Genomic DNA, 72089 nt, shown 5'->3' with positions numbered 1-72089 from the left:
ACCACCCAGTTGCGAACCCCCAAGATAAGCCACAAGAGACAAAAAATGAGGATTGCAAGAGAAAGATTGGAACCTATCCAAACCCAACAGTGGAAATTGAACGAGTCCAACAACTGAGGGGTTTGGTGGAAGAAACTCAACGAACATTAGAACCTGAACCCAAACATATCCAGATGTCGGACACAGTGTTTCCCACACAAGTTCAACCTCACAAGAACTACAGGCCGTTAGCTATACCCAGTATCATTCGGGAAGAGAGTGAGGGTAGGACATCTGAAAGTGGACACACACCTTTCCTACTAGAGAGAATGTTTGGTGAGGGAATGCCCGACCCCCTTGAGGAAGTGGAGATTCCATCTTCACCATTCTCTTGTCAGGGTCCTATGTCCCACAAGATGCCATTAAATGTTGCCAAATTGATGGATTTCATGTCTTCAGAAATTAGAACCACCATCATGTCCAAACTATATAAAGACCCCGAGCTAGTCTCAGCTCTTCTAGCCGGATTACCACAGTTTTCACGTATGAACAAACCTGACTCGGTAATGAATGATGAGGAACATTTAGCACCACCATCTGACCTAGCGGGACATGAATCTGTAATTGAAGTACCCGTTAACAGGTTGGGGCAATACTTTGAAGGTGATGAATCTAATGCTACTCTACCAATCACTACTAAAGGATTAACTGTAAAGGGGGTCCTTGACGGTGGTGCGGGAGTCAACATGGTGACAAAGACTTGTTGGGAGTCTATGGGGCGACCTCACCTTGAAGCCACAAGCGTAGTGGTAAAAATGGCTAATGGATCTATTGTTATGCCTATTGGAATGCTAAAGGATCTCAGAATCAAGGTCTTGGGACACAAGGTAAGGCAGACTTTCATTGTTATGGATTTTTTCAAGCATCCTATGTCATTTGAGATGATCTTAGGGCGTCCATTCATGAGGGAAGCAAAAATGGTGCATGACTGGTCCAAAAACCACGTCTACTTACAGTTCCAAGACTCTGTCATTCGAGTTGATCTTTTAAGTGGTCGAACGCATCCTCTAGGAAATAAATTCATCATTGATAATCGATCAGACACAACAATTCACTCAGGTCCATTACAGTATTGTTACACCATGTAACGAAGACACGGATATTGGGGGGAACTCTCCTTATATGGATATCCTACCCGAAATGGCTGAGTCAGACAATGTCGATTGGGTGCACCTAGCGGCAACTATAGATACATGGGGAGCTAGAGGAACAACCTGGGTAACACCAGATGGGGAAGAGATACCACACATTGCACCAGTAAACATGTTAGGTGTAGCGCATGTAACATCCGATGATAAGAAAGAGGCACACCTACGTGAGAGTGAAACCGATGATTCCTCAAAGGCTTCAGGCCAATACTCATCAGAAACAAAATCTCAGGGAGAAATGGATTCAGAACCTGAAGAAACATCGAGTGAACCAAGTATAGAAACTGAACACTCAAGGCCTAGTACGACCATCTATGGCAATTTATATGAGAGTGAAGAAGATACAAGCGAAGACCTATCAGGCGAGTCGAGTTCAAACATTTACCAAAATCAAAACCTTAACAAGAAACAAAGGTCATATAAGAGACGACGATATCGAGCAAATGTGAGAGCTAGGATAAACAAGGAAAGATCTACTGCATAATGGCTTAGCTATCTAGGGGCATGTGATGCTCATCGAAAGCTAGTAGACAATTGGGGTGAACATCTCCACAGTGTCATGTGGTGCAGCCCGCGACCCATTGACCTCGCTCAATTGGAGGTTACAGAGCCGAAATTGAGTCGAACTATAAGAAGACGTCAAAACCGAGAGTTAGCTCAACAACAAAAGGAGGCAGAACTAAAAGAAAGGTCTCCGTCAGGACAAGAGCCTGCTGACTTACATACGGCTCCTGAACATTTTAAATCTTATACCACGGGGGAGCGAAAGGTTGTGTATGCCAAAGCCCAACGAATACCTACCAATGGAAGCAGTGGAGTCTATGATGGTCCAGCGGTAGTTAAAGAGATAGAATTAGCAGAACCAGGTGAGGAGTCTAAACCAGTCTTTATTGCGCAAGACCTTACCGAAACTAAAGAGGCTGTACTTAAGGAGCTCCTCAAGGAATACAAGGATATCTTTGCTTGGACATATCATGACATGAAGGGCGTTCCACCTTCTGTGGTGCAACATACAATTCCCATGATCAACACTGCTAAACCCGTCCAGCAACGACCCTATCCAATGAATCCTAAGTACGCCAAAATTGTACAAGAGGAGATTGAAAAACTTATCCAATGTGGATTCATATACCCTATTGAGCACTCAGAATGGGTTTCTCCAATAGTCATTGTGCCAAAAAATAATGGGAAACTAAGAGTGTGCGTGGACCTCAAGAAAGTTAATGCAGCTACTAGGAGAGATCATTATCCCTTGCCATATTCAGAACATGTGCTTGAAAGAGTTGCGGGCAAGGAAGCTTATAGCTTTTTAGATGTGTACTCTGGTTACAATCAAATCACAATTGCATTAGAGGACCAAGCTAAAACTGCTTTTATCACAGATTTTGGAGTGTTTGCATTTCATGTTATGGCTTTTGGTTTAACAAATGCCCCTGCTACATTCCAACGATTAATAAACAGTGCGTTTAAAGAATTTCTAAGGGAGTTTTGTGAAGCTTTCCTAGAGGACCTTTGTGTTTATTCTTCTTGGGAGAAGCATTTGTTATATCTACGAAAAATATTTGAAAGGTGCAGATTTTATCGCATCTCATTGAACCCTTTCAAATGCCAATTTTGGGTTAAGCATGGAGTCATTCTAGGGCATATAGTGTCCAAGAACGGGATATCCACAGATGAGAGTAAGATTAAAGCCATTGCAGATTTGCCACCACCTACTAACTATAAAGGAGTTCAAAGATTTATGGGCCATGTTGGTTATTATCAAAGGTTTATTTTAAACTTTGCCGAGATAGCGCGTCCATTGTACAAGCTTCTTATTGAGTTTCACTGGACGGAAGAATGTCATCAATCTTATGAGTTATTAAAGAAGGCCCTAACAAGTGCTCCAATCCTGCGAACACCTGATTGGAATGTACCTTTTCATGTGCATATTGATGCATCAAATTTTGCTATTGGGTGTGTTCTAACTCAACCAGGAGAACATAAATTGGACTACTCTATTAGCTTTGCAAGTCGCCAATTAAATGATGCCGAGATGAACTACACTACTACAGAGCGCGAAGGTCTAGCTATGATTTACGCAGTAAAGAAATTTCGCTATTACCTTCTTGCTACCAAGTTTGTGTTTTATGTTGATCGTCAAGCATTGCTATATTTGGTAAACAAGCAGTGTTCCACAGGTCGAATTACACGATGGTTGTTAATTCTTCTTGAGTTTGACTTCACCGTTGTTGTGAGGCCTGGGAGAAAACATGTCATGGCGGATCATTTATCTCGTATCCCTAATGGCGAAGCTCCTACGGGGGTTGATGATGAATTGCCTGATACTCCTTTGTTCATTGTTGAGACAATGCCTGAATGGAGTGAAAAGATTGTTAACTTCTTAGTTAATGGTTTTCCACCCAAAGAGCTGCGAAAAGATATAGCTCGAAAATTAATCAAGGAATGCGAACCCTATTGCTTATTGGCTGGAACTCTCTGTAAGAGAGTAAAAGATGATGTTCTTAGATGCTGTGCCCGCGAGGATGAGTATTTATATATTCTACAAGAGGCACACATGGGCGTAGCTGGTGGTCACTTTTCAGGAAAGTTGACTGCCCGAAAGATCTTACAGTCAGGCTATTGGCGGCCCACTCTGTTTAAGGATGCGTCACTTTTTGCAAAGGGATGTGATGAATGCCAACGCTTCAAGAAGCCACAAAGAAGTGATAGGATGCCTCTACATCCCATCAAGGTAACCCAACCATTTGAAAAGTGGGGCTTAGACTTTGTAGGACCGATTAGTCCGGTTGCACGTAACACGCAATCACGATATATCATTGTGGCTACTGACTATGTAACCAAATGGGCTGAAGCAAAAGCAACACGAAAGACGGATGCAAAAACAACAGCTAAGTTCCTCTTTGAGAACATTATCACACGTTTTGGATGCCCCTTTGAACTTGTGAGTGACAATGGAACTCATTTTATAAATGAAGTAATAAAAGAACTCACATCAAACTTCATGATATCTCACCACAAGTCTACACCCTATTATCCCCAAGCAAATGGCCAAGCTGAGAGTACCAACAAAACTCTCATCTCCATTTTGACAAAGACAGTCGAGGCTCATCGCACTGATTGGGACCTAAAGCTTACATCAGCTTTATGGGCTTATCGTATTGCGTATAAAGTTGCTATTAATTGCACACCGTTTAAGATGGTGTATGGTCAAGAAGCAGTTATGCCATGGGAGTTTGTCATTCCTAGTCTTCGAGTAGCTTCTCAAGAATGTTGGGATGGTAACCCCTTAGTTGAGCGATTATATATCCTAGAAAGGCTAGATGAAGAGAGGCAATTAGCTGTGCGAAATGCTCTAGTGGAGAAGGATAGGAGAAAGAAGTGGTTTGATAACCATTTAAAGGATAAAGACATCAAGGTTGGTGATAAAGTTCTTATGTACGGGGTACGTAATGAAAAGAAGAAATTGAAATACGCTGGTAAGGGACCATATCGAGTGTGTGAAATTACCCCGCAAGGTACCATTCGTGTGGAGACTCTAGATGGAGTTGAAACCATTGGATTCCTTAATGGGAGTAAATTCAAAAGATATTATGATCCTCTAAGCCAGGAAGAGTTGCAAGCCATCCATCAAAAGAAGGCTGCCAAGGAACAAGCAGAGCTTAGAAAAATCCAAGCAAGAGTTGAGGCTCGAGAACGACAACAATGTCTTAGACGCCAACGAGAGGCTAATCTGGGAATCACGCAAGCATTTTTCGAGGACACAGATGACGACTCATTAGAATCTGAGCCATCGCTACGATACCCAATTGAGCTAAATAGCCCCAATGGGAAAGTACTATACAATGCCTTATTAGATACGGGAGCTAAACACAATTTGTTATCCTATGGAGTTTGGTGTCAATTAGGAAAACCGACCCTATCCCCGAGTACGATGCAAGTCAAGGGCATTAATAAAAAGAAAACTGCTATTCTTGGAGTCCTTCAGACCCCTGTTGTCTATGACAATGGAAGCATAGTGCAGAGGTTTCTAGTCATGCCCGCGGGAGCTATGGAAGGCAACGTAAACCTGGGACGCACGTGGATGTTGGCAACCAAATGCACTATTGATTGGGATACTGGTAGTGTCACGACGCGACCACCGACTCTTACCCCTATCATTCAAGCAAAGTCACCTACGTTGCAAACTCTAGCAAAGTTGAAGGATAGCCAACATTCACAAGCCAAGGTGGTTAACTCGTCTTTGACGGCTACCCATAAACCTAGCACTTCAACACTTGTAGTTGCAGCAAGCAGTAACATTGCAAGTACTCAACCTGCACGACCTAAGAGTACATATTAATGGGTCCCCAAGGCCTTACTTCCAACTACCTCAACCCTCCCGTCCATTCCAAGAAAAAATTCCCCTGGAAAACCAAGAGCGCGCTCTAGGAGAGTCAAGACCAAATCACGATGGATTCCAAAACGACTATTAGAAGCCCAAGGCTACTATGATGGAAATGAGCAAATTTGGGTACCTAAACGTAAAATGTGTCCTTTCCTATCAACAACAAACCCATATGAGTCAAACAGTGTATCGCTAAAGCCAATGGCAGACCGTGGGAAGGGAAAGATCACAGAATGCAGCACACCTAGTCCAGAGCTAGTTTGGGCTCCAAGGCAAAACCAATTTATTCCACCTAGCTCAGGAAGGGGGGAGTTCCATGAAGCTTCTAGCTCCTCATGTAATACATCCATAGAGGTAAAAGCTTCTACACAGCCTCCATCTATAGTAGTGGACCATGAAGCTACAAAAGAATCCACACCTCCCAGTGTTCAAGAATCACCTGATGAACCACTTCAAGTTCGATCCTGGGAGAGTACCTTACCACCCTTGCAACTTGACAAGGCACCTAGGGTAATAGAAAACTAATGGCAAAAATCCTCACCTATTACCAACTGGAACAATTGGTTTCAAAGGGTGACGACGAGCTCATTTCAAACGGTATGATCTACCCAAGGAAGGGGGGAGTGTTTGCTGACAATCATCACTCACTCACTTTCCTCTCAACCTTTCCCCCTGACCTCTTAATCTCCAATCTTAGGGAATGTATATATAAAGCCTTATACTCACAAAAACAAGATAAAAAAGTAAAAGAGCAAGAGCCATAACACAAATCATAAAAACAAATTATGCACAAGAACACGACCCTTGTAATATTTGCACTCTAACCATCATCAATTTGCGTGTACAGATATGGCTAGTACGCTAGAGTCATCCACTCCTGCCTTGGGTGAGAGGTACCCTCGTTACTTTTCACAAATATTTCACATGGTCTTTCCAGTGCTTGCATGTGAATGGGATTTGATAGGTACGCTAGCATGTGAGAGGAATTTTGAGGAGTTAGAATGGCTGGTACGTCTCTTGACCACGTCTGATCCATACTTAGTAGAGAGCGTTTCTTCCATTGCACAAGCCTACCCTTTTGACCAAGATGACTATAGGTGTCTAGTGACCTTCTTAGTAAACATGGGCACCTATGATGAAGAGGAAAATTTACAGGACTACACGGATGGCACATATGGTCTCATAGATGATGACTTTGTTTATCTCGACGACGAGGATAGGGGTTTAGCCTTAGGGTTTCCCCCCAACCTCTACAATATCCTATTCCCTTGACTCTCTAGGGGAGTGCAAATAATTAGGTTATGGTTCCTTATGTTTTTTGTTGTGTTCAATAAGTGTTGGTACCTTTTCCCACTAATGTGCCTCCTGGAGGTATTCCTTTTGTTTCCTAGTGTGTACAGGAGCGTGTTGCTATTGATAGGATTTGGACCTTCATGGAATCTTTATCTCGACTCACTCTTCAAATCAAGCGCGACCATCGACACAAACAGGTGTTTCTTGTCCATTAGCATTGCCCCTTATCTTTTTTGCATCTATGATTGTCTGCTTTAATTGTGATTGGTAGGATACTATCCAGCACATTTGCTTAGTAACAAACATTTAATTCAATGTAATTTTTTGTCATAATCACTTGTCTAGGTTTAAAAATCAAGCAGTCCGAATAAGCTAGTTTGACCAAGTTAGGTGTTAGAGATCTTCTCTTAATACCATGGGGAATGCCTTCCTAATAATCAATGGTTACTTAGGTTCTTAATCCGATTTAGGCAGCATTGTGTGAAATGTACTAGATCTTTCTAGTGGGCTTGACCCTATTGACCTTTAGCTTAAGTATTATAAAGGGAGTTTACAGTGTGATGAGCCTGGGGAGGTGTATCAGTGTTATATGACCCTCCAAAGTTACAAAATTAAAATGTTGAAAATGAACAAACAAAAAATCAAAGTGCCACACTGTAAAATCTTAAGCTGGAAGAGAAATCTCAGCTTGATTTGGTACTTCACTCACATGTATTGCCTATGGTACTAGAGCCCTAGAGGTTCCCAGTGTGGGCGCTTTTCCTTGAAAAGCAAAAAACCCAAGGCATACAAAATAAGCACACACATCAAATTGAATCACTGTGAAAAGACTTTGGGGGGTCAAAGAAAAAGTAACCAGTCAGGCGATGATTTCATGAGAAATTCCTTTTATGGTAGCTTAACTACAAGGTCTTCTAGATATAGCCTCTAGTCAGCCCTCGAACATGAATCCTTGGCTCTCGCGATTAAACAACTTAATTGACCACAGAAAATTAAGAAGCTAACCCATGGTATTAATATTCGATCTCTAGTGCCTTTCGATCGTCAAATTAGCGACCCCAGACTTGTTTAATTTTTTACCTTTACATCTGTTTATGCATTTGATTACATTGCAATTTAATGTTCATTGCTGACAAATTGTTTGAAATTCTTTTACCAATCAATTTTTCTACCTAAAACTGCATATGCTTTTTAATCACTTATGAGAATGCAATTACTGTGCCAATGTTGTTTGATTTTGCAGTGACTGAAGAAGGCTAAGGACATTCATCTCAAATGCTCTTCCACCTCGACGAACGAGCTTCAATTCAATAGCTTCTGAGGACGGAATCTACATCAGGAAGGGGGGCATGTTAACCCTCACGGCTCACGGACACCCCATCACCTACGACGGACATGTATTATGTATTTGGTAGAGTCAGGTACCGGGCTTGTCGGACCAATAGGAAAAGGGTAAGAGTGATCGCCGATGAGAGGCGCACTCTAACTGGGACATTCAAGGGATTAGTTGGCTAAGCATGGGCGCCCAAGTGTGAATGGGGTGAGCTCATATAAAAGCCAACTAAACCTAAAATTCACTCATTCTCTCATTTGTGCAATAGAAGAGTGCTGTTGCTCCATCTCCATCTCCATCTTCTCCTTCTTCACCTCCTTGTGTGTGTGTGTGTATGTGTGTGTGTGTGTGTGAGAGAGAGAGAGAGAGAGTGCGATCGAGCATTGCGGCGGCACGACGGCGGTGAAGCAGTTGAGCGCGACGTAGCGGCGTCTCCTTCTTCTTCGCGGTGAGGAATCCTCCACGGCAGGAGCATAGAGCGGTGAGTGACACACCATTGCCCTCTTTTGAGCTTACTAGTTAAGCTAGTTGTGTGCTTGGAGCCGTCCGTGGCTCACACACAGTGTTACGCAAGGCCCTTGCTTCGAGAGTGCGGCAAGGAGCGCACATTTTTGGCGCCGCTGTTGGGGAATCGCCCTGCACTAAGCCCAAGAGGCACTTTGTGCTTCTCCTATGAGTTGTTTGTAGTAGGAAAGAAGAGGAAGAGGAAGAGGAATGAGTTGTTTTTCTGCAAGTTGTTAATTTCTGTATTGTCTGCAAGTTCTGTGATTTCTGCATAATGTTGTGTTTTCTGTTTGCACACAGTCTTTGAACAATTAGTAGTCGTTAGCTTGTTTGCAGTGAATGAATAAGTAGGAAGGCAGTTAGCAATTTCTGTTTGCACACAGTCTGTACACAGTTTTCTGTCAAGGTGTGCCTGCACACAGTCTTTGCATAGTAAGGTAGTGAGAGAGGAAGTAGGTGGACTTCCATGGTGTCACTTCATCAGTTATGCAGCCACATTAAGTATGGGACCATTTTGCCCTCTCAACAAATCTCTGACTCTATGATCCACCCAGTCACCAGCTATTATTTAGCACAATGTATTGTTGTCGACTTGGTAGGGGTGGTCATTAGAATCTCTGTATGAAGTTACTCTCCATTCTGACATCCAAATTTCATCCAACTTTTCTAGGTTGTCCAAACAGTCATACCATTCATGTCCCATCCATTCAAGTTTGTTTGTTACACGCAAAATTGAAATAAAAAAGTCTATGGGTAGCATTGAGTCCAAACACCATATTGTCCGATGTAGTTCCTAGAACATTCTTGTATGCAACTCTATAGGCCCAAATGGCAGAGTGAAACTTTTGATCCATGTCCGACCTATTATCATTTACAATCTTCGTTAAAACTATGCACAAGACTTTGTTGGTACTCTCGGCTTGATCATTAGCCTGTGGATGATAAGGAGTCGATTTTCTATGTATGACCATGAACTCATCAAGTAAATAATCAATGATTTCATAAACAAAATGTGTTCCCCTATCATTGAAAATCTCAATAGGCAAACCATACCCTGTGGAAACATTTTCGTGCAAGAAATGTGTTGTGGTGCATGCATCACTCTTTTGTGTTTCGTTGGCCTTGGCCCATTTGGTAAGGTAGCATGTGGATACTATAATATACTCAGTATGAGTCCTATAATCCGGTGGTGCTATGGGACCCACAAAATCTAAGCCCCACTTGGCAAACACACGTGCTCCTATCCATCGGTCTCATAGGCATTTCATCCTTCTTAAATGGAATTTTTGTTCTTTGGCATTCATCACACCGCCTCATGTATGCAGCATTCATGAAGAATATTGGCCATCAAATTTCAAAAAAAATTATAGCTTTAGCTATTTTTCAGCCAAAAAATGACTTTTTGCTTGTCCAGAATGGTGCTTCTTGCAAGTTAGCAAGTATTCACTTTTTGATGCACAAAGTTTGAGTTGATTAACGCTAGTAGAGTTGATTGCCAATCAATTCATATAACTGTGCTTCAGTTTTGATAGCTTTCATCATGATTTTGGACATGTTTACAGCAAAAGGAACCTGGTTCAAAAAATCCACTATGCACTTACTCTAGTGAGGTGTTATAGTTACCTGAAACATTGTAGCATGTTCTATAGGAGGTTTGCATGTACATGATTTTCAATTCTTAACATACATGAGATCAAATTTCATATTACGCCAAAAAACTCCCATTCTCATAAAATTTTGGTAGGTTTAAATTTTCCCATGATGGATAAAGCTCATTGTGACGTGCTTCCCTTAGGTATAAAGGAATATCAGAGGCTTCAATACACAACCGTAGTATGCCATCTGAAACTTTATGATACAATCATCCACTAAGAAGTTGAAAGGGACTGCTTTGCTCAATCAACTTTCTGTCAGCCATCCTCTCTTGGTCTATCGACAACTGCCCTATGGTTAAAATCGGGATTATACTCTCACTCCACCTAGGTATCATCTCAACGTTAAAGAGATATGCATCTGGTAAATCATCTTCAACTCCTTTAGGATTAATCCTCTTTGTTTCTTAGCCGAAAAAGGTGATCAGCCCTTGGATGGGTTGTCCCCTTTTCTTTACCACAACTATGAGATCAAATTCAAGCAAGACGATGTACCATCTTACTATCCGGCATGTGCTGCATGGCTTGTTAACAAGACAATAGTGCTTGATGATCCACAAAGAAAATGAACTAATTGGCTAGGAGATAAAGCTTGAATTTCTTCATGACACAAACCATTCCCAATTCTTCTCATTCATTAGTAGTTTAATTCCATTCAGTATTATTCAATTGGCGGCTAGCACAGTATATGGGAAAGTCCATATTTCCTTCTCCAAGTTGTGCCAAGATAAATCCAATGGCAAAAGCAGAGGCATCACATGTACATGAAAGATCTTATGCTTTAAGGATTGGTGTCAGTATCAATGCTTGCTTCAGTTTTGAAATGATTCTGTACACTTTTTGGTCTAGTCAAAGGTCACAATCAGGCCATAAAGAGGTTTAGCAATGACTGCGTGAATGTAGATAAACTTCCTGCAGTATCCACAGTGTCCCATGAACGATTGAACCTCTCTCATTGTCTTTGGGCGTGGCATGTCCACAATCACCTTAATTTTATCTATATCCATGGATATATTGTCGACGGAGACAATATGTCCTAGGATCTTGCTATGTCTAAACATAAAAACACATTTTTCTAGGTTAAGGTAAATTTGATAGGTGCGATATTTTTTTAACACTTTTTTTAGATACTCTATATGGTCATTGCACAACATTGAATACACACACAAATCATCCATATATATTTTTAAAAATATACGCAAGTATTCTCTGAAAGCATGAGCCATGAGTCTCTGGAAGGTGGCAGGTGCATTTGCCAACCCAAAAGGCATCACAAAGGCTATTTTGTGCTCATCTGTTGGTTAAATAGCCAATTGGTTATAACCTAAAAATCCATCTAAAAAGCTATATGCTTGCTTTCTTGCTACTCATTCCAAGGCATGGTCGGTAATAGGAAGAGGATAATTGTTGCGGATGGTAGTTACGTTCACTTTTTTGAGATTTACGCACACTCTTAACTTGCCATTCTTATTAGGTACCACCACAATTGGGGATACCCAATCTGTGTTCTCGATTTCATAAATGATCTCATCTTCCTTCAGCTTATCAATCTCTTCTTTGATTTTCTTGGCAAACGTCTCATTGTAAGTATAAGGGTATTGCATGTTTGGCTTGGCATCAAGCTTTAAAGGAATTGTGTGTTGACAAATAGCATGATCCACTCCCTTCAAGTCCTTGTAAGATTAGGCGAACACATCCTTATACTCTTTAAGCATCTGGATCAATAATTCCTCTTTATCAAGAGATAGATCTGTAGCAATATAAACAGCTTGGGATCTTCCCCTGGCTCTGCTAGATCTATCTTTTTAGCTCCTTAGGTCCATCACAAGATTTTGTTGGTTCAGTCTTCTCCCTAATTTGTTTCTTAACAAAGATCTTGCGATCCTAAATAGTGTACTTTTTATAATGGGATGGTACACTCAATCCGTCCCTTTCTAACTGTTCTCCGTTTTCGTTTTCACTTTCCATCTTCGTCACCCACACCTCTTTCAATGTCCGTTTTAGTTCACAATATTTCTTTTTTCGCTCAACTTTAGACCGTTGAGGCTTGCTAGCAACATTGAATTTTGTAAACACATCTTTGGGAGGTTTCACCGTTTGTTATTTTTTTGGTTTTGAATTACTCGATTGTGTTGAGAGTTTTGCGATCACTTTGCCTTTTATGCAATTGTGAGCTCTTGCCAGCCTCAAGTATGAATTTTTCCAGTTTATGGGTGGCATCGGGTTGTTTCTTACCCCCCTTTTTATGCGTTTGTTCTTGTTTTGTTGTTGTCATCGAGGTTTTTAATTTGGCAAATCAAAGAATTTTACTTGGCTCCCTATTCTCATCTAGGATACTTTCCGAGTCATTTTCCATGGTAAGATCTCGAAAAGAAATCTCGTCTTGAATACGCAAACATTGCATTTCAGTCTCTAATTCTCGTGTTACTTGATTATCCTTGGTCCCTTCCTGACTGCCTGGTTATGGGTTTACACTTATCATATGTTGGACAGGTACGCCGCGACGGACGTCAGCATAGCAAGAACTCACCTAACATATAATGTCAACTGAGGACGAAGCTCGACCCGCAGGCGCGTGGAAACAAGCAAAGGGTGTCAACCTCTACTCGACCGGCTAATGACTACTTCCGACAGAGATATCAACTCTACATGCCATCGGTTCTGTGAATGTGAGAGTCTCCTATGATGCTACCGCAAGCCAAAAGCCCATCAGACGTTCTCGAAACGTTACGAAACTTGAGGGATATCCTATCAACACCAATAGGCCACTCTCCCTAAGGTCCGTGACCAAAAAAACCTACTCAATACCCTCCGTGCAGAAAACGCGTAAGATGTCTGGCCGGTTTTTGCAGGTCGACGTTTCTGAAAACTAAAGTGCCTAATGTGTAGCTCTACTCGCTCTGATCGCGTGGATATGCTGAAATGCAAAAACGGACAACAGTTACTCACCGAAACTCCAAAAGTAGCTCACGGGTGAATCTGCCAAAACACAGACGAACGCGCGTGATGTAAGCATCAACGCGTAGCTCTCCTCGTGGGCAACACACTGCTGCTCTCCGTTTGCGATTCCGACCACCGTAGCTCCTGTAGCGCGCACACACACACTCTCACTCTCTCGCAGTCTCCCAACGACACAGAAGATCAGATTATTAGAAGTCTCTTTACAAAGCTTTAGGTTTTGGCTTATATACTAAGCCTTAGAAAACCTAATGTCCGACCAAAATGACCTTATTTGTCCCTAGACTTCTATAGAGCTTAATTACAACACCGTGAGCTGGCTTTGCTCATCCAACAAGCATCTGTGGTCTCAATACAATTGCTGACTTAAAATATGAAGTTCCCGTAAACATTACAAAAGTGGCCGTAATGGCTCAAAATGATAATAACGGGATATTTGATGATGTCCATGAGCTTGTATCTTCACATTACAGCATCCATCTTCGTCTTCATCACTTCATCAGCATCTTTATTTGGAATCTTTAGACAATCTTTATGGAATCTTTGTGGAAGCGTTGTTGAAAGGTTGACCTTTCAACACTCTCCCCCACCAAAGTCTTGTCGTCCCCGACAAGACCCTATGTCTGCAGTGGCCTTGGCGAGTGGTTCATGTTTTGGTGTTGGTTGATTCTTTTGTTGTTGTAGTTGCTTCTACCATATGCTTTGTATGTTGTAGAGTTACCTTTTTCTTGTACATGTAGTGTAGTTGAAGCCATAGCTCTCCCCCTCCGATTGGTTGTTGTAGGGTGAATAGGTTGAGTGGGGTTTGTTGTTGCAGCAAGGCTTTATCATGGCAGCTCTGTATTGTTTGTTCTTTGGGTGTCATCCTGCATGTGTACCTGTAAACTTGAAGCCTTTTTGAATTTTTTCTAGGCCGCTCCCCTTTGATCCTGTAGTTGATGAGCATGCAGTTGTTTGGGGATGTCGTTGGTTGTGCGCTCCTTGCCGCACTGTCGAAGCAAGGGACTTGCCAATACACCGTATGCGAGCCACAAACGGCTCCAAGCACACAACAAGCCTAAACTAGCAAGCTCAAGAGAACAAAGGGTGTGTCACTCACCGCTCTACGCTCGCCTTCGTGGTGGATTCCTCGCCACGATGAAGAAGAAGCTGCAGTCGTGCCACGCTCAACCGCTTCGCCACCGTCGTGCCTTCGTAATGCTCGATCGCACACACACTCTCCCTCTCTCTCTCTCTCACACACACACACACAAGGAGGTGAAGAAGAAGAAGATGGAGATGGAGCAAGAGCACTCTTCTATTGCACAAATGAGAGAATGAGTAAAAATTAGGTTTAGTTGGCTTTTATAGGAGCTCACCCCATTCACACTTGGGCGCCCATGCTTAGCCAACTAACCCTAGCATGTTCGTGTTAGAGTGCGCCTCTCATCGGCGATCACTCTACCTTTCCTTATTGGACCGACAAGCCCGGTACCTGACTCTACCAAATACATAATACACGTCCGTCGTAGGTGATGGGGTGTCCGTGTGCCGTGAGGGTTAACATGCCCCCCTTCCTGATGTAGATTCCGTCCTCGGAAGCTATTGAGTTGAAGCTGGTTCGTCGAGGTGGAAGAGCATTTGAGATGAATGTCCTTAGCCTTCTTCAGTCACTGCAAAATCAAACAACATTGGCACAGTAATGGCATTCTCTTAAAAAGCATATGCAGTTTTAGGTAGAAAAATTGATTGGTAAAAGAATTTCAAACAATTTGTCAGCAATGAACATTAAATTGCAATGTAATCAAATGCATAAACAGATGTAAAGGTAAAAAATTAAACAAGTCTGGGGTCGCTAATATGACGGTCAAAAGGCACTAGAGATCGAATATTAATACCATGGGTAAGCTTCTTAATTTTCTGTGGTCAATTAAGTTGTTTAATCGCGAGAGCCAAGTATTCATGTTCGAGGGCTGACTAGAGGCTATATCTAGAAAACCTTGTAGTTAAGCTACCATAAAAGGAATTTCTCATGAAATCATCGCCTGACTGATTACTTTTTCTTTGACCCCCCAAGGTCTTTTCACACTGATTCAATTTTGAAGTGGGTGCTTATTTTGTATGCCTTGGGTTTTTTGCTTTTCAAGAAAAAGCGCCCACGCTGGGAACCTCTAGGGCTCTAGTACCATAGGCGATACATGTGAGTGAAGTACCAAATCAAGCTAAGATTTCTCTTCCAGCTTAAAATTTTACATTGTGGCACTTTGATTTTTGCTTGTTCATTTTCAGCATTTAAATTTTGTAACTTTGGGGGGTCATATAACATTGTTACACTCCCCAGGCTCATCACATTAGTAAACTCCCTTTATAATACTTAAGCTAAAGGTCAATAGGGTTAAGCCCACTAGAAAGCCCTAGTACATTTCATACAATGCTGCCTAAATCGGATTAAGAACCTAAGTAACCATTGATTATTAGGAAGGCATTCCCCATGGTATTAAGAGAAGATCTCTAATACCTAGCTTGGTCAAACTAGCTTAGTCGGACTGCTTGATTTTTACCCCTAAACAAGTGATTATGACAAAAGATTGCATTGAATTAAATGTTTGATACTAAGCCAATGCGCTGAATAGTATGCTACCAATCACAATCAAAGCAGACAAACATGGATGCAAAAAAGATAAGGGCAATGCTAATGGACAAGAAACACCTGTTTGTGTCGATGGTCGCGCTTGATTTGAAGGTTCCATGAAGGTCCAAATCCTATCAATCGCAACACGCTCCTGTACACACTAGGAAACAAAAGGAATACCTCCAGGAGGCACATCAGTGGGAAAAATTAAAACTCCTAAAAAACAAACTCAAAACACAATCTAGACCCCTAACCTACCTATCTGTCACCCTTTTTAGAATCAAGGAAAGAGGATATTATATAAACCGGGTGGCCACCCTAAGGCTAGACCTCTATCCTCATCATCTAGATAAATAAAATCGTTGTCCGTGAGGCCATAGTCTTCCTCGGTCTCTATTAGTTCCTCTTCATCATCCTCTTGTGCAAGCATGCTAATCAAGAACCTCGTGATGCGTGGATACTCATCTTGTGCAAAAGAATAAGCATGTGCCATTGGAGACACATTCGCTACTGGGTAGGGATCACTAGTTAGCCATAGACGTATCAGCCATTCTAACTCCTCAAAATTTCTCTCACATGCAAGGCTCTCTATCAAATCCCATTCGCAAGAAAGTATAGGGTAGCATACGTAGAACACTTGTTGAAAAGACAAGGGGTACCTTTCATCAAAAATAGAAGTGCATGCCTCTGGTGAAGTAGCCATTTCTGACAAGACAGATAGATTTGGTTAGGCCTTTAAAACATAAGAGTTGTTTTTGTGTGTTGCTTGAATTGACACGGGGAATTTGGACTTATATGTAAGATCTGATAGGGTGCTCTCTCATTGCTAGGCACTCTTGCTCTTTACTATTTTTGTTTTTTGGTGAGTATAAGGCTATATATATACATTCCCTAAGATCGGAGATTAAGAGGTCAGGGAAAAAGGTTGAGAGGGAAGCAAGTGAATGATGGATGTCCACAAACACTCCCCCCTTCCTTGGGTAGATCATACCATTTGAAATGAGCTTGTCACCCTTTGAAACCAATTGTTCCAGTTGGTAATAGGTGAGGATTTTTGCCAGTAGTTTTCTATTACCCTAGGTGCCTCGTCAAGTTGCAAGGGTGGTAAGGTACTCTCCCAGGATTTTATTTGCAACGTTGTTGTAGGTGGTGAACTTACCCCGGAAGGTGCAAACTCTTTCGTGCTTGGATGGATATGTACAGTGGTAGGTGGAGGTTGTGTCGAAGCTTCTATTTGCATATAGGAACTACATGAAGAGCAAGAAGCTTCATTTGATTTCCCTGTTCCTGAGCTAGGTGGAACAAATCGTTCTTTCTTTGGTACCCAAACTAGCTCTAGAACGGGTGTGTAACATTCCATGATTTTTTCCTTTCCGCGATTTTCAATTTGTTTTGGAGCCACAGGATTGGGTTTACATGGGCCAGGTGATAGGTAAGAGTACACTTTACGTTTGGGCACCCAGATTTAATCATTTCCTTCATAGTATCCTTGGGCTTCCAATAGTCGTTTAGGAATCCAACGCAGCGTTTCTTTACATTTCTTGGAGTGAGTGGTACGGTTCTTACTAGGTTTCCGTTTTTTTGCATCAACCATGCTCACTACAGAGGTTTTTAGGGACCCACTTGTATGTTTTCTCTGTTATATTAGGATGGTTCTTGTGTGTCTCAAGCTTTCTTTCAACTACATCAGTTGAAGCTCTAGAGAGTTGGGCTATGGGGACGTATGGTTCAACCTCCTGGACATGCAATGTCTTGGGTTTTATTTCCTTGGGCAATATCTCAGGGACTATGGCTTGAGTGGTAGGGCTAAGAGTTGGTTTTTGCGTTGTAACACCCCCAGTCCCCCAATCAATAGTGCATTTGGTGGCTATCATCCACGTGCGGCCTAGGTTTATATTACCCTCCATAGTTCCAGTAGGCATGACCAAAAAGTCTTGAGCTACCACCCCATTGTCATAACTGACACAAGTGTGCCAGATTCAAAAAACCGTAGTTTTTTTCTTGTTGACACCCTTGACTTGGATAATACTCTCAGATAGAGGTGGCTTCCCTAACTGACACCACACCCCATAGGATAGCAGATTGTATTTAGCACCCGTGTCCAATAAGGCGTTATATAGCACTTTTTCATAGGCACTATTTAACTCAATGGGGTATCGTAGAGGTGTGTCAGAGTCCAACCCATCCTCTTCGATTTCCATGTGGAATGCATTTGTGACCCCAAGGTTAGCCTCTCGTTTTTGTCTTATACGTTGTTGTCGCTCCTTAGCCTCAGCTTGAGCTTGTATCTTGTTTAACTCGGTTTGTGCTTTGGCGGCCTTTTTTTGATGAATGGCCCGTAGTTCTTCTTGGCTTAAAGGATCATAATATCTTTTGAATTTACTCCCATTGAGGAATCCAATGGTTTCAACTCCATCAAGAGTTTCCACACGAAGGGTACCTTGTGGGGTAATTTCACATACTCTATATGGTCCTTTACCAGCATATTTCAACTTTCTCTTCTCTTTACGTACTCCATACATAAGGACTTTATCACCAACTTTGATATCCTTGTCCTTCACATGGCGATCAAACCACTTCTTTCTCCTATCCTTTTCCACAAGAGCATTTTGCACAGCCAACTGTCTCTCTTCGTCTAGTTTTTCCAAGATAAACAAAGGCTCGGTTAAGGGGTTACCATTCCATCCTTCTTGCGAAGCTACCCTAAGACTAGGAATGACAAACTCCCAAGGAATAACCGCTTCTTGGCCGTATACCATTTTGAAGCTGTTGTCCTCGCGTCAGCTTTTTGTGAAGCCTTAGCTTCAGCCCACTTTGTTACATAGTCCGTAGCAACTAGAATATATCGAGATTGAGTGTTGCGAGCTGCGGGACTAATTGGACCTACAAAGTCTAAGCCCCATTTTTCAAATGGTTGGGTTACTTTAATAGGATGTAAGGGCATTCTGTCCTTGCGCTGTGTGGTCTTGTAACGTTGGCACTCATCACACCCTTTTGTAAAAAGTGATGCATCCTTAAATAAAGTTGGCCACCAATAGCCTGATTGCAGCACCTTTCTAGCAGTCAGGTCCCCTGAAAAATGTCCTCCTGCTATGCCCATATGTGCTTCTTGCAAGATATACAAATATTCATCCTCGCGGGCACAACGCCTAAGAATATCGTCCTTGCCTAATCTATACAGGGTTCCGGCAATCAAACAATAGGGTTCACATTCTTTTACTAGCCTTCGAGCGATATCCTTACGAAGTTCCTTGGGTGGAAAACCATTAACTAAAAAGTTAACAATGTTCTCACTCCATTCAGGCATAGTCTCAACTATGAATAGGGAAGTATCGGGTAATTCATCATCAACTCCTGTAGGGGCTTCACCATTGGGTATGCGAGACAAATGATCATCCATGACGTGCCCTTTACCGGGTCTCACTACAATCGTGAAATCAAACTCCAGAAGAATTAACAACCATCGTGTGATTCTTCCTGTGGAGCATGGCTTGTTTACCAGATACAGCAACGCTTGATGATCCACATAAAATACAAACTTGTTTGCCAGAAGGTAGTAGCGAAATTTCTTTACTGCATAAACCATTGCCAAACCTTCTCGCTCTGTAGTGGTGTAGTTCCTTTCAGCATCGTTCAATTGACGGCTTGCAAAGCTAATGGGATAGTCCAATTTATGTTCTCCTGGTTGAGTGAGAACACACCCAATAGCAAAGTTTGATGCATCAATATGCACATGGAAAATGACATCCCAGTTAAGTGTCCTTAAAATCGGAGCACTTGCTAGTGTTTTCTTCAATTGTTCATAGGCCTGGTCACACTCTTCAGTCCATTTAAATTCAATGAGAAGCTTGTACAAAGGACGTGCTATCTCAGCGAAAAATAAAATAAACCGTCGATAATAACCCACGTGTCCCATGAACCTTTGAACTCCCTTGTAATTGGTTGGTGGTGGTAACTCTAGAATCACTTTAATTTTGCTCTCATCGGTTGAGATACCATTCTTGGATACTATATGCCCTAAAATAACTCCATGCTTGACCCAAAATTGGCATTTGAACGGGTTCAATGAGATACGATATAACCTACATTTTTCAAACACCTTCCGCAAACATGATAGATGTTCTTTCCAAGAAGAGTAAACACAAAGGTCGTCTAAGAAAGCTTCACAAAACTCTCTCAAATATTCTTTAAAAGCAGTGTTTATTAATCGTTGGAATGTAGCAGGGGCATTTGTTAAGCCAAAAGCCATCACACGAAATGCAAACACGCCAAATTCTGTGATGAAGGCAGTTTTAGCTTGGTCCTCTAGCGCTATCGTGATTTGGTTGTAGCCTGAGTACCCATCTAGAAAGCTATAAGCTTCCTTGCCTACAACTCTTTCGAGTACATGTTCGGAATATGGTAGGGGGTAATGGTCTCTTCTAGTAGCTGCATTAACTTTTTTGAGGTCCACGCACACCCTGAGTTTCCCATTCTTTTTTGGCACGATAACTATTGGCGACACCCATTCTGAGTGTTCAATAGGATATATGAACCCACATTTGATAAGCTTTTCTAGTTCTTCTTGAATGATCTTTGCGTACTTAGGATTCATCGGGTAGGGTCTTTGTTGTACGGGCTTCGCAGTGCTAATCATAGGGATTGTATGTTGGACCACAGAAGGCGGAACACCTTTCATATCATGGTATGTCCAAGCGAATACGTCCTTGAATTCCTTGAGAAGCTCTTTGAGGACCGCCTCTTCAACTTCTGTGAGGTCTTGGGCAATAAAAACAGGTTTTGATTCTTCACCGGGGTCAGCTAATTCTATTTCTTTAACTATTGCTGGACCATCATAGATTCCATTATTCCCATCGATAGGTATTCTTTGGGCTTTTGTGTACACAACCTTTGCTTCCCTTGTGGTGTAAGATTTGAAATGTTCTGGTGCAGGATGCAAGTCTGTGGATTCTGGTTGTGCGTTGGTTTGTGCTTCCATTTCTGCTTTCTTGTGTTGTCGAGCTAACTCTTGGTTTTGACGCCTCCTTGCAGTGCGGCTCAACTTTGGCTTGTCTATGATCTCTAATTGGGCTATGTCATGGGGTCGTGGTCTACACCACATAACATTTTGGAGATATTCACCCCAATTGTCTACCAATTTTCGATGAGCATCACATACTCCTATATAACTGAGCCATTCTGCTGAGGATCTCTTCTTGTTTATCCTAGCACGTACATTGGCTCGATATCGACGCCTCTTAAGGTTTTTCTTTTTCTTCTTTGAGACCTGCTTTTGATTTGCATTTAGATCTGGCTCACTAAAGGAGTCCTCGTTGGTGTCCTCTTCACTCTCGGAGGAGCTATGATCGGTTGATGTGCTCGGTCCTTCCGAATGTTTTGACTCTGAACTTGCTCCACTCTCTAATTCATGAGATTCAGAATCCGTTTCACTCTGGGAGTCAGTGTCCAAGTCGTGTTGGTCAAAGTCTTCTATTGAGCTATCGGTGTCACTGTCAGATTGGTCCACAATTGCCTTGCCCTTAGAAGATGCATGTATGGCACTTATCATGTTCAGAGGTGCAATTTGTGGTACCTCTTCCCCCTCTGGTGTGACCCAAGTGGTTCCTCTATTTCCCCAGGTATCTATGGTTGCAGCTAGGTGTACCCAATCCACATTGTCTGATTCCGTCATACCCGGTAACACATCCATGTAAGGAGAATCTTGGCCAATGTCTGTATCCTTCTTACAAGTGTAACAATATTGTAGTGGGGCCGAGTGAACTGTGGTGTCAGAGCGATGATCAATAATGGTTTTACTCCCTAAGGGGTGTACCTTACCAGTCACCAAATCCACTCTAAGGACAGAGTCTTGGAATTGCAAATAGACATGATTTTTAGACCAATCGTGAACCATTTGTGCTTCCCTCATGAATGGTCGTCCTAAAATCATTTCATATGACATAAGGTGTTTAGAGAAATCCATTACAATGAACGTATGTCGTACCTTGTGTCCTAGAACTTTGATCTTAAGATCCTTGAGCATCCCCATAGGTTTGGCTATGGTACCATTTGCCATCTTTACCACAATGTTAGTAACACTGAGGCGGGGTTTTCCCATGGATTCCCAACAATCTTTTGTAACGATGCTAACTCCCGCACCACCATCAAGAATTCCCTTTATAGTTAATCCCTTGGTAGTGATGGGTAGGGTCGCATTAGACTCGTCGCCTTCAAAATACTGCCCTAATTCGTTAATGGGTACCTCGATCACAGACTCGTGTCCATCTAAGTCAAGTGATTGCACATGATTTTCCTCATCAATCATAATCGAGTCAGGCCTATTTGGTTGCGCAAACTGCGGTAATCCCGTTCGTAGCTCTCCATTAAGGAAAGCTCGAAGTGCAAGGAATAACTCAGGATCTCCATACAGCTTTGCTATGATCGTGGTTCGGACCTCAGAAGACATGAAGTCCACTAGTTTGGCAACATTCATTGGTGTTTTGCAGGGTGTAGGTCCTTGACTAGGAACTGGTGAGGATGGAATCTCATATTCCTCAATGGGATCAGGTATTCCTTCGTTAAACATCCTTTCCAACAAGAAAGGTGTATGCTCACTTTCTGATGTCCTGTCCTCACTCCCTTCTTGGATGATACTAGATATGGCTAACGGTCTATGGTTCATGTGGGGTGGATGAACTTGCGTGGGAAACACTGTGTCATGAATTTTGACCTACATGGGTTCTGGTTCTAGTTTTCTTTGAGTCTCCTCCACTAAACCTCTTAGATGTTTCACCTGCTCAATCTCGTCTACTGGGTTTGGGTACGTCCCAATCTTCTTTTTACGATTCTTCCCTTTTTGCCCCTGCGGTTTATCTTGGGGGTCTTGGATTGGATTTGGAAACACTTGTGGTGTTTTCAGAGGCTCTTTATGGTTTTCTCTTATTCGGTTTTCATTTGGTTCCATGTTACGGTTTTCTTTGTCGGTCTTTCCCTTTGTGGTATTGGTTCTAGTCTCCATTGTCTCGACTGAATCTGAATCATCCTCGAGGTCATTCATATACACGGGGTCATCTCCTGTTCCTATGTTTGTTTTGGAACTTGGCTTTGAATTTTCCATATTCTGCGACTTCTTCCTTCGTGTCTTCTTTTTCTTTGCTTGGATAATTGACGCGGTATCTCTCTCTTCGAGGATATGTCCTGGCCCTTGAAGCATGGACCGTGTAATCGCATAAGCGGGTGCGACGGGTGGTATTGGTGATGTCACACTAGCAATTTTGACCAAATTTAGGGGTGTGATTTTAGGCGCATTTGGGTTATAGGGGCATTGGGCAATCAAGTGATCTATGCCACAACGATTACATGTGAGTATTGGCATTGCAGACGTGCTCCCTTGATTCATTTGCATCTGTGCAGCATTCTTTTGCAGCCTAATAGGGCACTCCGCTACTCGATGTGGTCCACCACACTCGTAGCATTGAAGAGGTGGCCTCCTAGCCTGGGTGTTGATATTTTGACCTCTGGATGCGAGAGCAGCAGCTTGATAAACCGGCTTGACTTGTCCCCAACAATCTTCCATGTAGTATATAGGACACTCTTCCAGTGTATCAAGTCCGTAGGCAATACTAGTGTCTATTTCCTCCTCACAGCCATCTGCATAAGCATTTGATGGCTCGCAACCCACTTGGTTCATAGGGGCGACTCTTGGATGCGGGGGCTGCGGTCCTAGCACAGGAGGTGGTAGCGGTGTAGCTTGTACAACATTTTGAGATCTAGGGACCATGTGTTGCGGTAGTTGCTCAACAGGTGGAGTAGGCATCAATACAGGAGCTCGAGGCGCATCCGTCCAGGCTACAGGTGGTCTATTTGCCATCATACGTTTGATCATTAAACAATCCTTAGCTTGGTGACCATACCTACCACATGCGTTGCAAGTTCCATTAAATTTTACTCTAAACGTAGGGCACTCACTAGTGCTATGTGGACCTAAGCAAATGGAACACCATTGTTGCTCCCTTCTTGGATACATGTGACTATTTTGAGGGGGTCGATTATCCTTAAGAGACTCTTGGATTGCCTTGGTGAGGTCTGTCAAGAATGTCTCAAATACCTTTGGCTCATTGGCAATGGGCTTTGCAGTCATGGGTTCATACTCAATGGCTTGTGAGCTAGTGGATCTCGTGTCAGTAGACACCCTCATGCCTGCTATCATCAAGTTGTCCTCTAATTGGATTGCACTGGCAGTGACATCTTCCCAGGTTGTGATACCTCTAATCACTAGTCCATTATAGATTCCTTCATTCCTCAACCCTCGAATGAATCGATCAAGCAGTTGGTTATTGTTGAAGCGCTCATTTACAGGGCAACGAGAGTTTAAGTGCTTTAGACGACTAATGAAGTCCCTTACTGACTCTCCTTCCTTACGTTCGGCCTTCTGTAGCTGAGATGCTACACCCCAAAGCACACCTTCTCGTATGTACTCCTTTAGAAACAACCTTCGAAGGGTAGGGTAGATTGTTTTCTCGTCCACCCTTAGGGTCCTATACCAATCTCCAGCCTTCCCACTTAATGTCAAGCTTAAGGCATTGCACTTATGTAGTTCGTTGCGTTCCCCTAAGGAATCACATACTTGTTCAAACACTTCAATGTGTTTTCTAGCATCTTCGTCCCCATTGAATTTTTGCGTGAGTTTGGCAATTTGTACTGCCTTACTTCTAGGCTCTCTATCAGATGCGTGACGCATATTTTCCGCGATAGATCGACCTATGGTTTGAGCAAACGCTGCCAAGTCACCTATGTGAGGAGGCAGGGCCGGTGGAGGTACTCTTGGAATCATATGTGGGAGAGGAACGGGTACCGGTCTTGGCATATGTGCGGATGATGCAGGATATGGAACATAACCGGGCATAGGTCCACTCGGATAAGGGCTAGGAAGCGGCACTCGAGGAGCATGAACAAGTGGTACAATTGGAGGTGTGGGGGCCATGTGTGCATAAGGGGCTAGAGGCACATATGGTCGAGGCCCCATATTAGGTACTACGACACTAGGTAGTGGCACTGCGCTAACCGTAGATGTCATCGGTACATTCTCTGTCAGGCGTATCTCTGGAGTGAGCACTGTGTTTTCCTTGATAGAGGGTTGAGCCAAGTTAGGGAAGCTAAAGTTTTCGCTCGGAGGCTCAGATTGCATAGAGACCCCAGGTGAAATGACGTAAGATGGGTCCATGGGGCTCATTAGAGGAGTCTCCATTTGTGATAGAGTAGGCTGTTGAGCCTTACTCGTATCCAAAAATCTCATGGGGCCAGTTCAGAGTATATTTACCCCTCGGTTTTGCCTTTCTGATTGAATAATGCCATGGATAACATTACAGATCATTTTCTGTTGATCTTCGATGCTCGTGGCACTAGAGGTGGATTGTACAATCTCTATCCATCCTACATGGTAGGCGTGGCCAGAGTGTAGATCCGTCAACACCTCAGTGTGGAGGTCGTATGTCCAATGATCATTAATGAACAATCCTTCTAGAGTCGACGTGTTAACGGTTTCTTGTGAGGTAGAAGCAATGTTGCTCCCCGTGGTTTTACTTGTCACCAACGGTACTCTAGAGGGAACTTCTGAAGGAGGCAGCTCAACAGGGCCTTCTTGGTAAGAAGTTGGCAGGATATCCACATGGACACTCTTTAGGGGTGTGGGGTCCACGTGCGATGTGAAAGGAGAGTCCACTTCCCCACCCCCTTCGTGTGCTTCATTTGCATCAGGTTCCGAGCGAGTAGCTCTACCTAATGTTTCCATGAAACGGCTAAACATACTAGTACTAGGCTGTGGAGCTTCGGGAGGTGCATGGCCTTCTCTCTCAGTGTTTTGGGTAGGGTATGCTTCCATGATTTCTGAGTCGGAGGAGGAATCACTAGCGGCTATTTTAGGGTCTTGGGTGGTGCTACCTTGTGTCCCCGCTGAGGGTCTAGAGCTTATCGTGGATGGGTAATGGGTGTCCGTATGAACAGAGGCACCCTCAATATGCTCGTGTTCTAGCACCCGCCCAGAGCGTAAGTGCATGTGCTTTTGATACCCTAAGGTGTCAAAAAGCTGCTCTAGGAGGCCTTGTGACTAGTTTTTAGCGTGTTTTTTGTTTGTTTTTTTTGCTAGATTTTTTAGAGCGTGTCGTGGAATGGGCCGTGTGATAGCTCGAAACGAGCGTATCGGTCAGAGGGTCGTGCCGTGCTTTACAGCCCTCCGTTTGGTCACTCTATGCCCTCGGAATCCCTAAAACTGTCAATTTCCAGTAAGGAACTAGGTCCAAACTAGAAAATCTAAGGGTGCAAGTGGGAAGAGAAAGGAGGAGAGTGGAGGACTTGTCCCACATACTCTCATTCTCTCTTGAGGGAGTAGGATATATATATAAGAGTGAGTCTAGTATATATCATAGGACTGAGGCCTGGGCCTGGGCCTGGGCTTGGGCTTGGGCTTGGGAAAATGATCCCGATCCCGATCTATCTTTTATACAAACCAACCCGTCCGTTTTAAGAGTCACGTTTTTTATTTTCGAAAAATTTCGCCGCCCGCTCACTCGCGTTTTTAATTTCCGTTTTTTTTTTTTTTTTTTTTGAAATATTTTTTTCTCCGGAATTTTATTTTTGGTGCAGATTTCAGAAAACGCAGAACTTGAAAAAACACAGATATGCAGAAAATTGAAAAAACTCAGAAATGCAGAAACTACAGAAAATTGCAGAAATTGCAGAAAAAACGCAGAAATTGCAGAAAACGCAGATATGCAGAAAATTAAAAAAACGCAGAAATGCAGAAAATTACAGAAATTGAAAACGCCGAACTTGAAAATGCAGAAATTGCAGAAATTGAAAAAACGCAGACAATAACAGAAATTGAAACTTGACAGCAAATGCAGAAAACGCAAAAAACAGAAATCTCCACACACTCCTTCCCTGCCTTTCCTATGATAGAAATTGCACCACAAAGAAGCGTAAAGTGCTAACCGAGCTTAGTGTAGAGCATATCCCCGGCAGCGGCGCCAAAAATGTGCGCTCCTTGCCGCACTGTCGAAGCAAGGGACTTGCCAATACACCGTATGCGAGCCACAAACGGCTCCAATCACACAACAAGCCTAAACTAGCAAGCTCAAGAGAACAAAGGGTGTGTCACTCACCGCTCTACGCTCGCCTTCGTGGTGGATTCCTCGCCGCGATGAAGAAGAAGCTGCAGTCGTGCCGCGCTCAACCGCTTCGCCGCCGTCGTGCCTTCGTAATGCTCGATCGCACACACACTCTCCCTCTCTCTCTCTCTCACACACACACACACAAGGAGGTGAAGAAGAAGAAGATGGAGATGGAGCAAGAGCACTCTTCTATTGCACAAATGAGAGAATGAGTAAAAATTAGGTTTAGTTGGCTTTTATAGGAGCTCACCCCATTCACACTTGGGCGCCCATGCTTAGCCAACTAACCCTAGCATGTTCGTGTTAGAGTGCGCCTCTCATCGGCGATCACTCTACCTTTCCTTATTGGACCGACAAGCCCGGTACCTAACTCTACCAAATACATAATACACGTCCGTCGTAGGTGATGGGGTGTCCGTGTGCCGTGAGGGTTAACATTGGTCTGCTTTTCTGTGTTTTAATAAGAAAAATAGAATAGTAAAAATAAAATGTGACGTATATTACAAAATGAAGGTCTTGGATACCTGGATAGGACTAGAGGGAAAAACCCAGTGGGAAAAAAATGCCTTTAGTCACCGTTAAATGTGAGGCTATATGTACTTATGTTTGATGTAACTGTTGAATTAAAGTACTTATGGCCGTATGGCTACTATTACTGGATATACAGTGGATAAGTGTTAGTAGCTTGAAGTCAGAGTCATTGTTGTTGAGCAAATGCTTATGAAACCTGTTACCACTTCGTCATCGTCATTTTGTTGTGTAAGTGCATGGGTGGAACACAAGTCGTGTCAAATGCAAATGTCCAATGATGGGACATTATATATGCTTGCACAGATAGATGCATGGGAAACAATATGCGGTGCGAGAGGAGTTTGAATGGGTGCTTTCAGGAGTGAACATAGCTAGAGAAGCAAAAATATATTTGACTTCAAGAGCTGCCGTTACTCACAAGAAGGGTTTTTATCGACGAGGTTTTTCCCACTCTCCTCACTGTGTTCATGTGCGTGAGTGTTTTCAGGACTACTCCGCCACTCCACCATTTAAAATAGTATACTTTGACTCTTATGCTCACCTCTTCCAGCATGAGTGACATGACTTTATGTATGCTCAACTCTCCAGCTTGAGCTTTAATCTAAATATCTAGACTCATAGACCACAAAGAATATTAAGACATGAAGCTTGGGTCTGACGCTTGCTCATTTCGTGGCTCAGCTGCCCGACGCTTGACTCTTATGCCATGATTTTTATGGCGACTTGACTTACTCTCGGGAGCTTTCGACCAAGAATAGGCTTTGAAATTCAAAACTCCCATCCTCGAAGAGAGGATTTGTAAAGGACCATACTGGCAATATTGGTTTCTGTTGCCATACCTGGGTGACCTTGGTTGTCAAAATTTCTTTTTGTTGTTGTTGGTCCCTTGGTTGAGAAGATTGGCTCGCTCCATTCCCCGTAACACTTTGTCTATCATGTCTTGACATTTCTTGAGAGCTAGAGATGACTTCAATCTTCTTCGGTATGTGTTTTTCTTTTGGCACCCATTTGTATCTGCATCGTGTGATTAGCGTGTCTTTGCAGATATCCTTTGCCTTGAGTGTGACATTGTCCTTGATTTTGCCTTCCGTGAAATTGCGATTATTTTCAAGCTGAAGTCGTTTGCTTGAAGAATGTTTACCTGGCATCTTTGGTAGACAGATTCTTCGATTTCCTTGATAGTAACCTTGTGCTTGAAGAATTGTAGATGGTACTTCCCATGATGTTTTTGATGTCGTATTGAGATGTACAAGAGTGCCATTTTTGGGATTATTTATCGATGAAGTCCTATGTTGGTATGAAGGCCAGTTGGATTTGAAATTTCCTGCATCCCTTTGGCGAGCCTTGTTGGTTGGTCTCCTTTGGCGATATAAATATGATCTTTGTTGCTTTTGGGGACGCTTTTTGAAACCTTTATCCACCACATAAGCCGAAGTCTGTGGTTTTGGTAACCAAAGTTTCTTTTGACCCTCATAATAGCCTTGCTCTGCTAATCTATAGTGGGAGGCTATCCATCCCATGTGTTTACCTTTTGTCAATCGGCTAGGCTCATTTACCCATATTGGGTCCTTGATCTTGATTTCTTCAGCTTTGATGTAGACCTTTGAAGATTTTTGTCGATGATGATCTCGCAGTGTAGGGTATTTTGGTTGAAAGATTTTCTTTGGAGTCTATCTTTCATGTGGAAGCATGTGGTCAGTTGATGTCGAAGCTCTGTCTTGAACTTTTCGAGGCTGGATTGAAGACTCTGATTTAATGGGTTGCTTCTGTTGGTAGGACATTTCTGGGCTCATTTTGGCTTTGCCATTGTCGGAAGCCGATAATCTTGGGGCAGTAGTAGGCTGGATTTCTTGAGAGCTAGTCGTGATGACCATTGTTGAAAATTCAGGTTCTTATGCCAATGTTTTTGCCCAGTGCTTGAACAAAATCAAATGTGTACTCATTTTGGAGGAATCCACCACTAGGAATTTGTCTTTGATTATCTTTGACCGTAGTTTAAGGGTAGCTTTCGCAATCCCTAAACTTGTGACGGCTATTCCATGTGATATAGGAACCTGTACCTAAATTTCATACAATTCTGGCTTACCTAGAAGTAGCCATAGCCCATAAGACATGACATTAGTCGTGGCAGTGCAATCTATCTTTGCTGTAAAGTTGAATTTCACTTTCTCATACACATCCAACGAGAATTTAATCTTCTTGTTGGCTGCCAAGTAACTGATGTCCTCTTTGCTTTTGGTACTTTTCTTAGACTTTTGTGCCTTGAAGGCTTTGTCATCCTCTTGTATGTTGAACTTCTTTGTCATTTGACTGGTTGTAGCATGTCCCAAGTGCTTTCTATCTTCTGCTGTAGCTGCTTGTTGGTGTTCATTGCTAGTTTCTGACTGTGACACCTTGATTCTTGATTTTAGAAGCTCTCTGTCACTATTTACTTCTTCTAGCACTTGAAGGTCATTCAATGGTGACTTTTCTTCTTGGAAATGTTTTGAAGCTTGTGTAGCAGGATGTTGAGGTTTACTCTCTTCTTCTGATGCAATGGTCACCGTGGCCTTTGGTTTCCATTGTTCCATGGGTTTTTGTAGAGTCTCTTCTTGAAAATATTCATTCATATCCTGTATTGCTTGTCCTTGGTAGTCAATCTTGGACTCAGTCATTTTCTGTTCTTCTGTGCATTGTATGTCTTCAGTTACATCTTCTTTTAGCTTCTCATACTCTTTGATTTGTTCAATCACCAATGAAGAGTCCACAATAGAAAATTTATTTGGCAGACTTTCAGCTTCATCCATTGACTCTATTTGCATGTCTTCCACTTCTGACTTGGCACTAAGAATTTTTGTTACCTCTACCACCTCTTCTTGTGTTGGCTCACTATCGTCAGAATCTTGGCTTCTTTTGCTCTCAAACCTTGAACTACGAGCTTCATCTTCATCACCTTGTGGATGCTCTGAATTATCCTCACTGAGGTTCCTTAAACGATCTTGAATCAACTGATTCAATTGATCTTTTTTGAAAGCCTGATTCTCTATGATAATGTCGTTGACACCCTTGACTTCAAGCAACTGTGTCTTGAGCCTATCTTTTGTGCTCTGCGACAAGATCTGCTTCTTTTCCGAAGATCTTGTTGGGGATTCTTTCTTCCGTTCCCTTGTTGTCACTGTCTGAACTTTGCTTTTGGCTTGTTGCTTCTTCTTTTCCATGTAGAGCTTTACTGGGCAGTCCTTCACTAAATGACCAACGGCACATTGGTCGCAATATGTTGTTATCTCAACATGTGCACCCTTTGGACGAGGCAGCTTTCCATAATACTGCTGATAATGGTTTCCAGTGGTATCTAGATACAGATATGACCTCTTCTTTGCATGCATGAACCTGTAGATTACGACTGACTTAGGTGTATCCACTGGTTTTGTCTCTTTATCCTTCATCGTCTTGTCCTTGAGAAGCTGAAAATAGCTTCCATTATTGCTTGCATACAAGATCAAATCACTATCCATGCTTTCTAGCAGTTGTGATGCTAATTCTTCTATCAGTATATGGTCTTTGACGTGGGGCTTCTGCATAGCCTTAGGGCTATGTTTCCGAGTTGATTTTGGCGATTTCTGCACCGAGGGTGAAGATTGAACCGAATCTTTGTTTTCCATTTTCCTTGATGGTGCTTTTGGACGGGGTCCAAGTATGTGACTTACATGTTTCCCACAATTGCTAAACCCATCCATATTTCTCACATTGGCTATTTCATAGTGCCTATCGTATTTGTCAACCACAATGACATCTTGACCTGACCTTTTACATTGGGCATGGTGAATTTCCAGTGGTATCTCCTCCGGCTCGGCATCTTCCAATGCTTCTTGAAATTCCACTTGGACTCCTAAAAAGGACACTGCTTCTTGTAAACTGGACTTCTTAATCCCGCTCTTGAAGATATAGGGTCTCTTTGTTGAGTTTGAACTCCCACCATCCGAGAGGGTTTCATATCTGATGTTGGCATCTGTATAATGCCTGATGATATGACTTCTTGTGCTTTGTTAAGTAGCTCTTGAGACCAAGCTAGTTCTTTTTGAAGTTGGGCTATCTTCATAGCTGGTACCTCTTGTGCTGGTGCAGTGCACAAGACTTGTGTTGTGTCTTTCCATGTTGTGCCTTGTTGTGTGTCATGTGGTGTGTCACTCATTTGTGTAGTGACAGCCGTAGGTGTCAATTCTTCCAGGTGCGTAGTTAGAGGTAAACCCATGACGAGATGGTATACATTACCACCTTTAGACATGTAGTCTTCTCCTCTTGAGCCAAACGCTTTTGCTGTAAAGTAATGATTGTTTTCTACAGGAACTTCATGACTTGTGACAGCCGTGTAGTATCGACCGTCTTCATCTCCATAGAGGGTACCAAATTTCTGTTTTCCATCTTGTGCTTTGTACAGAAAAATACTTGGAGGATATGCGTAGAGTTCTGTAAGTTGATGCTTGTACAACTTTTCTATCTCCTTGTCAATGTATTTTTCGTGCCTCATGTAAATTGATCCCAGACAGTCTTCCATGAAATCTGGATGTGGGTGTAGTACATTCTTCGCTGTTTCAACTTCCACATATTGAGATGTCCGAGTTTCCTCTGTATCTTTCTTTGTCTTGATGTACAAATTCCGATTGTCATCCTCATAGCATGGCAGTCCTTTGTAGTATCCAATCAGATAGATCCGAATTTGCTCTCTTGTAATTTCTGTGGATGTACTTGAAGCTTCTTCCTGACTGGTTTGATTCCTTTGAGACGCCATTGCTTTCGTCTTGACTCCCTTGTTGTACTTGTTCAGTGATAGCTCTAATTGCTTGCCTTAATGCTAATAAAAATTATTAGCACCCTTGTGTTGGTCTTTTTCGCTTGAGGTTCTTCTGCTTTTGTGGATGTCTTAATCTCTGAGTTTTCTGAATTGGGCTTTGCTTGCACTGCTTGAACTTCTTAGCTCCCTTGCTTGCCAAGACTGATACTGTCTTGTCTGGCTGCTTGCTTTTCCTAGAGCTTTTTAGCAGGCCTCGATCTAGTGGAAGCACTGTGATAAGTTATGCAACTTACCACTATACTGCAACGACTGCTCCCTTTGTAGCGATTCTTGAGTCGAGCTAACCTGTGTTCACTTTAACACACAATCTGCAAAATTCTATTTAGCTGGCAAACTTTTTCACAATGAATGCAGAAATCCTTGATGTACCTTTGACGGCCCCACTTGTTCCTTGAGCACCTTCCAGCGGGTGACCAATGGTTTTCCCAAAAGATAATTTCAATCTGCTAACTTAGCAGTCTTCAAAAACCGTGACCGTTTTCTCACAATTCTTTCGAACTGTCTGTTTTAGACACCCCTGACTTTCGGATGCATTTTGAGGCCTTAAATGATGTTTTGAGGATCTGTAGTGTCACACTCAAGCTACGTTTTGATATTAAAAAATTTCCGATCCGATACCGTTTGTGAAAGTTATGGCCAAAACACTGAATTGCAGTTTAGAATGGTCAAAATGAAAAGAAGATTTGGGATCTCTGTGACACTATGAACACTCCTGTATGGTCAAAATTACAGCTGGAACCTAAAACTAGCCTAGAGACATCCTACGCTTAGGATGTCTATATGCTCAGAATTTAACAAAATTTGGTCCAGAGACTCCAGCAACACAATGGTATGCTCAGAATTTCATTTGGACCTAAGAATGGCCTTGGGACATCCTACGCGTAGGATGTCTTTTTGCTCAGAATGACTTGAAATTTTCACCCCAGCTTCTCCTTGATGTGCTGATCACAGTGGTGTGCTCATAGGTTGGTTTGGAGTCCTAAATCAAGCTGGAGACATGCTACGCGTAGGATGTCTAACTGCTCAGATTTTGTCCAAACTTGATCCCAAGATTCTCCTAGTGCTCAGCAACCCAATGGTATGCTTAGAATTTGAATTTGGATGCCAAAAGGTCAAGATTTGGGCTGCATAAGCTTCTAGTGCACTCCAATGTCTGACAATTCTTGTCTTTGCTTGGTAGATAGGCCAAACAAGGTCCAAATTCACTTTTGAAAAAAGTCCTGGAATCCTTGAGACACTGGGAAACTCCCTATATGGCCAAAGTAGAATTTTGACAACTTTATGACCCTGGAGACATCCTACGCATAGGATGTCTTTTTGCTCTGTTTCAGCTCAAACTTGCACTGTAGCTTCCCCTTGATGTGCTAAGCTCACAGCTATTTTTACTTTTTGATTCTGACACCTATAGGTTGGTCAAATGATCAAGAATCTGTTCCAAAAGCCTGATGTCTGTTCTGATGAATTCCCAAGTCAAATCAACTCCAAATTGGACCAAATTTGCCTAGGAGTCTTATCTAAGGCTATATGACAGCATGGTATGGTCACAGGAGAATTTTGGTCTCATAATCACGCAGTAGACATCCTACACGTAGGATGTCTTTTTGCCCATAATGAACCCAAACTTGGACCAAAGATTCCCCTAGTCTTCAGCAACCCACTGGTATGCTTAGATTTGAGTTTGGAGGTCAAAAGAGCCCAAAACTAGCTATTCTTGCCTTTTTCAGTCAAAAATGCTAAAGTTTGCTTAAAACCCAATTTTCTCACCCAAATGAGCTGAAAACTCTCACATGCACTCAAAACATCATGTATAACATGCACATGAAGTCACCCTATGGTTTGGTCTCAAAAATTATGCCTTGGGCACAATTTGGGTAGGATGTCTGGCAATTCCAGTCTATCTGGTCTTATCCTGTCAAGATATGGTCAAATTTCCACTTTCCACGTGAAAATAGGGTAAAACATACCTTCTAAACACATTGGTAACCTTAGATTTTCAAAATTTCCACCAAATCACCCTGTAGACATCCTACGCGTAGGATGTCTACTGCTGATTTTTTGAGACTGAAGTGTCCCTGATGCTTCCTTATGCTCTCAGCAAGTGCAAGTATGCTTCACAATTGCAAAAACATGCAAAGATCACTCAATTTAAGCCTTTCCTGCAATTTTACGTTTTCTAACTCCGCCTTTTGGCTTTTGGTCAGCAAAAAATAGGAAAAAACACTCAAGTCAATATGTTACTAGGGTAAAACCTACCCTCTGAACCCATTGGTAACCTCAATTTCCCCAAATTCCCTGCCAAAAGTGCCCTGGAGACATCCTACACGTAGGATGTCTACTGTCTTAAAATGCAATTTTTTTCTGGCAATAGTATTCCCTATGCTCTGTAGAGCTCTCATCAATAATCACAGAAACTTTTGGACTTCAAATCAACTTCCAAACACAACTTACAGTCTTTCCTACTTAACGTTTTCCACTTCTCTGATGAGCCTAATAGCAAATAAGACATGCATAAAGTACTCTAGATCAACAATCAAGATATCCTACTTACCCTACTCCTACTCATCAATGTGAGATGGTGATTTTGATGTCTTGGTTGCTTCCTGGCCTCACACGGACTCTCAAGTCAACCTACCACCACATCTACCACTCCAACTTCTACTCTCTACACCACAACCTACTACTACCTAATACTACCTAAGACGGAAGATCCAGGCCAGACACACGCTCCCTAGACTCCTCTTAAGACCTAGAGAGTCCACCACCCTCTGATCCTATCTAAATATAAAATAGTACTTTGGCAAGCCAGAGGGACCTCTATCCTCAAGGACTAGTCTCGGTCACCTACTTAGGGCCCTCGTCCCCGGCAAACGGCGCCAATGTTGGACGGGTACGCCGCGACGGACGTCAGCATAGCGAGAACTCACCTAACATATAATGTCAACTGAGGACGAAGCTTGACCCGCAGGCGCGTGGAAGCAAGCAAAGGGTGTCAACCTCTACTCGACCGGCTAATGACTACTTCCGACAGAGATATCAACTCTACATGCCATTGGTTCTGTGAATGCGAGAGTCTCCTATGATGCTACCGCAAGCCAAAAGCCCATTAGACGTTCTCGAAACGTTACGAAACTTGAGGGATATCCTATCAACACCAATAGGCCACTCTCCCTAAGGTCCGTGACCAAAAAAACCTACTCAATACCCTCCGTGCAGAAAATGCGTAGGATGTCTGGCCGGTTTTTGCAGGTCGACATTTCCGAAAACTAAAGTGCCTAATGTGTAGCTCTACTCGCTCTGATCGCGTGGATATGCTGAAATGCAAAAACGGACAACAGTTACTCACCGAAACTCCAAAAGTAGCTCGCTGGTGAATCTGCCAAAACACAGACGAACGCGTGTGATGTAAGCATCAACGCGTAGCTCTCCTCGTAGGCAACACACTACTGCTCTCCGTTTGCGATTCCGGCCACCGTAGCTCCTGTAGCACGCACACACACTCTCTCACTCTCTCGTAGTCTCCCAACGACACAGAAGATCAGATTATTAGAAGTCTCTTCACAAAGCTTTAGGTTTTGGCTTATATACTAAGCCTTAGAAAACCTAATGTCCGACCAAAATGACCTTATTTGTCCCTAGACTTCTATAGAGCTTAATTACAACACCGTGAGCTGGCTTTGATCATCCAACAAGCATCTGTGGTCTCAATACAATTGCTGACTTAAAATATGAAGTTCCCGTAAACATTACAAAAGTGGCCGTAATGGCTCAAAATGATAATAACGGGATATCTTCATCACTTCATCAGCATCTTTATTTGGAATCTTTAGAGAATCTTTGAGAGATCTTTATGGAATCTTTGTGGAAGCGTTGTTGAAAGGTTGACCTTTCAACATCATGCAAAATGAAACCAAGCGTTGGAAATAGGGTTGCAGAGAAACACACACAGCTTGGAGAAGATGAAGAAGCTCAAGGCACACAACAAAGAGTATATTGCTTAGTGCACAAATGAAAGATAAGTTAAACCCTAGAATGATGGGCATATATACAATGCACGGGGAAAAAAACCTCCTAATGAGGGAAAAACGCCCGACGGTCCTAAGTGTGCTCACCCACATCACTACCACATATGTATGGTAACAAAGCCCCCCTAGGAGTGATGCAGTGAACAAGAGCTGGCACCTAGTGTGAAGAGAGTGCCATGCCCTAAGGACATAATCAATCCACAAAAATGGGAGTAAGCTCAAAGCCTTACAGAAAGCTTCAAACTTCTCACGAGGCAATGCCTTTGTGAATAGATCTGCAAGGTTGTCATGTTAAGCCAAGCCGATCTCTCCAGCTGAGAGTCTCTCTCTAACATGGTGATAACGCACCTCAATGTGTGTTGTGCAAGCATGAAAAATTGGGTTCCTCACAACTGCCAATGCACTTTGACTGTCAGTGTAGATGATGTCGGTAGTGTCCTATCTAATACCCAAATCATTCATATGGCGTCTAAGCCATACACACTCAACCGTAGCTGTGAAGACTATTTCAAATTAGCCTTAAATTCAGAAATATGTGTCTCATTTGGGCCAGTTTTTAGCAAATCATTGACATATAGAACAACGATGAGAAATACATCACCCTCACGCTTTACATACAAAGTGATTTCTATGGGATTGTTACAAAAGCCTCGTTTAACCAAATGAGTGTCAAAACCACGAGGCTATGTTACATAAACTTCCTCAAATAGATCACCATTCAAGAAAGCAGTAACAATGTCTGATTGATGTACATGCCATCCAAAATGAGTTGTCAATGCACATAGAAAACAAATAGTAGTCATACGACAAGTGGGAGAAAAATTCTCTTCATAATCTATGCCTTTCTACTATGCATATTCTTTTGCAACAAGTCGAGCCTTATAGCAATCAATCTCACCACCACATCTTGAAGCACATGAACACTTTAAGCGGATATACCCATGCATGCCTAGAGTCGTCATCAATGAAAGTCACAAACTATAGGTAATTGCTTAAGGATGGAGTTTTTGTAGGCCCACATACATCACTATACACAAGTTGCAATATGCATGTAGCCCTAATTGGACCATCCTTTGGAAACTTCGAACGATTTATTTACCCAAAATACAGCCTTCACAAACATGGTTTGAAGGTGCTTCAAGAGGCGGCAAAGAAGCAACCATATCAAATTTTTGTAAACGTAGCAAATTGACAAAATTCAGATGCCCAAAATGTACATGCCAAAGTTTTGCATCCAAAACAGCCTTGAATCCACAATTGCATTTGCAAAATTTTGCCCACACTTGTCATACAAAGGGAGCTTATACAGTCCACGTCACAAAATGCCAGATGCAACAATTTCATCACAAAAAATGAGATCGTGAACTGTACCTATGAAAAGTGCATTGACGAGTACTCAGTTAGCTGCTTTAGTTCTCACGAAGTTGCCTAAGGAGTATGAAACAGTGGCTAGGACACTTCGGCTACAAATCACAAAGGAAAAACTGGAATTTGATGATCTCAGTTCCTTTCTCATTGAGGAGGAAGCCGTGTTGATAACCCACGGAGACATGCTGGGAAGCACTTGCTGCTTCGCATTCCAGAAAGAGGACTGAGAACAGTTGTTACAATTGTGGAAAGCGTGGTCAGTTGGCCAAGGATTGTAGATCCAAAGGCAAAGACAAAGATTCTACAAACGACAAAGGTAAAAGCAAGCATTAGGAGGAAAGTAGTGACAATGACTCAGGGAAGGACAACAAAGCAATTGCTGGTGTGGTGGAGTCTACATTGGCAAGGTCTCCCGCCTTTTAGTCACATGGAAATTGGTGTCGCCATCAGCTTCAGTTAGAGAGAGGCTTGTGAGTGGCAGAGAGGGGCAAGCAGTGCTCCCTATAATTAATTTGGACCCTTGTGTTGGAGTTCAAGGTATCAATGTTTGAACTCGAAGGTCGAAGTTCAAGGCACATGCATCTAGTAGGGAACCAATCAGATGTATCTAAAACACTATGGATGAGTGCACCAATTCATTGTTGTCGGTCGGACAATGGACATGATGTGTTCCACAGTTCATTATCTTGGAGTATTATTCTTTTGGATGTGATGTGTTCATTGTTCACAAATGGGGATTCTTGGACGTAGTGTGGTCTACATTTCAAATTTTCTTAAAAGGAAACCGATGCTGAAGATGGCATTATTCTCAGATACAAAGTTGAGGGTAGCAAAACCGAGGTGTATCTAGTTGGTGGCCACTTCTGGGGTGTCCATGGTAGCTTCTTCATCGACTTGATCTCACTATTAATGTCCACTATGAGCTGCAAAGAGAGTATTAGAGTTTTGGCATCTCAAGTGAACTGCCCAACGTGAACCCATTATTTATTTTGGCTTTTAGGTATTTATTATACTTATTTGTCAAAGTTTGGGTAGGGCAATCTACTAAGGTTGCTATATATGCAACCCCTTGCCTCCATTGCATTACACACTGAGTTATTCATTGCCAAGGTTGATTGGTTCAGGAGACTCTCTCTCTCTCTCTCTACTGAGGTTGCTATATATGCAACCCCTTGCCTCCATTGCATTACACACTCAATTATTCATTGCCAAGGTTGATTGGTTCAGGAGACTCTCTCTCTCTCTCTCTCTCTCTCTCTCTCTCTCTCTCTCCCCCCCCCCCCCCCGGGTCTCTACGCTTTCGCATCGCTGATTTTGACACTATCTAGGCACTTTTTCACTCATGAAGAGGTCTATTTTTTCCCATGAATTACGAGGGTAGTTAGGAGTGCGACAGTCTTTATGGTTGCAGGTGGGCACGTAGAGGTGGTGGAGTCTTATGTATACTTGGGACTCACCTTTGCCAGCCCAGACTAATCTATCTTTTTACTTGCACACCAAGTAATACTACTGTAGGTGTTGTGTGTCATGGAACATCTCCTTCTTCTCCAAGATTTTTGTGTGCATTCCTGCAACCCTTATTCCAACAATTTTGGTAGGTTTGGGGACACAATAGAGAGTATATTGTATAGAACGCAGGACTATATTATGTGATGCACCTATCTCACTACTGGTCGATCTAAAATAAAATGCATTAGCTAAAAGATTCTTTCCAAGGCACCAATCGCTCGTCGATTTCCCCTATGTGCCCTCTGCTCGCCTCTCTACACCTGCGCAAAGATGACGACCTCGAGCTAATCTCCCCCCTCCTCTCTCCGGCCCCCGAAGGATCGACATAGCAATGTGGGCGCTTATGATCATTTTGCGTGCCTCAGTGCAGAGAGAGAGAGAGAGAGAGAGAGAGAGAGAGAGAGCTGTCTCCACCGCTCCTTCCTTTTTCATAGAGAGAGAGAGAAGCAGGCGTGCATGAAAGTAATGCTCCTTGACAGATTTTCGACACGGAAGAGAGAGAGATGGAGGCACCTCATCCCCTCCACTGCTTCCCTCACCTTTGTGTGCGCACTCTGGGCCTGAGAGAGAGCGAGGGAGAGAAGAAGCTTGGTACCTGCTTGGTTTGTAACTCCGCATGAGAGAGAGAGAGAGAGAGAGAGAGAGAGAGAGAGAGAGAGAGAGAGAGAGAGAGAGAGAGAGAGAGAGAGAGAGAGAGAGAGAGAGGAGGTGCATGGACACCTGCGCATGAGAGTGTGTGTTTGTGTAGAGAGAGAGAGAGAGAGAGAGAGAGAGAGAGAGAGATGCATGGCGAAGCAACTTTTTTAAGTTGTTTTTTTTATCACGCTCCCCGTCAGCAGCATCGCAGAAGATACCTTTTTATTTTCTTTTTGGAAATGTGTACCACATACTGGTTTTAGTTGCAACTACGACCGCTCATGTTTGAGTGCACCAAAACAGGGGGCACGTGGCCATCAATGAATATCCTTCTCGATCGGATGCTCAAATTTTTGGCCTCGCAAACAATTGTTTACGAGGGTTGCACAGCGCAGTGTGAACAAAATTTAAGCGCATCAAATTGGGAACTGTGTGAACAGAGAATCCGGTTTTATAGGTACTAACAAGAATCAAGATCATAATTGGGTTCACGGTGGTGATGAGTGACATAAAACCATACATCAAACCATGGCGCTCTTTCTGTAAGCACAGAACAACTCTCTCTCTCCATGGAATAAGCATCATGGAGCTGTGGTGCTGCTTCCAGTTCTTGTGGCTGCGAGTGTTGTTGCGTAAGTGGTGTGACATAAAAATTGTAGATGATTTTAGCTCTGATGAGCGTAGCACAGACGACGAGGAAGACAGCGAAGAAGACGAAATTCAAGACAAAAGAGAAGAAGAATTCCGCCTCATTCAAACACCTAAAAATCTCGATTGCATTTGGCCTTTGCCAGGTATCCCGTCAAATAGATCTGTATTTGTGAGTGTGTGAGTGTGAGAGAGAGAGAGAGAGAGAGAGATTGATTGATTTTGGTTATCTGCTGAGCTAGAAACGCCAAGCACATTTCCTTGCTCAATTCATCAAGAAGTGCAGCGAGATATGAATCTGAATACCCACATATCTTTGTATTTCAAATCACAATTTCCAGTCGGAGAATCATTTTTCTTGTTCCACCCACTTGAGTCGGATTGACAAGGCAAACTGTAGCCAATGACCACGTTAAAGAAGGATTGTATGCTATATAATAATGCCTACATAGGCATGCGGTCATCGATTGTCGTATTGTAATGCATAGATATATGTGTTGCAGATGAGCCACTGAAAGACTTGCCTGTTGTTTGTGCTGAAAATGCCCAGAAAGAAAAGGAGCTGCTCAAGACTGAGCATTTAAGGTGCAATTTTGACTTTGAAGTTTACAGCAAATTGGGTGGTCACTTTTGCCATCTTATCTTATATTTCTGCTTGAAACGTATGTAGAATAGCTGTTGGAACATGGAATGTGGCAGGAAGAATACCTCCAAAGAATTTGGACTTGAGCGACTGGTTGGAGACCAATGGTCCTGTTGATATCTATGTCATTGGGTGGGCTAACCTGACAATCTGCCATACAATTCTTTTCTACTTAGCATAGTCTTACAATTATTTGGTTTCTTCTTTCAGTTTTCAAGAAATAGTTCCTCTGAATGTGGGGAATGTTTGTGGTGTGGATGATGTTCAACCTGCAATGATATGGCAAGGATTAATTCGAGAAACAATAAACAGGCTTGGTAAATTTTAATAGTTCATTTCAATTAACGGAATACCTGATCAAAAAGATGGCAGAAAATATATCAAGATTCTAAACTGGGAGAGGTGACTAGGGGGTCAGTCAGTTTCATGCAAACATGCTCAAACACACATAAATGAGATTTGTTTCAGGATTCTGACATTGATTCACCGCTTTACTGAGAACTCAGATTATGATTTTGATCAAAGCTTAATGGACAAGGACATGGATCTCATCCAACCTCCTGTTGATTTAGAAAATTACAGTGATCAATTTCTTGGTAATGTATCTTTTTTCTTAAGTGTACTCAATACAGACATCCACTTGTAATAGCATCTACTTGCAACCTGAACCACCTGCTTTTGTTGCAAAATAGAGGACGAGGCACCTCAAAGACCATTGTTGCCTTCGGCTGGCAATGTCTCATGTAGATTCTCTGATCCTTGTAAAAAGCAAACATGCTATGTTCGAGCTGTGAGCAAGCAAATGGTTGGAGTCCATATTTCAGTTTGGGTCCGCAAAAACATGTGTCGCTTCATACACAACTTGTCTGTTTCGTGCGTTGGGGTTGGTTTGATGGGATGCTTGGGAAACAAGGTATCTCTCTCTTTCACACCCCCCTCCCCCCCCCCCCCCCAAACCCAATGTGGATAAAATGTTCTCGTGCTGGGCTTCAGTATGCCTGTTTGTGCTACGTCTCTGGAACTCAGCATGCAGACCTTCCTGTTAAACTATGTTATTGCGTCTGTGCATGAAGGGCATGAGTTGTGGATGATGACTCTGAGTTTGTAATTCACGCTTTGCTTAATTTGTGAATTTGGGCTCTCCAGAGTCATGACAGAAACTCAGTACATTGGACTTTGTGTTGATGTATGCTCCCGTGTGTGCATGTGGTGTGTTTTGTGTTTGTGAGCATATGTTAGTACCTAGTTGTACACCCACTATTGGGCACTGACAACATTAGTGGGGATGTCGTGGTATTTAGTTAATATTATGCATGATGGAGCTGATGGTTATATTGTCTTGTGGGTGACTACCATGGGTCTATACCTTGCACTTTCCTTTAAGGGTGAATCTGGGCTAATCCTGGATTCATCTAGTTATATCTTCATTGCTTCCTACTGCCACTATTGGGCACTGTCAAATTTTGAAGTGGCTTATCCAGTGTGTAGTCAATATTGTGCACGATGGTACTGATGTTTATATTTTCTTGTGGATGATACCATGAGTTTCTAGTATTTCAAAGGTGAATCTTGGCTCCTGTACGTGGGGGACATGCAACTTGAGTTGCACCCAGTTACATTGTATTAATTCTTCAATCTATAGCTACCTTTTTGTATGATTTCTTTCAATCTCATCAGTATTATTTATCCATAGGCTTCATTATGGCTGGCTTCTTTAGAGCGGTCACAAAATCTGAGTGCATCTTCCTTTGTATTTGTGTATGTGTGGGGGAATGTGTTTGGGAGCATACAGTGATACAGAGTATTTGGCACTGATGTTAGTGTGAATATGATGGTAATAAGTTGAGTCGAGATAGATGACAATGTTGATACCATCTAGATGGAGTGGATGCTGTTATTGTAGCGTTCTAGGTATTTTTATCAAATGTTTGTTCACAACATTATCATTAAAATTTATTGATCCATTAGATTCAGAATAAGTGATTCGAGCATCATCATGAATGGAGTAATCTATACTCCCATCTTAGTTAGTACATATAGTTTTGTTGTGTCATTGTATGGATGATTACAGCACAATATCGTTTAGTACTTGATGGGTGGCACAACACTGGGAAGATGAATCTTTGTGTGATATAGGTGCTGTCATTCTTTGTCCTGGGGTAAATAATAGCTCTGATGTCTCGAAACAAGCACCATTTGCCTGTTTTATCCTCAGCCAATGTGATGAGATACAAATCTGGGCAGTAGATGTGTGTAATCCATGTGATAGGTGGGCATCTATGTAACTAGGTCTGATGATGAAGCCATCTGCGGAGAGCTCAAGAAAATGACTGGGGATGAGAATATTTTGCCTCGCCAAGTCATATCTACTTCAAAGCCACACCACCTGAAGGTGTTCACAAGCTATGGAAAGCTTTGGGTCCTAAAAATGGACGGTGTTCCTTGGTTGCATGTAACCGTAAAGGGCACCACGTGCCATTCTTCAGTTTAGTAGTATTTAGGATGCTACACTAATAAGCTAGTGCATCTCTGTGCGAACTTGGCAGTCCGCAAATTTCTGTAGATGTTGTTTGGCAAACAAAAACTGGAGCACCTCTATAGCAATGTTACCCAATATCAATCCAAGGTCATCAAAAGCTTCCCAACTCCACTTTCAAGAACCGCAACTCAAACAAGAAGACCTCTCAAGAACTTACTACTGACCGCGGTCCACCCAATGGATCACACATAAAGGAGAAAGAAACTTGTTTAGGCACGGATTTATGGCTCGCCATCTATTGCAGTTGTAAACAAATTTTCCCCCTTTACAAATCCCCTTCAAAGCTTACATCTCCCACAAAATATGTGGACTTCCAAAACTCTCTCTGAATAGAACAGCTTGCAGGCTCCCAATATGTTGTACACTGAGGATAGTAGACCATAACTATAAAACCACAAATCCAAATTGGGTGCTTTAAAGCCTCAAAAAACTCTGCAACCTGTGTAACAAAAGTGTTGAACATGGCCAAATCCAAACACTGTGCAAAATGTAGTCGAATAGGACACTGTCTAGGCATTGGCAAGAGTACACACAAAGAAAGCTAGTCACGGGCAAAAACTGGCATGAGAGAGAAGGGGAAGACCCAAATGAGTAAAACCTGCAAATTTTTGGATAATTAGTGCCCCCCCTACTTGCTTAAGTTCCACAAACTACGGACATGTGAAGTCATTGAAGAACGGAGCCAACTCTCAGATCCCGGTCGAGGGGCCTAAACTTGGAAGAATCGGAACTAGCAGAAGTTCTCACCAACTTACAGATTCTCGTCGAGCCGGACAAACTCATTAAAGTTTTACCAACTTATGGGACCCCGTTCGATGGGGGTCCAAGTCACTAGAAGTAAAGCCGGTACACATACACACTCAAATTTTTGTGTAGGAGAATGATGACATGGCAGCAGATGCACAGGATCCCGCAATTTTCGCTGACATGTTGATGTGGCAGCCTGTACGGACAGCCCCGCAATTTCCGTTGGCAGTGCCATGGGACAGCCATCGGATTTTCGCAAAACGTGCTGTTTGTTTTTTGGACCAGAAGCTTTTGAGTTTGACTGCTTTTCATGTAAACTGCTTTTAGAGGCCATGGGCTCTCACTCTGGCAGTCTACCCACGGGAGATGCAGAGCAGAGCCATGGGAGTTGTACTCGGTTGAAGCAATATAAAGAAATACCGAAAGGGGCGCCAGTGTTTGGGGCCAGTGCTCTCTTGGGGTGGAACATCGCTACTACCCGTCTCCTGTGTCGTGTATCTCTTTCAGTTCGGTTGTTATTGAAGTGCTTAAAGTTGCTCAGTCTGTTCTTTCCTGTTGGCACGTGGTGCCTGTCTCCGTGACATAAAGTAACCTGCAAGCTAGCACTACAATAGAGGCTTGCCCATCATGTACATCTACTTGATAAATTAAGCTAGAAAGTCCGCAAAATAATGTATACACACTTCATGTCACCCCATAGCATCACCATATGTACAAAAATTGGGTCTTCAAAATGTACCTAACAATGTCACATAGACGAAGAGTTTCTACCTATTGCTACATATTGATAGGCTCTCCTCATGGATAATTTACTTCGTATTGTATCTTCTGTGGATTCTTGACATTCTTGTATCTGCCTTTGGGCAGATGTTGAAATTTGAAAATATCATTTTGATATTTTACTGGAGGAAAGAGAGATTTGCATGCAGGGCTCTGTCACTGTCAGTATGAGGTTGCATGAGACCAGCTTCTGTTTTATCTGTGCCCATCTCACATCCGGAGGTAAACAAGAAGATGAGAAACGCAGGAATTGGGATGCGATGGAAGTATTGAATCGTACTCACTTTCCATCCAGCAAGAATGGTACAAGAGACAGTTCGAGAAGTATATGGGGCCACGAGTTAGCATCTGTTTCCTTATTCCTACTTCTTATTGGCATTGGTCTGCCTTTGTTTGCTATTGTTTTAAACATATTTTATGATTTTCTGTGTCTGACAGTCGAATTATATGGCTTGGTGATTTGAATTATCGCCTTAATTTACTGGATGATGAAATTCGCCTTCTTGTCGCAAAGGAGGATTGGACAGGCTTAATCAAGAAAGACCAGGTAAATGAGGTGTTTGAAGCCTGTGATGATGCACGATGCAAAGGAATGTTGCGACTCTGTTTCTTGTTCTTTATAGCTAAGAAAGCAATCAAAGAAAGGCCGCATTTTTGAAGGATGGCAGGAAGGCACTATTACCTTCCCCCCTACATATAAATACGAATTTGAATCAAATGAATATGCTGGGGAGAACTTAAAACATGGAGAAAAGCAACGCTCTCCAGCCTGGTAAATTACTGTTCTCTTAAGAATAGTCTATGCCTATTTGCTCATCATTTGAGGGAGTGAGAGCTCATATGAACGGTATTCCCTGGCACATGTGGTTAGTCACCGTTCTAGTGCGTACTCGTTTCTGATTTTCTTGAAATGTGTTCATTTGTGCTCCCAAACAGGTGTGATAGAGTCATATGGCATGGGAAAGGGCTGAAACTGTTGGAATACAAACGTGGAGAGTATACCCTATCTGATCACAGGCCTGTGATTGCTACCTTCTTAGCTGAAGTGAAAGTGTTCATGCTATCAAAGCAGCAAGATTCTGATACTGACTGATCACATATGTAAAAAAGAGGCCAAGTTTGCTTATGTAAAAAGGTAAGGTAGGTAGGGTATAATCTTTTCTTTTGTGAGCCTAAAACTTTCTTCCCTTACAGTGTATCAAAGAAATTCATCGAGCTATTGTGTTTTGGCAGGTTGTTTCTTGACAGAAGGGCAGGAGACAATGAGCGAGTTTGGAACCAAGGTGTTAACAAATCTTCTGATTTTGTGTCTCTCTTGTAATACCTTGGTTTTTATGGTGTTTATCAGCCACGATAACTGCATACCTTTGTGAATATTCTGTGAAAATTGATGACATAAGGGAGAAACAGCTTTTGCAGCTTGTGCACGCATGTGAGCATGGGTGAGGGGTTGATGGAGGATCCCAAAGTCTTCGATTCTCTTTCTTTAGATCGGTTATGTTTGTGTGTCTCAAAGAAATGTGAAATCCTTGTTGATTCTCCCTTCTGTTTCCTCTTTTTCCCAAAAGTGTTTCATTAAGTGTAGGGGTAATAGGCATAGATGTATATCCTTTTGATTTTATACATTTATTTAGCATGCAAGTATTTCCATAACAATGGCCTTGTTTACAGGTATCTGCACAGATCACATAAGAAGGTGACACTTTTCCTGTTTTGTAATAATGGAGGTATGCTTGTTATCTCTACTCAAATTGCATTTGGCTGTCTCAGCTGAAGTAAAAGTTTCTTGTCTTTCCTTCTTTGTTATACTGGCAGGAAGAGGAATCTTTTGTTACATAATTCATTTTTGGCTACGCTGTGGAGCAAAATACCAGAAGAGAGCAAAAATCAAGGCTTTTCGGAAATTAAAATTTGTGATTTCTGTCACAGGCAGGCAGGTTTTAGGATTTCTACAGTATATTTGTACACTCCGATCAGGTTTGGGTCAACTCAGTCTGAAAAGCATTCGATTGTGTGGAATACAGATCGACAATTCCTCCATTGAAGCTTGACCCACCCATTCTTTTGTACATAACAAAAGTTCTCCTTCAAGCTTTGCAAAAAGAGCTCCGAAAACTCCATTGGACTTGGGTTGGAAGCCAGTTTTTTGTGCTTATTGAGCTTCTGATGTATACATTATATTTAGAATACTGATTTCTCAACTACGAAATTATGGCCTTATCTAAACAAGAGAACCACACCCACCCTTACATATGCCTGAGCCCATCCCCTTGAGCTCAATCCGCACTATCGCCTGCATCCGTCCGATTCTCTATGATGTAATCACAGACCTTTCACCCCAATGTATCTATCAAAAGGAGGGAGTTTCAGATTTTGTAAAGTCTCATTTTTGTTTGGGAGGGGTAATTGCTACTCAATTTTCAGTATGTTTTTTTTTGCCGATCATTTGACTTTCAGCACACCCCCAGTTCTGTTGTCAAGATGTCCGTCAATCCTCTATGGGGATTTCCAAGTTCGCGTGCTTCGGTGCTCATCAGCAGAAACCTGGCCATTGCTTGCGAAATGAACTTCCACTGTATATAGCTAAAACTGTGAAACCGATGCATGGGTTTTGAAGAATGCCAAGCACAGAAAATTACCCAAGTATTTAAGCATGTGGAAATAACCAAGTCACCCCTCCTATTTTTTTGAAGCTCCCAAAATGCCTTGAAAATTCTCCAAAATCCTCAAAATAGTCCCTTGTTAATCTTGCAAGCATCTCCGAAGATTTTTTTACTCTTCATAGGAAGACTTTTTCTCCCTCAATAGAAGAGGATAGAACTATAATTTTAGATGGTATTGTGATTCTTGAGATGAAATGGTTCATTATTTGTAGACACAAATGCCTCTTTCCCTAAGCCAAACGGTGAAAATTATTGTCTAAGAAAGTTAAATATAGATCTTTATTGTCAGTCTCCAAAAGTTCATCCAAAATTAATAGAAGGGTATTTTGGGCATTTGTGAATATCTGAGTAAATGGTTGTCCTACATATACATCTTCTGTAGTTGCATCATTTGATTGCAATAAAAATTTGGTGGGTCGTATGAACATCCTTCCGATATAATGCACTTCATATTGCTCTTAGTGAGTTGCATTGCTAGTTTTTCTTTTCGTATTGATGTGCTCACCAAGCAGCGCTTGACCTTTTGCGCATTTCGTGTTTGCACCACCATCTCAATGTGCACACTGTCCGGGTCGTGGATGATAACTAATAGGTGCGACATTAATCAAGAAACAAACCAATCTACACTCCCATTCATTTCTTGAAAATGAGAGAAGAATTGTGCCAAGATACCATTTACCAGCTGATGAGCTTCATGCTGAAAGAGCGCAAGAATTGAGGAATAGTAACAGGTTAGCAGAAGTGAAGCAACTTGCAAACATAAAAGTTGAAATTGGGCATTGAGGACATGCTTACCTTCTGTAATCCCTTTTCAATAGTGGGAGAACTAGTGAAGAATGGTGATTTGGGTGTGGGACCTTGCAAATGGTTGAAAACAATGAGAGCATTTTGGGAGTATTGTGATCCTTGCCTTTTTAATGTGACTGTTCCAAGAAAATCAGTTTTTTTTGGCCTTGATTTTTACAACTAGACAACCGGGGTTTTATGGAGAAATTGATGCTATTCGTCGAGATTTAGAACTGCAATGTCATAATCGGGGTTGGGACCGCGAAATTTACACTAAAAACTGAGATATGTGAGTATTGATGAGCAGTGTATGCTGAAGTCTTAGCAAAATGTCATCGTCCTTCACTCGTGGTGGACTACGCTACATCAGAATCAGAAATTGACAGTCCAATAAAATTATCCGAATAGGAGCTGGCACACATCATGACGGCGACAAAAAAACATATCATCGAAAGTAACTGCATTTAAAACCTGCAGTATTTATTATCAGAGCCAGGTTTCGATCCTGGGACCTGTGGGTTATGGGCCCACCACGCTTCCGCTGCGCCACTCTGATTTGATGGAAATTTACTATGAGCTTTAATATATATTATATACTAAAAGAGATGCGGAGAGACTCGCGTTCCGAACACAAATTCTCATGCATGTCTTAAGCCATCGAGGCTCGAATATCGCAACAGAGACCCGATTGCTCCTTTAGCTCTTGTGTTGCAAGAGGGTCGCTAATGTGGGCGCTGGCTTTTACCCATTGGAACCACAAGATCAAAGCCATAGCATTTACAATGGGCCACTCCAAACGAGATTGTATTTGAACCTTATTCTAAATGTGAATATATTTCTAGTTTTGTCTCATTCCCGGATGTCTATGATCTTAAGTCTTTCCGTTCAATTCATTTCATTTGTTCATGGGAAAATTACCAAAATACCCCTCAAATTTCAAAAATTCCCAAAATACCCTCGATATTTACTCATAATTTCCCAAAATGCCCCTCAAATTCCCAAAATACCCCTAGTTGTGAGATGAAATTTTTCCAAAGATAAAAAAATTTGTACCTTCCGTAAGAAGACTGATTGTCTATCAATACAAGATACTAAAACTAGAATTTGAGTAGGTTATGTAGGCCTTGGAGATGAATTGCTTCATTATTTTTTAGATATAATTGCCCTTTTTTGCGAGGTAATTTGTGACAAATTACATGCTAAGCACTTAAAAACGGATCTTGATTTGTCAGAAAAGAATAAAGAACTGTTAAGCTTGAACAATCCAACCAAAATAGATACAAGGGTATTTTGGGAATTTTCACAAACTAGAGTGGTATTTTGGTAATTTTCCCTTTGTTCATCTACTTTGACGTCAAGTCATCAGGTCTTCTTAAGCCGAAGTCCTCATCTGGTCATCTAAGGGTGTGAACCCATTCGATACTCTAAGTTTCACTCTAGAATACATGTTAGAGCAATCCTAGCTCATTCTCGGGTGCCTATGGAGGAAGATTGCAACAATTTGAGTGAATTTCGACTTCCACATTCATTACTTCAATTTGGAGGGGTGAAGAGTTGTTTTTCCCCATATTAAAGAGCATCTAGCTACTAGAGGAATCCATGGGGTTCACTTATCCTAAGGACTCCATCCAAAATAAAGATGGTTGATGTACAACTATGCATTGTTGGAGACTGTGAGAGCTTGGCTCCTTTATAGAATTCAGTTTATCGACTGGAACACACACTCACATTGAGTGAAAGGTGTTGATCTCATTAGAATGTGTCGGGTTAGAAACTAGCCCATCACATGTATATTATTACATTGAGTTTACTCTCTCCCATCTTTCCCTAGTTAGTGCTAAACCTTCATCCTTAGCACTAAATTATCATTATTTCTATGTCCCTAGTACTACTAAGGCTCATCCCATCAATAGCTCCATCCACAATTTTAGTTGCACAATAATGTCTAGTTGAAAGTATCAGTGCATGTTTTTCGATGACTTTATATGCTTCATACACATCATGCTTTCCATTTTATGGCACATGCCTAAGGAGATTTGTAAGATTTTGGCACTTATTAAGAGTGTTGGCCTCACATTACATATGTGACCATTTTCATCATCCACATTTTGACCATACATTCTATACTAAGGATAAAGGGGGAGGGAATTCCGGTTCCCCCCTGCCACGCGTCAGAACCTCCTTCAAGCGGTGGGTGTGGCCTGCAACTCTAGGAGCACAGTGGCGCACACGCACACGCACGCACACACACACACACACACACACACACACACACACACACACACACACACACACACACACACACACACACACACACACACACACACACACACACACACACACAGGCGGGCGAAGTCAGCAGGCTGTACTAGTGTTTATAAAGTTTGACTGTGTTTTGGTTTCATTTGGAGTGCTAAAAGTTGAAAAATTAGCCAGAAAGTAAACCAAAAATTGAGAATATTTTTAAATTGCTTGCAATTATCATTTGAGTAATTTTTTGCAACCACGCAAAGGGATGTATAAATTCTATGGGATAAGCCGACAAGACCTTTTATGCATCATTTAAGTTAGAGGAGCACCCCACCCTGTCAACCCTCATTATACCTATTAAAATAAAATAGTATGCATCACACTTTTTCATCATTAAGACATGTACAAGCTGACTCAATAGCTAAGAACTAGCGAGAACCTTCAAAAATCTCTCGAATTCATGTAATCAATTATATATGAAGCCCTTTGAATTTAAGAAATCTAATTAGCATCAAGGTAATCATGAGAGACCATTTAAGTAGAAAAAGTTGTAGTGGCCACAAAGTGTACTATGTGCTCACCTAAGAAATTTGCATATCTACCACATTAATGTTGCATATAGTCTTTGACACTGTTAGAAAAAAACCGGGGTACAGTGTAGTTTAGCCGGCTAAAATCATAAAATCCAGGTTAGATTTTGAGCTTGCCTTGAAGAAAACCGGCAAATCTACACAAGTTTTAGTGTAAATATCGATAAAAGATTCAAATTTTGACCAAAAAACCGACAGAAATTCAAGTTTGCCCTTATTTCCTTCGGTTAGGAAAACTGTATTTTTCTAGCCCTAGTCTTTGCGTGAATTCTTAATGCATTTTGATTGTTGGAAGGCTTCACTAAGTGCCAAGAGTGCCAACTCTAGAGTCTAATTATGTGGAAAAAAATCCCTTAACTAATTGTGTGTTTTTCCACAAACCTTGAGGTCAAAGGGATAAACCAATATCATACCAAGCTTCAAAAGCCATTCTTGGTGGAAATTTTTCAAGGAGTGACACATTGGCTTGTGACAACATGATGATCTTGACCAAGTTGACCACACTTGAGCATTGCATAGACTTTATTCATAGAGTGTGTGTGAAATCTGAAAGTATTTGGATCACATTTACTAGATCAAAGAGTTAGTATAGTTTTTAAAATCTTGAAACCTCTGCCAAATTCAAATCTACTCATGGATTTGGGTGTTTTATTGTAGAGCCTTGCTTGTGGGAGTAATGTAAAATGCAAACCACTAGGGTCATCAGTTGACATCCAAATTTGCACACAACCAAAAATGGTCATAGAATGTGGGACATTAGTAGAGCCTTGCTTGTGGGAGTAATGCAAAATGCAAACCACTAGGGTCATCAGTTGACATCCAAATTTGCACACAACCAAAAATGGTCACAGAATGTGGGACATTAGTAGAGCCTTGCTTGTGGGAGTAATGCAAAATGCAAACCACTAGGGTCATCAGTTGACATCCAAATTTGCACACAACCAAAAATGGTCACAGAATGTGGGACATTAGTAGAGCCTTGCTTGTGGGAGTAATGCAAAATGCAAACCACTAGGGTCATCAGTTGACATCCAAATTTTCACACAACCAAAAATGGTCACAGAATGTGGGACATTAGTAGAGCCTTGCTTGTGGGAGTAATGCAAAATGAAAACCACTAGGGTCATCAGTTGACATCCAAATTTGCACACAACCAAAAATGGTCACAGAATGTGGGACATTAGTAACGCATGGAAAAGTCCAAATTTGAAAATAGAGAAATTGGTCACATGGAGTACAATTGAGCAATTGACCAAAAAGTAAGAGTCTGACCAAAATTAGAGCTTGACACCATAGATAGGTTCATTAGGTCTTCCTTAACTTCACTTGAAGAATTGAAAAGATAACTTCATTTGACCTCTCAAATCTCATTTTCATTCAAGTAATGATCATATCCAATCAAATTGACCCAATTGCATCCACTATGATTAGTTGATAATTTGATAACATTGGTAAGAATTTTTTGAGTTGGCCCCAACCACCATTGAGAAGCTTGTATGTTGGAATTAGGGTTGTAGATGCGCACACAACTTGAAGAAGACGACGAAGCTCAAGGCACACACAAGAGAGTATACTTCTTAGTGTGTAAATAGAAAGATAAGATAGCCCTAGAGTGAAGGGCGTACATAAATGAACGGGAGAAAAAATATCCTAGTGAGGGAAAAAGTGCCTCGTCATTCCTAAGTGTTCTCACAGATATCGCTACCACATATATGGTACCAAATCCACCCTGGGAGTGATGTGGTGAAACAGAGCTAGCTCATAGTGTATAGGGAAATGCCATGGCCTAAGGATATGATCAATCCACAAAGGGAAGCAAGTCCACTGCTTTGCAAAAAGCTTCAAACTTCTTACAAGGAAATGCCTTTGTGAACAGATATGCAAGGTTGTCCTATGTTGGCACATAAACCAAGCTCATTTCTCCTACTGATAGTCTTTTTCTGACATAATGATAATGTACCACAATGTGCTTGTGAAACCATGCAAAAGGTGTTTAAGCCATACACACTCAATCGTAGCTATCACAAAATCTTCAAACTTCGAACACGGAAATGCCTTTGTGAACAGATATGCAAGGTTGTCCTGTGTTGGCACATAAATCAAGCTCATTTCTGCTACTGATAGTCTTTTCCTGACATAGTGATAATGCACCACAATGTTCTTGTGAAACCATGCAAAAGGTGTTTAAGCCATACACACTCAACCGTAGCTATGAAAACTGCTTTGTACTCAATTTCACAATTAGAAGTGACCACGGTAGGTTGCTTCTTGCTCTACCACCATAAGGCACCTTGCATCTAAAGTTGTTGTATCATTGACTCTTTCAAGAATCTAGAATGGACCATAGTATCTCTTAGCGAGTTCAACATAGAACTTTTGATGTCCAATGGGTTTGCCTTGTCAGTTCTTGCTCGTCTTTTGAGATAATCAAGCCTTAGGGAATTTAAGCAAAACCCATTCTTCTTTTTTAAACTCTAAAAGTCTTGAATGCTTATCAGCAACTCTTTTTTGCTTTTGTTGTAACACTTGAATAACTTCTTTTATCTTTTGAAAAGCTACCTTAATGTCACACACATTTTCATCAACTAGAAAATATATTTTGATGCATTTTTAAGATAGGTGGAGGCTTGGGGTGGCCTTCAATTATCTCAAATGGAGACTTGCCTATAGAATTATGCACCATATTATTGTATGCAAACTCTACCAAAGGTAAGTATTTCCCCCATTGATGACCTTGATCCTTCTCACCAACATAGTATTTGAGAAGATCAAGAATAGTCAAATTTGTGATTTCATTTTGTCCCCGTGTTTGCGATTTCACTTTGGAAATCCATTTGAGGATAATATACTAGAGAGAAATCAAGACGTGTACCCATGTTTTCAATAACCCCCCTCCAAAAGAGACTTGTCATACGTGGATCTCTATTAGAGACCATTGAACTTGGCATCCCATGGTACTTAAAATTTTGGAAAATTAAAAAAGTAGCCATGTGATGCAATTTAATGGTCTTTTTAATAAGAATAAAATGAGCCTATTTACTAAATTGATCAGCGACTTTCAAAATTCTCGTAAAGCCATGTGTGGACTTTGGAAACCCAAAGATAAAGTCCATAGAATTACTCTCCTATGGAGTTTGTGAGATTGGCAAAGTTTGCAACAATCTAGGGGTCTTGTGTCTATCATACTTGACCTTTTGATAGACTATGCATTTCTCTACATAGTCTTGAATGTCATGTTGCATAGTGGGCCAATACAAATAAGTTTCTATTACTTGGATTGTGGCTTGAATTCCATGATGCCTTGCATAAGAAGATGCATGGGATTCATACATAACCTTCCCATACAGACTCTTGGTTATGCATAGTTGTGATCCATGTAATAGAAATCCATCCTTTAGTGAGAGAGGTTCATGGGTCTTGTCATTCTCTAGGTTTGCCATAAAAGTAACATAGTTTCCATCTTCTCTATACTTGCCAATCATGCTTGTACAATCATGAATGTATGCAATAGAGACAACATTGACCCTAGGCTAGCAAGAGAGTGCATCTGCAATCACATTTTTCTTTCTTGAAATGTGAGCGATGTGAAATTGAAATTGCAAAAGAAAATTACCCGACCTCATTTGTTTGTTGAAAAGCTTGGTTTGTGTAAGAAATTACTCGATACTTTGATGGTCTGTTTGTATGATGAAAGGTGTCCCTAGTAGGTAGTGTTTTCATGAATCTAATGCATGAATAACTATAAACAATTCTTTTTCATGATGTTTATGTTCATGAACCTGTTTTAGAACATTTGTCTGAGCCATTTGGATGGATGGATATCTTGGCCACAATGGAGATTTATGCTAATAAATCCCTACAAACTAAATTCTATGATAATGAGAATGAAATCATCCTTATTCAAATGATTTCTTTGATACAAACGACTCAAACGAAAAAGATCGAGGAAAACAATCCTATGAAAGTAAATGTGGAAAGAATAAAGGAGGTACATTTATTGATGATACACGAGAAAGTCTCCATTGTGGGCACATATAAAATTGTTCTTCATTTTTAGACACAGATGCCTCTATTTGTGAGCTCATTGGTGAATAATTTTGTTTAAAACAATGCAACATAGTCACTTAGCATCGATTTAGATATTGCAAGATAAAATCCATTGTCATAAAGATTACACTAAGCAAAATTTGAGGCAAATTTGTTCCAAAATGATACACGGGTATATTGGGAAATTTTGAAATTTGAAGGGTATTATTTTCAAAATTTCCACAAATTATAAGGGTATTTTAGTAATTTTTTTAAAAAAAAGTAACCAAAGAAAAGGAAAGGTGGAAGGATCAATTTTCTTAAAAAAGAAGAGGGTAAGGGTGAGAATTTTGTGGCATGGGGAACAATAACCCCATATGCATGCATAGAGCACCACATCTTTTGACTAAAAAGCAGGGTGCCTCATGTGGCAGTTGTGGACATGCTACATCTTTCGATTGAAAAGCCAATTTCTTTGTGCCTCTAAGTAGAGAATCTCAATGTTGGATGGGCACATCAAGCTATAGATGACTTGGGCAGCTAATGGATGCAATTGGATACCAACAAATCTTTGTTGATTGTGCCGGGTGGAAGGAAGGTTGCCGCCATCTGTTGGGCCTACCCTATGGTAGTCATTATTGCATATAATCCACATTATTGAATTCATCAAATAGTAGGGGATCTTGCATTGTCCATGTTGTTGGATGACATTGCTAAGTTGGCTTGCCATAGCTAGGGAGTGTGTTTGCAAGCACTTGTAATGATTGTTGGTATGTCAAGGTTACTTTGCCAAGGTCTCCATAGTACTACAAATATGCAAATTGTGGCTACCTGTAATCACAAGATTTTCCACATAGAGGATAGAAAATTTCACCAATCCTTCCTCTCTCAAATAATATAAATCCAAGTCTGCTAAAGAATAATGATAGGAATGTCGTATGAAGAAAGAATCAACCTTTTGGTACCATGCTCGATGAGCTTGCTTTAGGGCATAAAGACCCTTTTGTATCTAGTGAAATTTTTGGCTTGATCTTGGAATTGAGAATCACGGAGTTTGCTCTAGAGACACCTCCTCTAAGTCATCATTGAGAAAGGTTGACGTTACATTCGTCTAAAACATGGGCCATAGAAGGGATTTTTTGTCTCGGATAGAGGAGATAGATGTGGTACATTGTACCTTTTATATATGTCTATAGTCAAATATAATATTCTAGATATAATCAAGTAGCCAGATACCTTATTATGGCATAGCCAATTGATCCATTTGAGCCAAAATGGAATGAATTTTTCTCATTTGGCTTACTTGACTGTCTTCAACTTTTTAGACTTTAAACTATGTGAGCATTGTATGTATGGTAAGATTTTTATGTAAGACTATCATAGACTTTCAAACAAGAAGAAGCTTGAGTCATACACCACCTTGTAATGGCAACTTACCACTAGACACCACCCTTTACAAAGTCGTTATCTCATGGAGGTGGTTCCCAAGACTAAAGAGGCAAAGAAAGAATGAAAGATATATATATATATATATATATATATATATATATATATATATATATATATATGTGTGTGTGTGTGTGTGTATATATATATATACATATATATATATATATACATATATATATATATATGTACATATATATGTATATATATATATATATATATATATATATATATATATATATATATGTACATACATATATATATATATATATATATATATATATATGTATGTACATATATATATATGTACATACATATATATATATATATATATATATACGTATATATATATATATATATATATGTACATATATATATATATATACGTATATATATATATATATATATATACGTATATATATATATATATATACGTATATATATATATATATACGTATATATATATATATATACGTATATATATATATATATACGTATATATATATATATATATATATGTACATATATATATATATATATATATATATATATATATATATATATATATATATGTACATATATATATATATATATATATATATATATACACATATATTAAATGTAGCTTCTTCTGCTTCTCCTTCTCCTTGTTCTATCTACTTCTTAAATCTTTGTGGTCAATTGGAGTTGTCCATACCTTACTAAAAATTATCTACTTCTTCTTCTACATCAAGCCAATCAAAAACTTCTCCGAATTATTGTGCCTATATTCTTTACACATATCCTTCAACCTATTTCACCTCAAACAAATATGTCCACATTACAAGAAGGTTGGGTGGAATTGTTAGAAATAGTTGACAATATGTGGTGTGATGGCTAGCTAGCTAAGTATACCAACTATCACAAGCTGTAGCCCAAATAATGCAGCTAGCTTACAAATTTTCCTTTGTTTTGAAGGAACATAGAAAAAACTTGTCAATGTGACAAAGACATTTGTTAACTTGCTTTGGCTAGTCACTAAAGGCTTGCTTGTGTTTGGAAAGGTCATTAGGAAGGGAATGGAGACTATGAGGGCATCTTTATCATGGGATTAAAAATGGGACTATGGATTGGGCAAATGGGTGGATGCCATGTGGATTGAAATGGTGGGTCTATTTGGGCCTCTTTATCATAAAATTAAATATGGGACTATGGATTGGGAAAATGAGTGGATGCCATGTAGATTGAAATGGTGGGTATGGCAGGTCCAAAAAGTGAGTGGTTAAACTTGTAGGCTTAGAGGTGGTGGGAAATAAATCTTTAGTAAAATAACCAAAAAATATATTATCAAATCAAAATTGTGAATCTTTTTCTAAAACGTTGGGATAAAAGCCAATCTTTACTCTCTCTTGTGTCTCTTAGTTTCTCCCCCTCTCTCATCAAAGGGAGTCCCTCCAAAAAAGTGCTAGTCATTCCATCTCTCTCTCTCTCTACACTGTACCATCTCTATCCTCTCTCTACTTCACCTTGGGAGTTGCATCTCCTTCATCAATGTAACTTTCCCCTCCCAAAGGAAGTCTTGCAATAGAGGTTTGAAACCTCCTTTCCCTCCTCAAGTTTGCTGCATTCTTCTCAATGGTAACCAATACCTATTGAAGCTCTTCATTGCTCTGAGAACCTCACTTCATACCTCTATCTAAAGCCATAGATCTGAACCATATCCTACTCCTAGAACTTTCTCTTGAGTGGATTTACTTTCCTCAATAGCTCCATGCTCCTTCTTCTCCATTAAGATCTCAAATGGTATTGCCTCACTATACAACTTCTTTTTGAAGATTTAACTTCTTCTTATGCATTGGATCATTGTTTGGTGAGACCATTAAGATTGCTTGGGTGCTTTGTTACATAAAAATATTCCTATTTCTTATTTCCTATTTCCTATTTCCTATTTGTGCATAGCTATGCTTACCATATCAACTAATGAGCCAACTTTTAGGTATAGGCTCAAGTGGTAACATTGACCGTCTTTGTATACCTTCTAAATTTTATTTTTATAGAGTTGAGAATATGAATGTGCATGGACAAATCATAAATTTCTTTGTGCAAGTGGTGCTACTTCCTTCAATAGGATCCCCAAAGTGCTTGATGACCTAGGAGTGTTATTGACTCGGTTTCTTGCAGCAACATACAAGATGATAGAAGTCGCTCCATTACCATGGAAAACTACAAATGATTTATGTGTGTGACAATAAAGCCAAATTCAAGAGGTGCACACAAGGTCTCAGGGAGATGCATAACTTCTCAAGTACAACATTTGAAGCGCAGAATTATGGACTTCAAGAAAACTCAAGAAGATAATCGGCTAGAAAAGGTGAATTATGTGTATATATCTTCTCAATTGAAGCTAGGGACAACATGAAATCAATCAAGGTTTCAAAAAAATTGCATGTCACCTTCTCTTTAAATACTTAGTATTGTCTCTTTGTTTCTTTCACCTCATAGGTTTCTTCAAATGTATTTATGATTGTTCATTCTTGCAAATATTTTTCCATATGATTTTGTAGGGTGGGAGCTGGTAGAACCCTTCTCACAAGGATCTTTGAAGCCATCCATGTAGAACTTGGCACATTTCTATATATTGGTTGTGTATTCTCTAGGCTTGCCTTACAGGACATCTTTTTTTATAGCCATACTTATGTCATGCCTAGGCAAGGCATATCTTTTGATAGTAGGGTATCCATAAGACACCAAAAATCTTGGGGGGTGTACTATTTAGTACCCCCTATATAACGTATGTTCGTGAAATAATTAAGAAAAACCCTTTTTAACATGTTTGAATAAATAAAACGATCCCTTATTTTAGGTTTTTTTCCCAAATTGAATATAGAAACCACCCCTTATTTTTAATGTATCTCTGTTAAATTTCCTAAAATTTTGTGCATTTTAAAACCCCTTGTGTTGAACTCACCTGGTGCATTAATATGCTTACATAGTGCACCCCCCAAGCCAACAATGTGGATTTGCAAAGGGGATGGTGCAATGAACAACTTTCTTGCAGTTGAATGGAAAACCAAGGTGGTCAACTAGTAGGGAGATAACATTTACTTATGTTTTGGGATGTTTTTTTAAGTTTTTACAGTTCATTTCTCACTTTTTCAAACCTCTAGCTCTAAGTTTTCTTGGCATCTTTTTCATGCACAAACATACGGCACATTGTAAAATGCACTCCTTGCACGGCTCAAAAAGGTTGGCCGTACAAATTGAGAACATTACCTAGTGATTGTGTTTGAGGGTTCTATTGACATGCAAGCCATATCAAACTTGCATGTAGAGGACTTCCAAATCTTTATTGTCTACATGGAGGAGCACTTGAATGAATATACAATTTTGTTTGACTGATCCAACACAAAGTGGTTGCTGGTGGATTTCCTCAAACACCTCTTGAGGTTGATAAAACTTTCGCTTTTACCTTTTGAGGTTTATCAGAGGGCTATTCAGGTAAACCTTTATCTTACACACTATGTGTGACCAATCCCTAAAGCCAAACATACTAGCAAGCACCCCTATGTGCATGGATACAATCTCCTAGATAGATTTTCCAAACATCCATATGCTTCTTGGCTATGCACACATGTTACACATTATAGACACACGTTGTTTGTTATAGCCCACATACTACTTTCCCTTTACCACATATGGTGCACATGCGCATTTTTTGTAGCCCACACGCTACTTTTCTTTACCACATATGGTGCATATTAATTTCCTATATTTATTACCACCTTCCATCTTAAGCTTATATAAGGCCATCATGGTAAACTTGCATTTTCTCTCCTCTTTTACTCCAATAAATCAAGCAAGATTTGTTTCATTCATTGTATCGATCACATTTTATATCTAATATACTTATCCCTCTATTACCATGGTGCTCACACAACCATGAATGCTACATCGTGTGATTCTCCATAAGTCTCTTTTCAATTGGTATTAGAGATAACATGTAATTAGTATCTCCTAATTACAACAATTAGATCCCCATGCTAGACTTAAAGCTCTCTCTCTCTCTCTCTCTCTCTCTCTCTCTCACACACACACACACACACACACACACACACACACACACACACACACACACACACACACACACACACGTAACAATAACTTGAATCATATTCTTTAAGCTAATTACTATCTAATTTTGAATTATCTCTAATATTGGTCTTTGGGTACATCTATACAACCAATATCCCTGTCAATGATAAGCAATAAATGGATCGAGTAGGTCTGTACGCATGTCTTATTGAGGGGAATCAACCAAGATGCTACCAAGAAAAAAAAAGGAGGTGCAGGCACGTGGCAACTAGGGCTGAACTCATTTCATTTGAATGGGAGTCTCAGGGGATTCCTGTGTGGCATTAGGGAAAAAGGAGGGAAGGTGCCATGTAGAGGGGAGAGAGAGTCGGAGAAAAGCTAGGACAGATGTCAAATGTGGTCGGACTCGCGAATGCGCACACGCGCCCAGAGAGAGAGAGAGAGAGAGAGAGAGAGAGAGAGAGAGAGAGAGAGAGAGAGAGAGAGAGAGAGAGAGAGAGAGAGAGAGAGAGAGAGAGAGAGAGAGATATGGAAGATTTGGGCGCTCTTGCTGCGAGGGCAAGCATTGGAGGTAGGTGATCTTGATGAAAGGGAATGGGATGGGGCAAACATCCTCCATAGAATCTGTCTCTATCTCTGTCTCTCTTGGATGTTGAATGGGCAGCACCTCCTGCCTCTCATGATGCCTGGACGATGATGTCGAGCAATGTAGAACAACGGCAAACACAAGTGGGTGCAGGAAAGGAGGGTCGGCCATGGCATGACGTCGAGGAGAGAGAGAGAGAGAGAGAGAGAGAGAGAGAGAGAGAGAGATTTTTTATGTCCGGGCTCCAGCAAGGGAGAGAGACAGATAGTGATGCTCGACAGTTCCACATGGGTGCAATGGCATGTAGATATTTCGTCTCTCTCTCTCTCTCTCTCTCTCTCTCTCTCTCTCTCTCTCTCTCTCTCTCTCTCTCTCTCTCTCTTGTCTCTCCACGCGTGCGCGCGCGCGTGTGTGTGTGTGTGTGTGTGTGTGTGTGTGTGTGAGAGAGAGAGAGAGAGAGAGAGAGAGAGAGAGAGAGAGAGAGAGAGAGAGAGAGAGAGAGAGAGAGAGAGTGACGAGGATAATAACCTGCGATGTTAAGATTCTCTTCTTCTTCTCTCTCTCTCTGTGTTTGCATGCGCCGCTGGCATTAGAGATGGCGGCAATGCTTGTGCCTCGGGGTGGTCTGCAGGTACGTCGCCTTGCTGCTGCATGCTATGCCGAGGCTCTGCACCTAATTCTGCATGGCCTCCTCACTATTGCTCTCCATGGCGAGCTTCCCTCTATGCATGCGATGGCCTGATGCTTGCCTGCTACCCTTCGTGATAGCAAGGACGTGGGAAGAGGGGGTTGTAGGACACCGAGCGCGACCATTAGTAGCAGTAGACAAAGGCGAGGGCAGAATTAGGGCAGGGAGTTTGCTTTGCAAAAGGGGGAGGGTGAATCTGGAGAGATTCCCCTTAATAAAAGGGGACCGAGTACGTGCGATAAGAGAGCCATTAGGGGATGACCCTAATGTTTTTCGCATTTCTTTTTATAAGAATCATTTCTTTTTAGGGCATCCCCTAATGGATCTCTTATCGCACCTACTCGGGCTGATCAAAATGAAATGGTAAAGTCAAAGGACAAGTGGGATGTGTCATTCGAGGCCACGTGTGCAGGTACCCGTAGACGGAGGCAACGCACGTTGTCGTGCTTTGGCACGTATATAGTGGGAACGGGCATTAAACGATTTATCTTGTGACTTTTTGATGCATAAGTATACTTCATATAATACTCATATGCATAAATAAAAGTTTTCTACCATACCTTAGTATTACCTTTGAAGTAATATAAATGTATATTACTATTAGAAAGTACTGCAAGAGAAGTATCAATGATTGTGCCTCTTTTTGTTTGGGGGAAAAGCATTTTTATATTTCTTCTAATATCTCAGCTATACCCTACCATATATAAATTATTTTCTTCTTTTCACATTTATTTAATAATATAACCCTTCAATAATGCATACCTTTTTGGATACATACAAGAGGGAAGGGCCTACTAGAAGACTTTATGAAAAGGAAGATCCAAAGCTTCTTGGACCATCCCAATTTGAAAATCCTGACCTAAGGACGTGGAGAAAAGGCCAAAACCAAGTCAAGCTCTTTTAGTAGGCCAATTTTGCCTTTTGAAGCATGTCAATCCGAGTTACAGGTCAAAAGTTACAGGGAAACCAGTGCAAAACCCTTTCACAACTACACTGCAAGAAGAGATGGTAAACAGGTGAATCAAGTGAAAAGAGGTAATCTTGGTCTTTTTCCATAAAATAAGATATTTGGAGATAAAAGACACAAGCATGTGAATGTGACACCTCAAAGATGCCTTGAAGGACAAGACACACAAGTTGGGACCCCTTGCTGGAGCCACAAAGAAGATGCCTATGTGGGGCCCACATACATCATGCACCCACATGGAGCCTCAACGACCAAAAATGCTGAATTTCATAAAAATCTGAGTCCTAATATTGCCCATTTTAAGAAATATCCAAAGAACATTTGATTTGGGCTAACTCCTTAGCCTAATCAAGTGATTATGTAAAACATGGCTCCCTCACCTATAAAAAGGGCAACCTTCTCTTCATTGGGGCAAGTTATGAGTGAGTGAGAATAGCTCAATTCCATAGTGCCACACTCATCTTAGTGCCACACTTTCTCTTGAAGAAAGGCGGAAGTCTTGCTTCATCTTCTCTCTCCATTAAGGTGGTGGCGATTGCTCTCATGTAAGATATATGTTGCTAATTTTACTTTCATTTGCATATCTAGTCCAATACTTGTCTCTAACTCTATCTCTATCTCTCATTATCTATCTTTAATACCACCACCACACTTAGATCTATCTCTAATTCTATCTTACTCTCCTTTGATCTCTCTTGTTGTGTCCTAATTGTTTCATTGGAAGGTATTCAAGCAGCAACCTTCTCAATGTAATGAGTACAACCTTCTTGCGGGAAACAATTATGAGCACAAGGTTAGTAACCATATCTTCATCTTCCACAAGCATCTCTCTCTCTTAAGGTTCTCATTCTCTTCCACAAACTCTAGAATCTCCTTGCTACAGGTACTTATCTCCTCGCAGTATCCTTATTGCCTAAGGGCAACAATATGGCTTGGGAGAGAAACTCTCTTCTTCTTCTCCTTTCACTTCTTTCACACCTTTATCTTTGAACATACTAAGTATATCATTGATGAATAACCATAATCCACATAGAGGTAATTTCTTTCAATTCCATTTAGTGCAATCTATTAGGGTCAACATTTGGATTAGTCGAAAGATTCACTTTCAGCAACGCATAGTGTTTCTATTTGGTCCGAAAGGCTCAACGAAATACTTCTCTCACCAGATCCCATCATACTATCTATTATTGACTATGACTTCTCTTTTGATGTGAATGTGGTTATTTTATTATGAATCAAGAGGATTTGTAATCACAACTAATCCCAATCGCTAGACAAAACATATACATTATAGTAAGCACAAAGCTACAGTTCCAAAGAGAAATCCATAGCTTATTTGGATAACAAAGATTAAATATCATTAACTCATCCATTAACCCTTTTATCCTACCCATGATACGATATGATCGTAATCTCGATGTTTTTTTTTTTTGACTATCTTTCATGAGTTCTCTCCATCACGTGTGTGTTTGTAAGGAAAAGTGAGTGGCTTCTTTGGCTACATTTATTCTTTAGCTCTAGAAGCTATGTTATCTACATCTTAGCTCTTTCTCATAACCCTTGAGCTTCCTCACAAACTCTCACAGCAAGAGGCCCGGTGCTTTCCTGGCAAGACTGCCTACTTCTTGACATATTTTTGGTGAACGCGACGCGAAACTGCCAGAGTGAGAGTTTGTGTGTAACCATGGGTGATCATGTTGAGCAACAGGGTATGAATTTTGACCCAACAACAATGCAAATGTTTCAAGCATTTGCAATGTTCATGCAACAACAACATGCCACTGAAAGAAGGGAGATTTTAGCAAACGAAGGCCATACAAGCAGTCGTCAACAGAATGGATCAATTCAATGGAAAAGATGTAACCAAGTACTTACGCGAGTATGTGAAGGAGATGGAGCTGCATCGCGTGTCAGAAGGTGAGATGATTCAAAGCTTTGAGCTAGTTGTTGCTCCAGAAATTAGGGAGCATGTTAGGGCAATTAAAGATGGGCATGGGAGAAATTGGGAAGAACTCAAAGTAGCTTTAAAGGAGGAATATTTCATGGAGGACTCTGAGAGAGTAACCAAAAGGAATTCTTAGAATGGGTAGTCAAGCCAAAGCAAGGACTATCAATAACAGAGCTACTTAGGGAATTTGAGCGGTGCTATGCACAACTCACAAGGATAGAAAGGGCCACACTAGATGCAGAGAAGACATATCTTTTCTTACAAGCTGCAGGTAAAGAGTTTCAAGAAAATTTGGAGCTTCTTCTTGAAGATAAAGATGCTGAGCAAGGACTAAAGACCGACTGGAATGAAGTTGAAGGTGCTGTCTCGTTGCTTGACCAAACGACAAAGAAGAAGGGACAAGATGGTAGTAAACACTACAAGTCCTTCAACCTCAACTTCTGACAAAATGGTAAAGCCTAATTTTATCGCTCCTAAGTTTGATGAGTCCATGCTAGATGAGCTTGTGAAGGGAATGCGTGACTTGAAGGTGAAGCTTGCAAAGCTTGAAGAAAAAGGCCAACCATCAGGGCCACTTCCTAGGCAAAGACAACGGCCCAAAGAAGGGTTTGTTAATAGATGTATTTGGTGTGATAGTACAGACCATGTAAGAAGGGATTGTGATGATTTTAGTGATACTTTGTCAAAAGATGTTGTCTTTTTTAAGGATGGTAAAATCCACTTAAGAGAGACAGGTCTACCCTTGAGAACTAACTTTGGGAATGGGAGAATGCAAACCTTAGTTGAAGATATGGCAATTAACCATGCCAACTCTTCAATTGAGGCAGCTACTTATGGAGTAAAAATTGAGCATTTTTGTGATGAAGAGGTGATTGACCATCATGGTCAAATTTGGCCAAATGTCATCCAATTAGCTAAAAAGGGAAAGCTTACAAAAGATATTCTACATGAAGCAGGTGATTGCATACGTCTAGAAACAGGATGGAATGATCCAGTGGACTCATTGTCAGTGCATGCCTACATTACAAAATGCCAACAAAATGAGGCAATTGTAGAAGAGAAGCGCAGACGTGAGAATGCTGATGAAGGACCATCAAAAAGAGCTTCTAGAAGTGGGGGAAGAAGCGACTCAAGCCTTCTCAAACACCCTCGACACAAGGAGCATCTCCACCTGAAGTACTCATGGAGGAGTCTACAACAGGAAAGAAGAAAGAGCCAACAAAAGGTAAGACAAAAGACCCAACTTATAAACTACAATCTGATATTGAGGTTGCTATAGATTTAAAGAAAGTCTTGGAGGAAAGGATCTTGAATAGCAAGATTGAGTTTACTCTGGGAGAAGTTCTTGGCATTGCAAAGCATGAATTCCATGAGGAGATCATTGACATCATCAAGAGGAAGCGGCAAACCCTTGCTGAAGTTTCTCGTCCACAGGTTGAAGGGGAAACCTCGAAGACACAAGGGATGCAGCTGCAAAATAAGGAGGACGATGGAGCTGTGGTAGGATGCTACCAATCTAGTGGGAGAGTGAAGCAAGTGCATTTCTCAAATAATGATGAAGAAGTTGAAGATATTCCTAGGAGCTACTATTCACGAAGTCACTGGGCAAGGGCTACTATAGAAACTTTGGTCAAGGTAGGTGATCTTGAAGAGCCATTTGTTGCCTTGATTGACCATGGTTCAAAAATAAACATAATGTCAAAGAGTCTTTACAACAAGTGCAAATGGACAATGGACACAGATCATGGTTGGATGGTAAAAGTGGCAAACAATTCATCCGGTGAATTGTATGCAGCATGTCCAGGTGTGAAGGTGACAATAGGTGATGTAAAGATTGACCAAAAATTCTTTGTACAAGATACATCTTCATATCATCTCATCCTTGGACAGCCCTACATTGTGGGAGTTCGAATGGAAACAAAGGTAATGGACGATGGTTCAGCATATGCTAGGATACGTAGCAAAGATGGTAAACATGCTTTCCAATTTCTCACAGTTTGTGTGAACCATGAAAGAAATCGTTACAACCTCAGAGAACATCCTCTACCAAAGGTGAGCAAAGAGTTTCATGATCATAGAGAAATGATGGGTTTTGACCAAGTACCATTGTAAAGCGGGATTACAGTGGTACAGAAAGAAAAAGGGTCTCGCCTGATCCAAAAATAGGTGAAACTTTCTCAATGAGCACCTTGGTAACAAGGAATGGATCAGTATGTTTTACAAAACTTGAAGATTTGAAGAGATGTGAGAGGCAATATGTGCATAATGTACAAATAAGCATGAAAAAGAGTGGGTTGCTAAAGCCTACTGAAAATGTTTTGGGTTTGTGTGAACGAGTTTTTTTTGTAGATACTATGGGTGAGCTTGATGCTATAATGAGGTCTAGTTTGCATCTTGAAAATGAAGTTGTGGAAGTTTGCTCTATGGAAATGTATCGAGTAATAGAAGCCTTTAAAGAAAGCCAAACAGTTGGCCCAGAAGTCCATGTTGAAACTAAATACAAGAGTGTACCAAAGAAGGTGAAACCAGTAGCTTCACCCTTACCACCCAACAATAGGGAAAAGATTGAGCAGGCTTCTTTACAACCAAGTTTGAGGAATCCTAAAAAGATCGGGCATACCTTCACAAAGGAGTCTTTTCAAGAGTTGCAGATTGGTTGCGAGGAGTTTCTAACACAGGAGGAGACAAAGTGCTTCAAAGAAATGCTTTCAAAGCATGGTAAGGCTTTTGCATTTGAGCCACATGAGATAGGATGTGTTGATCCTTCTATTGTAGCTCCTATGGTAATTTTCACAATACCTCATGTGCCTTGGAATCTGCGGCCTATTTCGGTTCCAAAGGCTCATTTGCCAAAGTTAGTAGAGCTACTAAATGAGAAAATCAAAATGGGAATCTTGGAGCCTTCTTGTGCTCCATACTCAAACAGGTGGTTCACAGTTCCAAAGAAGAATGGTTCTCTACGCTTCATCCAAGATATGCAACCAGTAAACAAGGTGACAATTAGAAATGTAGGTACAGGTCCAATTGTGGATGAGTTTGTAGAGACGTTTGCAGGGAGGGAAATCTACTCAATGGGGGATCTCTACTCAGGGTATGATCAATTTCACCTTGCAATCGAAAGCAGAGACTTGACAACCATGAGGACACCTTTGGGTTTGGTAAGGATGTGTACCTTGCCACAGGGAGCAACCAACTCGATTGCACATATGATGAATTGGATGAATAAGGTCTTACGTGACTTTATTCCTCAAATCACAATGCCTTTCATTGATGATTTGCCTATCAAAGGATGTGAAGAAAGTGACAAAGATGAAGCTTTGGATTTCAAGGGATGTCGCAGGTTTGTGGTAGATCACATAAATGATTGTGATAAAATTTTGTCTAGGTTGGAAGAAGTGAATCTTACATTGTCAGGGAAAAAGTCTATGTTTGGTGTCATTGAAGTGCTCATTGTGGGGCACATGTTTTGGCCATATGGTAGGAAACCTTGTCCAACAAAGGTAGATGCCATCCAAAGAATGAAAGAAACGTGCACTAGCATCACTGAGGTTAGAAGGTTTCTGGGAGCATGTGTAACATTTAATGGCTTAATAACTTATGTGTAGCGGAAATTAACATGAACATAGTGGGCATTTCATTAGAATAGATTCCTAATGAGAATTACAAGAGTGCTTGGGTGGAGAGAGCAACAAAAAGCATAACACCTAGTTAGATAGCATCTTTCAAAAGAGAGAGAAATTAAGCTATTGACAACAGTTGAGGACCGGATTTGCATGGAGCCGGTCCCCCCTCCAAAAGTCTTTGTATTATGGTTTCTCCCATGAAGAGAGACATTGTACAATACAATTCTTTGTGTTCCTTCAAGACTAGCTAGTGCAATGAAGATGAAAGATTCACGCACTAAGCAAAACACTTAACAAACACAACATTAATTATCCCCGGTCTCAGACCCAAGACCTCACACACCATCGAAGATGGTGAGAGCTAGCAGGGTATGAGAATAGATTGAGAGGAAGAAGGAGTATCTTACGAGAAAGATGTACATCTCCTCACATAATCACTCATATTAGCATAGATTAGCTTAGTAATTAGCATGGTAGAGGAGATGAGCATGCATTGAAGCTTGGCTCTTGGCTGGATTTGCATCCACATGCCAAGAGTGTGTCGATGTAGGCTTCTATCTCACAAGCTTGGAGTAGGTGATGAGCTCTCCATTAAAGCTTGGGAAGAGATAGTCTTCTCTTTCTTCACACATGAGATTGTGTGAGTGTGTGTGTGATAATGCCTTGCAAAAATCAGCCCCCTCCCTCTCTTGGGCGAGCCCTCTTGCTATTTGCTCTTGCAGGCTCCCCATTGGACCTCCCTAGGGCTAGCCAATCACAATTAAGCAGCATAAGTGATAGCATTTTGTCATGTGTCCCCCTTTCCCCTTTTGTGAGAGATTTAGGTAATTTAATAATTAAACTAAACTCTCATTGGACCCCTTTGCCTCCTGGCCAATAGGAATCAGGCAAGCCATTGGGCTGTTGAATGCTCATTGGACCCATTGGGAGACTGTCCAATAGTCATCTAGGAGACTTAATTCTCATTTGTTAGTGGACATCTAGGCTAGGGAGCTGACATGTGTCCCTAATTCCCTTTGTGTAAAGGGAGCATGTGTGTGTGTGTGTGTGTGACTTTCTCTCTCATTCCCTACTCCCAAGGCTCGCCCCCTCCTATGTAGGGATTTGAAAAGACTTTTTGGTCACACACAAAGCATCCAATTTCCCTAGGGTTGACCTTTAGACACAACCTTTGAATTTTGGAACCTTAGCATTTTGGAAGTCTTAATGGACTGAACCTTAGGGTCTTTTTAGCCCATTGTTGCACATGGCTCTTTTGCAGATGGCCCCCCCTTTGGATCCCTATTTTCCCTCCTTTGGATCCCTACTGTGGCCGGTCTGCTAGCTTAACCAATATTCTAGCTTTTTCTCCCGTGGCACTTCCCCATATTAAATGATCAGTTTAACATGAGAAAATCATTTAGGAGAATTAGATATTGATTATTATGACATTACCTCTCTCTTGAAATCATAGTCGTCCTTGACTATGGTGTAGAGAAGATAAAGCATATTCATGAGTCCTTTTCTTAGCGGGTAGAGGATCCCTATGTTACCCTACAACATCATTCCACAATGGATGACTAGTCCATTTGGCGCTTGAGAGCTTGAGGCTGCCGCAAGCATGTCTGCACATTAGTCCTATCAATCTTCCATAGTAGAGTGACAAGCTCTACTTGTTGTTTGGGAGACGTCGTCTCCGTAAACTTGATCTAAGCATGCATACTACTTCATTTTTGTGCACAATAAAGAAAAAGAGAGTCTTATAAGACAAAAAATTTGTTCATTTTTAACATTTTGTACATTTGCTTACTCTTGGGAAGCATTGTAAGCATTGACAAGGTTTAGGTTATCCTTTAATTGTATGCCTTGCATCCATCTAGCATCTTCAAAAGGATAATTCTTAAACTTAATAAGATATCGTCGGATAGTCTTACCGCCTCTTAGTACCTTGTCTTCATGTCGGAGAATGGACTCGGGCTGCAGCACCTCTTCCTGGTTCTCGATCTCCGGTGGGTCTTCAATAGTTGGTTCTTGAGGTGACTCTCCTTTGTAAGGCTTTAATAGGCTCACATGGAAAGCATTGTGTATGAGCCAATGATTGGGAAACTTGAGTTGATAGGCCATCTCATTGATTGGCCTAAGAATCTGGAAGGGACCATAGTACCTTTTTGCTAGTTTAGAATAGTACTTTTGGTGGCCCGTAGGATTTTTGTCCGTCGTGTGCCTTAATTGAGCCTTGGGAAACTTTAACAAGACCCAATCGTTTTCTTTAAAGGCTTGGGCTCTTCTGTGCTTGTCAGCAGCAGCCTTTTGCCTTTGCTGTGAGATAGAGATAGCATCCTTAATCTTTTGAAAAGATTCTTGTAGGTCTCGACTATACTCATCTGCAACGAAGATCTTCCCATGTACTTTAAGTAGCAAGGGACTTTTTGATCTTCCCTCAATTACCTCGAAAGGTGCTTTTCCCGTGGAAGTATGTACAGTGTTATTGTAAGCATACTCCACTAAGGGTAAGTACTTCTCCCATTGGGATCTTTGATCTACTTCCGTTACATAGGCTTTTAGTAGATCGAGAATGGTTAGGTTAGCTATTTCACTTTGGCCATCCGTTTGTGGATGATAGGCCGAAGAGAAGTTTAGCCTTGTCCCTAAATTCTCAAAGAGACCCTTCCAGAAATTACTAGTCATTCTAGGATCTCTATCCGACACTATGGACATTGGCAAGCCATGGTACTTGAAAATTTGTGAAATGAAGAGGGTTTCCATTTGATGGGCTTTGATAGTCTTTTTGACAGGTATAAAATGAGCTTGTTTACTGAACCTGTCTACTATCGTCCATATTCCCGTATTCCCATGGATAGACTTAGGCAATCCAAAGATAAAATCCATGGATATGCTCTCCCATGGTGAATTAGGGATTGGCAAAGGTTGAAGCAATCCAAGTTGCTTCCCTCTATCAAATTTTGTCTTTTGGCATACCACACATTTAGAAACATACTCTTGTATGTTTACTTTCATGGTAGGCCAATAGAAATATGTTTCAATTCCCTTTAAGGTAGACTGAATCCCTTATGCCCCGCATAAGGTGGAGCATGAGATTCATACATTACTTTCTCACGTAGTGAGTTAGTAACGCATAG

General features: G+C 41.2%; 1 protein-coding gene across 4 annotated transcripts; it reads left to right on the top strand.

The window, feature by feature from the left end:
• The first annotated feature begins 40328 nt into the window (after window positions 1–40328).
• On the top strand, window positions 40329–47493 carry LOC147452032 (type IV inositol polyphosphate 5-phosphatase 9-like). Of its 4 annotated transcripts, XM_086517860.1 has the most exons (14): window positions 40329–40763; window positions 41121–41202; window positions 41288–41392; window positions 41471–41577; window positions 41767–41856; window positions 41953–42173; window positions 45476–45666; window positions 45765–45873; window positions 45950–46098; window positions 46263–46322; window positions 46399–46461; window positions 46560–46609; window positions 46998–47053; window positions 47142–47493. In XM_086517860.1, the coding sequence occupies exons 1-13, from the start codon at window positions 40469–40471 to the stop codon at window positions 47024–47026; spliced, it is 1551 nt and encodes a 516-aa protein (XP_086373986.1). In that variant the 5' UTR covers window positions 40329–40468; the 3' UTR covers window positions 47027–47053; window positions 47142–47493. The 4 variants fall into 4 exon arrangements, 1 of the variants encoding a protein (XP_086373986.1); XR_015188861.1 differs by having other exon boundaries at window positions 40341–40763; window positions 46263–46466; window positions 46998–47022; window positions 47256–47493; XR_015188859.1 differs by having other exon boundaries at window positions 40341–40763; window positions 46263–46466.
• Window positions 47494–72089: the final 24596 nt, after the last annotated feature.

Source organism: Adiantum capillus-veneris, chromosome 8 (assembly GCF_014529385.1).
Source record: "Adiantum capillus-veneris isolate H3 chromosome 8, ASM1452938v2, whole genome shotgun sequence".
Lineage (NCBI taxonomy): Eukaryota > Viridiplantae > Streptophyta > Polypodiopsida > Polypodiales > Pteridaceae > Adiantum > Adiantum capillus-veneris.
Note: the sequence above shows the minus strand (reverse complement) of the source record. Positions and strands in the feature narration are given on the sequence as shown.

What these genes read in the sequence shown, in the direction of transcription:
- LOC147452032 (XM_086517860.1), top strand. Translation starts at nt 40,469, where the DNA reads ATGAGTGACATAAAACCATACATCAAACCATGGCGCTCTTTCTGTAAG. An exon ending in TTACAGTGATCAATTTCTTG is followed by an intron (nt 41,857 to 41,952) that starts GTAATGTATCTT and finishes GTTGCAAAATAG; the next exon opens with AGGACGAGGCACCTCAAAGA. An exon ending in GCTTAATCAAGAAAGACCAG is followed by an intron (nt 45,874 to 45,949) that starts GTAAATGAGGTG and finishes TGTTCTTTATAG; the next exon opens with CTAAGAAAGCAATCAAAGAA.